We start from the raw sequence: 72,089 nt of genomic DNA, 5'->3' as shown, positions 1-72,089 counted from the left end.
TGAACAAAGCATGTCCGAAGGTTCCCTACCCTCTGCCTCGCATCGATCAAATCGTGGATTCCACTGCTGGGTGCGAAACCCTGTCTTTCCTCGATGCCTACTCAGGGTATCACCAAATCAGGATGAAGGAGTCTGACCGGCTCGCGACTTCTTTCATCACACCCTTCGACATGTACTGCTATGTCACCATGTCGTTCGGCTTGAGGAACGCGGGTGCGACATACCAGCGGTGCATGAACCATGTGTTCGGCCAACACATTGGTCGGACGATCAAGGCCTACGTCGATGACATCGTAGTCAAGACAAGGAAAGCCTCCGACCTCCTTTCCGACCTTGAAGTGACATTCCGATGTCTCAAGGCGAAAGGCGTCAAGCTCAATCCCGAAAAGTGTGTCTTCGAGGTGCCCCGAGGCATGCTCTTGGGGTTTATCGTCTCCGAGCGAGGCATCGAAGCCAACCCAGAGAAGATCGCAGCCATCACCAGCATGGGGCCCATCAAGGACTTGAAAGCCGTATAGAGGGTCATGGGATGTCTTGCGGCTCTGAGCCGCTTCATCTCACGCCTCGGCGAAAGAGGCATGCCTCTGTACCGCCTCTTAAGGAAAGCCGAGTGCTTCACTTGGACCCCTGAGGCCGAGGGAGCCCTCGGGAACCTGAAGGCGCTCCTCACGAAGGCGCCTATCTTGGTGCCCCCGGCTGCCGGAGAAGCCCTCTTGGTCTATGTCGCCGCGACCACTCAGGTGGTTAGCGCCGCGATTGTGGTCGAGAGGCAAGAAGAGGGGCATGCATTGCACGTTCAGAGGCCAGTCTACTTCGTCAGCGAGGTACTGTCCGAAACCAAGATCCGCTACCCACAAGTTCAGAAGCTGTTGTATGCGGTGATCCTGACACGGCGGAAGTTGCGACACTACTTCGAGTCTCATCCGGTAACTGTGGTGTCATCCTTCCCCCTGGGGGAGATCATCCAGTGCCGGGAGGCCTCGGGTAGGATTGCAAAGTGGGCAGTGGAAATCATGGGTGAGACAATCTCGTTCGCCCCTCGGAAGGCCATCAAGTCCCAGGTCTTGGCGGACTTCGTAGTTGAGTGGGTCGACACCCAGCTCCCAACAGCTCCGATCCAGCTGGAGCTCTGGACCATGTTCTTCGACGGGTCGCTGATGAAGACAGGAGCCGGCGCAGGCCTACTCTTCATCTCGCCCCTCGGGAAGCACCTACGCTATGTGCTACGCCTCCATTTCCTGGCGTCCAACAATGTGGTCGAGTATGAGGCTCTGGCTAACGAGTTGCGGATCGCCATCGAGCTAGGGGTCCGACGCCTCGACGCTCGCGGTGACTCGCAGCTCGTCATCGACCAAGTTATGAAGAACTCCCACTACCGCGACCTGAAGATGGAGGCCTATTGCGATGAGGTTCGGCGCCTGGAAGACAAGTTCTACGGGCTCGAGCTCAACCACATCGCCCGGTGCTACAACGAGACTGCGGATGAGCTGGCTAAAATAGCCTCGGGGCGGACAACGGTTCCCCCGGACGTCTTCTCCCGAGACCTGCATCAACCCTCTGTCAAGATCGACGACATGCCCGAGCCCGAGGCACCCTTGGTCTAGCCCGAGGTACCCTCGGCTCAGTCTGAGGCACCCTCGGCTCGGCCCGAGGCGCCCTCGGTTCAGCCCGAGGTACCCTCGGCCCCCGAGGGCGAGACGCTGCACGTCGAGGGGAAGCAAAGCGGGGTCGCGCCTGATCAAAACTGGCAGGCCCCGTACCTGCAATATCTCCACCAAGGAGGACTACCCCTCGACCGAGCTGAAGCTCGGCGATTGGCGTGGCGCGCCAAGTCGTTCGTCTTGCTGGGAGATGGGAAGGAGATCTACCACCGCAGCCCCTCAGGCATCCTCCAGCGATGCATCTCCATCACCGAAGGTCAGGAACTCCTCCGAGAGATACACTCGGGGGCTTGCGGCCATCACACAGCACCTCGAGCCCTTTTCGGAAATGCTTTCCGACAAGGTTTCTACTGGCCGACGGCGGTGGCCAACGCCACTAGAATTGTCCGCACCTGCGAAGGGTGTCAGTTCTACGCAAGGCAGACCCACCTGCCCGCCCAGGCTCTACAGACGATACCCATCACCTGGCCTTTTGCTGTGTGGGGTCTGGACCTCGTCGGCCCCTTGCAGAAGGCACCCGGGGGCTACACACACCTGTTGGTCGCCATCGACAAATTCTCCAAGTGGATCGAGGTCCGACCCCTAAACAGCATCAGGTCCGAGCAGGCGGTGGCGTTCTTCACCAACATCATCCATCGTTTCGGGGTCCCGAACTCCATCATCACCGACAACGGCACCCAGTTCACCGGCAGAAAGTTCCTGGACTTCTGCGAGGATCACCACATCCGGGTGGACTGGGCCGCTGTGGCTCATCCCATGACGAATGGGCAAGTAGAGCATGCCAACGGCATGATTCTACAAGGACTCAAGCCTCGGATCTACAACGACCTCAACAAGTTCGGCAAGCAATGGGTGAAGGAACTCCCCTCGGTGGTCTGGAGCCTGAGGACAACACCGAGCCGAGCCACGGGCTTCACGCCGTTCTTTCTAGTCTATGGGGCCAAGGCCATCTTGCCCACAGACTTAGAATACGGTTCCCCGAGGACAAGGGCCTATGCCGACCAAAGCAACCAAACTAGTCGAGAAGACTCGCTGGACCAGCTGGAAGAGGCTCGGGACAGGGCCTTACTACACTCGGCGCGGTACCAACAGTCCCTGCGACGCTACCACGCCCGAGGGGTCCGGTCCTGAGACCTCCAGGTGGGCGACCTAGTGCTTCGGCTGCGACAAGACGCCCGAGGACGGCACAAGCTCACGTCCCCCCTAGGAGGGGCCGTTCGTCATCGCCAAAGTTCTGAAGCCCGGAACGTACAAGCTGGCCAACAGTCAAGGCGAGGTCTACAGCAACGCTTGGAACATCCAACAGCTATGTCGCTTCTACCCTTAAGATGTTTTCAAGTTGTTCAAATACCTCGCTCCTACGCAAAGTTTAGTCATCAAGGAAGGGTCAGCCTTTCCTCGGCAAAGCCCGACCCTCCCTCGGGGGCTAAAAGGGGAGAACCCCCTCTGCGTCGAAATTTTTTCCTCGAAAAAAGATCTTTTCTGCCAGAATGTCTTTCGTGCTTTTCGACTACTTCGAAAGTGGATCCTGAGAACGACGGAGTACACGTAAGCAGCCAAGGCTGACCGAGCCGAGGGACTCCTACGCCTCCGGGATACGGATACCTCACTCATCACCTTCTGCGATAAGTAACTCACGTTCGGATAAGAGATTCCGCGGACCGAACAAGTCTTCACGCTCGGAAGCTCTTCTGCCGGAGCGATTCTTTGAGCCTTCTCGACTGCGTCGGTGACAGAACCCCATGGACAGGTAAGAGTGCGCGTAAGCGGCAAGGCCGACCGAGCCGAGGGACTCCTACGCCTCCGGGATATGGATACCTCACTCATCACCTTCCGTGAGAAGCAACTCTCGCTCGCACAAACAATTCTGTTACCGACAAAAAAGTCCAGATACTCGAAATAAGAGGAAAGGAGACGCAGCCTTACAACACGGCGAGGGTGTCCTTTGGCCTCGGCGGCCGCAGAAAACACGCGCTACAAGATGATCCGATCCTGCAGGCTCGGATCTTGACGCTTGAAGGGAGCAGCAGCACCCTCGGCGTCGACAACACCTTCGGCGAGGTCCGACCTAGCCTCATACGGCGACGCAGTCCAAGGGTCTCCGCTCTGAAGGACAACGTCATCACCAAGCCCAGGCCGTCGCCGCCAGGGTCTTCTCCGAGAATCTGGCTCAGGCAGGCGGCTCGGCTGGCCACCCCGAGGCCTCGGCCAGCTGTCCCCCGAGGACATCAGCCCGACCCAAGGCCTCGGCGGGTCAATTCCGGTGTCGGTCCCACTAACGGACGACCCGGCCAGGCTCCAACCGACCAGGTCTTCTTTCCGAGCCAACTCTGCCTCTGTTCGCGCTGACACCGCTACCCCTGGCCTCGGCTCATCGAAGAGCGGCCGAGGGGTTCCTTTAACTGAGCAAGAGAAGCCTCGGGCAACAAGGCTGACCGAGCCGAGGGACTCCTACGCCTCCGGGATACGGATACCTCACTCGTCACCTTTACACGGGGCGACTCACGCTTGGTGAAGCGGTCCAGACAACCAACAGGCGAGTCTTAGTGCTCGAAAATGAGGAAAAAATACATACATGTTTAGGCCCCGACAGCCGCAATGAACAAAAAACACTGGCATTCAAAGTGCCATTACAAACGGAACTCTGGTTCCGTCCCCGCGGGTATGAACAACCTCCACACCGGGGAGCCTGTGGGGCGACGAGCACCGGGTGACCCGCCAGCGACCTCTGCAGCAGTAGCCATGGTCCCAGGACGGACGTGGCCGCCGGAAGGCTCTTGTTCGCATTCCCGCTCAAGGGACACGAACCAGCCATCAAAGCCAAAGAGCTGGCCGCTCCAAAGCGCACCGGCAGGTCCTCGCTCCCGTCCTCGCCACGAAAGCGAGGAAGAGGGCGGAATGTTGCATCCTAGCTGGGCAGCAACAGTTCGCCTTCCCCGGCATGGCTGGAGGACGTCTCCTCCGCAGAGCTGGAGGATGGTTGCCACCACCAGAAGCTGGAAGAAGAGGTGGCCAGCCGGCCTACGCGGGAGGTAGAGCCCCGGCTCACCTCGCTCTCCGCCCTAGCAAGGATGATGAACATCCTTGAGGCTGAGGGCGGGACCAAGATCACAGCCCGGATTGCCTCTCCCCATCTAGGGGCTGGAGGTCACCGTTTTGGGTGACCACCGGCAGAGGGGTGCAACCGGGCTGTATGATGAAAATCCTTGAAGCCGAACGATGGCTGAAAGGTACCAACTCCCACGGAGTTGCGTTCCTCCAATGACGAGGCGGAAAGACGGCGGGTATCCCCCATCCGGGGGCTTGGAAGGTGGAAAGACACGATGCATAAGGGAGCACGAAGACATGGTCGCCTTCCAAGGGGGTCACCCTCCTTTTAAAGGCGACTCTCCCTACTTGCGTCCCCAGCCGTCGTGGGCTGAGTCTTCTCCAACACGCTCCAAGGTCCTCCCCCACGGCGCGGGGGCTGGGTCCCACACGTCATGCAAGCCGGCTTAGAGCAGAAGAAGCCAAACCGCCGTGCGCGGTGCGTGCAACCGCCCAGCGGTTACAAGCGGCTCTCCACTTTTGCCTAGACCAGCGGGCGAAAGGGCGGGCAGCCATGCAGGCGGCATGCACCCGCGCCAAGTGGGCGCACTTCTCCGACTCCCAACACGCCCAGCATGGAGGCCTAGGCCCACGCGTCATGCAACCGGCGCGCCGAATGCTTCGTGCAAGCAACTGCACCGCCACTTGCGCCACCACCGCGCCTCCTCGACTGCGGAACCAATACCGCGACTCGAAGCGACCCAGCGCACGATCCAACAGCGCCAGCCTGGCGCGACGGTCAATGCGGCCAAAAATGGGCCGGCAGTAATGGCGGCGGCAGGCGGGCAGGAGCAGAGGTCACGCCGTCAGCCAAGCTTACGTCCCATCCCGGGGCAACGAGAGAACCCTCTCTCACGGTGTGAAGACAACGCGCCCGTGTTTCGTTCCTCGAACGGCTCGCGCACGCGCAACGGCCGCCCCGCGAACCACTCGCCCCGTCGCATTAACTCCGCGGCGGGACAGGCGGCGCCTCTGGCAGGAGAAGCGAGCGACGCTTCGCCTTCACCATAATGACCGCGTCAAAAAAGGTACGCCGCGTCGTTCGATTTCGTATCCTTTTCCTTTTTTCCTCTTTCTCTCTCTTGCAACAGGGACCGGGAAAGGGGGATACCCCGAAAAGGATCCTTCCCCGTGAAGGAACCAGGCTCCGAGCCTCCCTACTGATCAGAGGTTCGAAGGCTGGCCCCTCGGAAGGGTTCAACAGTCGCCTCAGAGCGCGTGGGCTCCACACCCACTACTGGTCAGAGGTTCGAAGGCCGGCCCCTCGGAAGGGTTCAACGGCCGCCTCAGGCAACTCGGGCTCCGCGCCCACTACTGATCAGGGGTTCGAAGGCTGGCCCCCGAAGGGTTCACAGTCGCCTCAGACACAGAGCGAGGGATGACCATGGGTACGTTCGATACATAACCAAGGCTCGGGCTATGCTCCCGAGGTACCCTAGGACATTTCCGAGACCAGCGGGAACGATCTTGTAACGGAATCCCATCAGAGGGAGGCATCGAGCCCTCGGACCCCGTCGCTAGGGGACCGGGTCCGGCAGATCACCCGCAGGTACTTTTGGGCGCGCCTCTGGGCTTCTAGCCGACCCCTAACGAATGGGCCATGGACGTCCACTCGGATTACCCGCCTGCAGCTCACCGGAGACACCATGTTCGGCGCCCATCGAGGGCAACATGGCGCTTCCCCCCCCCCCCCCCTCCTTGCGGAAAGGCGACGCAAGGGCGTATGTAAAAAAGTCGAGTCTGTCCCTGATCGCCCTCTCGCCCTGTGCAGAGGCTCGGGGGCTGCTCTCGCAAACCCGGCTCCGGCCGAACCGTTGACAGCGTCAACATACCAGCCCGAGAACTTGGGACCCAACCGTACACCCGGGCTACGGCCAGCTCGCATGAGGGAACGACCAGACCAGCCGAAGCATTACGCGAGGCATTAAGACCTCGGAGGAGTCAAACCACTCCTCCGAGGCCTCGGGGGCTACACCCGGCGGGTGCGCTCGCGCGCACCCACCGGAACAAAACGCAACCGAGAAAGGCTGGTCCCCTTGCAAAAAAGTGCGACAAAAGCCTCCAAACGAGTGCTAACACTCCCTTCGAGGCTCGGGGGCTACTGTCGGGGACCATAATTAGGGGTACCCTCAAGGCTCCTAATTCTCAGCTGGTAACCCCCATCAGCATAAAGCTGCAAAGGCCTGATGGGTGCGATTAAGTCAGGGATCGGTCCATTCGAGGGACACGATCACGCCTCACCCGAGCCTAGCCTCGGACAAGGGCAGCCAACCCCGGAGGATCTCCGCCTCGCCCGAGGCCCCCCTCCAGCGGCAAACATATTTCCGGCTCGCCCGAGGCCCTGTCTTCGTCAAGAAGCAACCCTGACCAAATCGCCGCGCCGACCGACCAAATCGCAGGAGCATTTAATGCAAAGGCAGCCTGACACCTTTATCCTGACGCGCGCCCTTCAGCTGACAGAGCCGAAGTGACCGTCGTCACTTCGCCGCTCCACTGACCGGCCTGACAGAAAGACAGCGCCGCCTGCGCCGCTCCGACTGCGGTGCCACTTGACAGAGTGAGGCTGACAGGCAGTCAGGCCCGGCCGTAGGCACCATGGGAAGCTCCGCTTCGCCCGACCCAGGGCTCGGACTCGGGCTCAGCCCCAGAAGACGACGAACTCCGCTTCGCCCGACCCAGGGCTCGGACTTGGGCTTAGCCCCAGAAGACGACGAACTCCGCTCCGCCCGACCCAGGGCTCGAACTCGGGCTAAGCCCCGGAAGACGGCGAACTCCGCTCCGCCCGACCCAGGGCTCGAACTTGGGCTCAGCCCCAGAAGACGACGAACTCCGCTTCGCGCGACCCCAGGGCTCGGACTCCGCTCTGGCCTCAGCCAACGGTCTCCGCCTCGCCCGACCCAGGGGCTCGGACTCGACCTCGGCCACGGAAGACGGACTCGACCTCGGCTTCGGAGGAGCTTCCACATTGCCCAACCTAGGGCGCAGACTAGCCACGTCAACAGGAGGCGCCATCATCACCCTACCCCAAGCTGACTCGGGCCACGGGGAACAAGACCGGCGTCCCATCTGGCTCGCTCCGCCAGATAGGAAATGATGGCGCCCCGCATACTCTATGACGACGACGGCTCTCAGCCCCCTTACGGAAGCAAGAGGACGTCAGCAAGGACTCAACAGCTCCGACAGCTGTCCCTCCGCCAGGCTCCAGCGCTCCTCCGACGGCCATGACATCACACCAGCTGGGTGCCAAAATCTCTCCGGCTGCCACAACGGCATGTACTTAGGGCGCTAGCTCTCCTCCGCTAGACACGTAGCACTCTGCTACACCCCCCATTGTACACCTGGATCCTCTCCTTACGCCTATAAAAGGAAGGACTAGGGCCCTCTTAGGGGAGGTGGGCCACGCGGGGACGAGGACGAGACAGGCGCTCGCGTGAGGCCGCTCGCTCCCTCTCCCGTGTGGACGCTTGTAACCCCCTACTGCAAGCGCACCCGACCTGGGCGCGGGACGAACACGAAGGCCGCGGGATTTCCACCTCTCTCACGCCCATCTCCGACCACCTCACTTCCCCCCTTCGCGCTCGGCCTCGCGCCGACCCATCTGGGCTGGGGCACTGTAACACCCAAAATTCTGAATTTGGGATTGATAGAAGAAATCTGAGCAAAATACCATTGATAAATAATTAAACTTTATACTTCACCCTTTTAAAAGGTAAATAATCATAATAAAATAAATAAAGAAACACTATGTAGTAATTGTGCATCATGTGAAAGTTTAACTTGTGCATAAATTTGAGATCTAGAATTTAAAACTTGGTTTGATTTGAATTGGAAATAGGAAAGAAAGAAAGAAATATTATACAAAACAAAATAAAGTTATAAATTCATCACACTTTTAGGTATGTCCAAATTTTACTATTAATCTGAAAGTGAATTTGCCACAAGTTGAACTTTAATTTGAATTGGGATTTGGGTTTTGAAAATGAGAAGGAGAGGAATGATACAAAAATATAAATAATGTCACTATACTTTTAAAATTGGTGTTTTTCATTTCACAATATGATTTGAGAATAAATTTGCACAAGGATTGATGTTAAATTCGAATTCAAATTGACTTTAGGAATAAAGGAAAGAAAGTGGGAGATAAAAAAAAAGAAAAGCCAATCTGGTCTGCTGGGCTCCTCCCCCTCAATTCGGCCCAACAGCCAGAGACTATCTGCGCGGCCCAACCAGCCGAGCTCATGCTCACCGCCTGGCGGGTCCCGCCTGACAGTCGGCCTCTGTGCCCTCCCTCTTGCTTCGCTAACCTATGGGCCCCACTGGTCGGTTTCCCCTTCTACATTCCAGCTCGCGCGCTCGCCGATCGGGTTCCGCGATTTCTGCGCCATCACGTGCGCTGCCTTGCGCCTCTCGCGGATCCAAAGCCCCGCGGACTGGGATAATCGCGCGGACTCCGCGCCCTCTCCTGCCGCTGTTGGGTGGGGCCGGGCGTCTCCTCCATCCGTCTTGCCGCGAGCTTGGAACAGAAACATGCGGCGCCCGAGTCCTCAGATTTTCCCTCACGACCGAGTTCAGCAATCCGCGCGCGAATCGCGGATTCCGTTGCGGGACCTGGGTTGCTGCTGGCCAGGGCTATTTAGCTGTAGAGCGCTAGGTTCCTTACCCACCGCTGGGAACTTCTCGTTAATGTGCATGGCGCCGCCGCGGGCCGGCCGCCACCGGCGTATCTCATCGACCGCGGGAATCGTGCTATTGCACAGCTATCTGGGCGTCGGTTAGGACCTATGGAAGCTCTGCAGTGGGTTAATCGATGGATGGCCAACTGAAACTCTATGAATTTCGCACCGGTGATTTGGGGGCGCCAGTGATCCGCAGCGCACCGTGGGCGTCGTCCTGGGAAACATCTATCAAAGGTATGATTGCCTTTGCATGTTAGCTGGGGGTTCAATTTCCTTTTGCGCTTACGACGACGAGATTTGGAGCTTCGGGGTGGGGAATTGGGGTTCGCCGATGGTTCTCGCCAGTGGGGAAATTTGGGGCGCCGCCGTGCCTCGGCTTAGAGAAGGAGACGGCCCCTGGACCGTTGGATCCTGGGTGGATGGCCGCGATTAGACCCTGCGCATACCTCTTGCCAATTCGAATCGTGACCACCGATCTGTAAATCAAGGGCTTGGGTTGGATCTGGGCGTGGGGTGTTGCGGTCCATGGATCTCGGATCCGAGGGCCTGTAATGCATACCGCTTCATAATATGGTGTGATTTAATCCAAGACGTCCCCTTTGTATCCTGCGGCCCAGAATAACCAATACCCCTTCGTCATGTTCATTTTACTAAAGAGACCCTGCGGTTTTCGGAAAATAACCCGCCGTCCTGTGCGGGTGTAGCCTGAGTCTCGGAAATCTTGCGTAGAGCCCCCTGCGCTTAGCTGTAATTGAGGCCCAGTCCAGAGAGTTATAAAATCAGGAAAATGAATTAGAAAATGAGTTTTTAATATAAAAATAATTCCTAGAATTTATATAATTCATAGAAAATGCATATGAACTCCAAATTAATCCATTCCACTTTCTAAAATTTTGTAATTTTATTCTCTACCACCTAGAACCTCTGTTTTATCATGAAAACAATTAGGAATTTAATATCTCACTTAATCCATTTTAAACACATAAAACCTTAGGAAATTCATAACTTGAATTCTATAACTCAAAAATTAATAATTCTTTTTCCTGTGATCTTATTTTAATATGTAGATTATTAATATGTATTTTGGCATACATGTTTGGTGTAATGTTAATCTTGCCTATACACTGTTTGTTTGTATTGCTACGACTAGCAGTGAGAATACGTATCACCTGAAGATCATCCTGGTACCTGGAATCTCAAGGCCCAGGCAAGTTGTGCCCTTGATCACTTCTTTTTACCTACTCATGTTCTAATTAATCATAATGATCTGCATAGGTTAATTTTGATGGGACCCAATAGGTTACCCTAGTTTGTCTATCTTTATACCTTGTTTACCACTGAACTTTCTGGGGAGTACTTGCTAGTGCTATATGTGGTTTTGGGTATGGAGATACACTATTCATGGTTACACTTTTGTTATCAGTTGTTATTTATTGTTCATGTTGAGATCATTATGTTAATTGGAACATGGAGCGACCACCCGGGAAAACAGTGCTACCACAAGGGTTTAATGGGACGCCCTTGGCTGATTAATTAGGAAAGCTAGTGGAAGACTACCTTACCCGAAAGGGGCAAGGGCAGTAGGGGAGAGGTCAGTGCGGGGAGGCCCTCGGGAGGATTTTGCTGCGATGGCGGTCCTGCAAGGGATTCCTGTACTGGATCTTCCTATAAACTGTAGCGGGTTTTCGGAAGCTAGTGGAACTTTGTAAAGGCCTCGTAGTGGATCCCTAGCCATTCACCTCGGAAGTGTCTAAGGGCCTTGCAAACCCTGGCGACATGGGATACACGACTTGTGGGTAAAGATGCGCAACCTCTGCAGAGTGTAAAACTGGTATACTAGTCGTGCTCACGGTCATGAGCAGGTCGGACCCTCACATGATTAATTTATGGAACTAAATTCAATTTGTCATATGCATTGCATTGCAGGTGGTGTTGTTACTTTTGTTCAATTACTTAATTGGGTTTGGTATTTACTTATACTTAGTAACTGCTAATAAAATTTTGACCAACCTTAAAAGCAATGCTCAGCTCTAACCATCTTCTTTGGTAAGCCTTACACTTCACGTGAGCTCCCACCTTTGGCGAGTTCATGCACATTATTCCCCACAACTTGTTGAGCGATGAACGTATGTGAGCTCACTCTTGCTGTCTCACATACACCACAGGTCAAGACCAGGTACTGCAGGATGATGCTCATGGAGGATGCTGTGATGAGTTCGTGAGAGGTCTAGGTCGTCGTCTCCCAGTCAACTTTGGGTTGCTGGACTGTTGTCTCCTTATAATGTAATTATTTATTTTGTATAGAACTCCTGTTATGTATAAAGTTGTGACATTCGATCCTGTGCCACTTTACATCATATGTTTGAGACTTGGTCCCAGCATACCTGGTGTTTATGTTAACCCCGGGTTTTGGACCCCTAAAATCCGGGTGTTACAGAAGTGGTATCAGAGGAATGTTGACTGTAGGACGAAACCTAGATAGAACTGGACAACCATTACCTACTTACCTTACTCTGATTTCTTTCTAAACTTTTCTTAATCTTTCCGCTTACTCTGATTATTCTTACCTTATCCTTCTAAAGACAAATGTGGATTTCACACTTTGAAGTCCTGTATCTAAAGTGACTTTTAGGAATAGGAGACCTAATCCTAGGAACAAAAACAAAACTATTTTTATAAGTGTCTATGTATTTGAATGTTTGTTCTTATGATATCTGTCTGATTTGGATCTTCGATTGAGTGTAATGGGTTGTGGAGTAATGTCCACAATTACATCTGCATATACATCTAGGTATAAAGGATAGCATTTGTAAGATAACTAGACAACCTAGATTATTCCCATTGGAACATATCTAGCTTAAAGAGATTTATCTTATCCTAAAAGATCTCATTCTAACCAATACATCTTATCTTAAAAGATTCTCCCTTATCTTAATAAGATCCATCTCATCTTAAAAGATACTCATCTTATCTTGAAAAGATTTTATCTCATCCTAAATAGATCTAACTGACCTCAAAAGATTCTATCTTATCTTATGGATTCATCTTGCCCTAAATAGAATATTTATCCCACTCTAGAATAACAACCGTGACCTAATTAAAATTAATGAGATTCTATCTAGTCTAATCTAGTTATACCAATCTAACCTAAAATTGGTGCCCTAGACCAACTTTACCATATACAACCACCTAACCATATGCAACTACCTTACCCATCTGATAGTTGCATAACCCCTCTGTTTTAACCTAACAAGAGATTTTTAAACATGTCGTGATAAAATACATCCTACCCAGGAAGATCTATCTAACTTTAACTAGTCTCATCTAGCCATATCCAATCTAATCTAGATCCCATCTAACCTAATATGATCTAATCTAAAGAGAGTTACTTAATGGACCAGTTAATACTTGAGAAATAGATTAGACCCTATCCACATGTTTTTTTTAACTTAGTTCACCCTACACTAAATAAAGAGTGAGAAACCAACCCAATCAATAGAGTCTTAATGGATTGCATAATCTATCAACCACCACCTGACATCAAACCAGATTTCGACCTATATCATGTAGTCCATCTTACCACATATATCTTAACCATATGTCCTTAACTCGGATGGCAACTCCAAGAAGAAAGGCCAAAGGAGACCAACCACGTCAAAGAAAGATAAGCATCAACTCAAGACTTCAAAGATCAAGTTGAATCACCAACGGAGTCAAGATCCACAATCTTGGATGGAATCTTTCCTCACCCTACCCTTTCTTAACCAAACTTCTCTATGCTTTAAAGACATCTTTTACCATACACAATAGAGTGGATATACATACCCAAGCTTTTATAACCACTATCTAAATAATATGAAACTTCTCAATTCCTAAACTAACTAAAAGTTAAAGGCTAAACTATAAATAAAGCTTTTTACATCCCTGTCCTTACAAATCTCGAGGACGAGATTATTTTTAAGGGGGGTAGGATTTGTAACACCCAAAATTCTGAATTTGGGATTGATAGAAGAAATCTGAGCAAATTACCATTGATAAATAATTAAACTTTATACTTCACCCTTTTTAAAGGTAAATAATCATAATAAAATAAATAAAGAAACACTATGTAGTAATTGTGCATCATGTGAAAGTTTAACTTGTGCATAAATTTGAGATCTAGAATTTAAAACTTGGTTTGATTTGAATTGGAAATAGGAAAGAAAGAAAGAAATATTATACAAAACAAAATAAAGTTATAAATTCATCACACTTTTAGGTATGTCCAAATTTTACTATTAATCTGAAAGTGAATTTGCCACAAGTTGAACTTTAATTTGAATTGGGATTTGGGTTTTGAAAATGAGAAGGAGAGGAATGATACAAAAATATAAATAATGTCACTATACTTTTAAAATTGGTGTTTTTCATTTCACAATATGATTTGAGAATAAATTTGCACAAGGATTGATGTTAAATTCGAATTCAAATTGACTTTAGGAATAAAGGAAAGAAAGTGGGAGATAAAAAAAAAAGAAAAGCCAATCTGGTCTGCTGGGCTCCTCCCCCTCAATTCGGCCCAACAGCCAGAGACTATCTGCGCGGCCCAACCAGCCGAGCTCATGCTCACCGCCTGGCGGGTCCCGCCTGACAGTCGGCCTCTGTGCCCTCCCTCTTGCTTCGCTTACCTATGGGCCCCACTGGTCAGTTTCCCCTTCTACATTCCAGCTCGCGCGCTCGCCGATCGGGTTCCGCGATTTCTGCGCCATCACGTGCGCTGCCTTGCACCTCTCGCGGATCCAAAGCCCCGCGGACTGGGATAATCGCGCGGACTCCGCGCCCTCTCCTGCCGCTGTTGGGTGGGGCCGGGCGTCTCCTCCATCCGTCTTGCCGCGAGCTTGGAACAGAAACATGCGGCGCCCGAGTCCTCAGATTTTCCCTCACGGCCGAGTTCAGCAATCCGCGCGCGAATCGCGGATTCCGTTGCGGGACCTGGGTTGCTGCTGGCCAGGGCTATTTAGCTGTAGAGCGCTCGGTTCCTTACCCACCGCTGGGAACTTCTCGTTAATGTGCATGGCGCCGCCGCGGGCCGGCCGCCACCGGCGTATCTCATCGACCGCGGGAATCGTGCTATTGCACAACTATCTGGGCGTCGGTTAGGACCTATGGAAGCTCTGCAGTGGGTTAATCGATGGATGGCCAACTGAAACTCTATGAATTTCGCACCGGTGATTTGGGGGCGCCAGTGATCCGCAGCGCACCGTGGGCGTCGTCCTGGGAAACATCTATCAAAGGTATGATTGCCTTTGCATGTTAGCTGGGGGTTCAATTTCCTTTTGCGCTTACGACGACGAGATTTGGAGCTTCGGGGTGGGGAATTGGGGTTCGCCGATGGTTCTCGCCGGTGGGGAAATTTGGGGCGCCGCCGTGCCTCGGCTTAGAGAAGGAGACGGCCCCTGGACCGTTGGATCCTGGGTGGATGGCCGCGATTAGACCCTGCGCATACCTCTTGCCAATTCGAATCGTGACCACCGATCTGTAAATCAAGGGCTTGGGTTGGATCTGGGCGTGGGGTGTTGCGGTCCATGGATCTCGGATCCGAGGGCCTGTAATGCATACCGCTTCATAATATGGTGTGATTTAATCCAAGACGTCCCCTTTGTATCCTGCGGCCCAGAATAACCAATACCCCTTCGTCATGTTCATTTTACTAAAGAGACCCTGCGGTTTTCGGAAAATAACCCGCCGTCCTGTGCGGGTGTAGCCTGAGTCTCGGAAATCTTGCGTAGAGCCCCCTGCGCTTAGCTGTAATTGAGGCCCAGTCCAGAGAGTTATAAAATCAGGAAAATGAATTAGAAAATGAGTTTTTAATATAAAAATAATTCCTAGAATTTATATAATTCATAGAAAATGCATATGAACTCCAAATTAATCCATTCCACTTTCTAAAATTTTGTAATTTTATTCTCTACCACCTAGAACCTCTGTTTTATCATGAAAACAATTAGGAATTTAATATCTCACTTAATCCATTTTAAACACATAAAACCTTAGGAAATTCATAACTTGAATTCTATAACTCAAAAAATAATAATTCTTTTTCCTGTGATCTTATTTTAATATGTAGATTATTAATATGTATTTTGGCATACATGTTTGGTGTAATGTTAATCTTGCCTATACACTGTTTGTTTGTATTGCTACGACTAGCAGTGAGAATACGTATCACCTGAAGATCATCCTGGTACCTGGAATCTCAAGGCCCAGGCAAGTTGTGCCCTTGATCACTTCTTTTTACCTACTCATGTTCTAATTAATCATAATGATCTGCATAGGTTAATTTTGATGGGACCCAATAGGTTACCCTAGTTTGTCTATCTTTATACCTTGTTTACCACTGAACTTTCTGGGGAGTACTTGCTAGTGCTATATGTGGTTTTGGGTATGGAGATACACTATTCATGGTTACACTTTTGTTATCAGTTGTTATTTATTGTTCATGTTGAGATCATTATGTTAATTGGAACATGGAGCGACCACCCGGGAAAACAGTGCTACCACAAGGGTTTAATGGGACGCCCTTGGCTGATTAATTAGGAAAGCTAGTGGAAGACTACCTTACCCGAAAGGGGCAAGGGCAGTAGGGGAGAGGTCAGTGCGGGGAGGCCCTCGGGAGGATTTTGCTGCGATGGCGGTCCTGCAAGGGATTCCTGTATTGGATCTTCCTATAAACTGTAGCGGGTTTTCGGAAGCTAGTGGAACTTTGTAAAGGCCTCGTAGTGGATCCCTAGCCATTCACCTCGGAAGTGTCTAAGGGCCTTGCAAACCCTGGCGACATGGGATACACGACTTGTGGGTAAAGATGCGCAACCTCTGCAGAGTGTAAAACTGGTATACTAGCCGTGCTCACGGTCATGAGCAGCTCGGACCCTCACATGATTAATTTATGGAACTAAATTCAATTTGTCATATGCATTGCATTGCAGGTGGTGTTGTTACTTTTGTTCAATTACTTAATTGGGTTTGGTATTTACTTATACTTAGTAACTGCTAATAAAATTTTGACCAACCTTAAAAGCAATGCTCAGCTCTAACCATCTTCTTTGGTAAGCCTTACACTTCACGTGAGCTCCCACCTTTGGCGAGTTCATGCACATTATTCCCCACAACTTGTTGAGCGATGAACGTATGTGAGCTCACTCTTGCTGTCTCACATACACCACAGGTCAAGACCAGGTACTGCAGGATGATGCTCATGGAGGATGCTGTGATGAGTTCGTGAGAGGTCTAGGTCATCGTCTCCCAGTCAACTTTGGGTTGCTGGACTGTTGTCTCCTTATAATGTAATTATTTATTTTGTATAGAACTCCTGTTATGTATAAAGTTGTGACATTCGATCCTGTGCCACTTTACATCATATGTTTGAGACTTGGTCCCAGCATACCTGGTGTTTATGTTAACCCCGGGTTTTGGACCCCTAAAATCCGGGTGTTACAGGCACGTGGCGACATTTCACTCGTCGGCTTAGGGACCCCCCGGTCTCGAAACGCCGACAACACCCTTCGCTCCATATGACATCGGACGGATACCTGTGACGAGGTCATCCCATCGTGCGCCCTCGTCCATCATGGAGGCCCACGTGTGATCCGGCCCATTGTAACAGGCCCTGCGTGGCCGCTGCGTGTACAGGCCTAATTTGTAAAGGGGCCTCTGTAATTACAGTCTGTAACCCCGCTTTATGGGAATATTCTGGGGATAACCTAGGTGTCTGAGGGCACATGCGTCCTTAACACAAGACGCTGAGCACTCAGATACCTATAAATACCCCCGCACAGTGCCCTTGAGAGGCTAGATTAACAGAGCTATTGCCATCTTGCGCGAGAACCCTATTTACGTCACTACACACCCCCGTTGGATCCCCTTGCGACAGAGAGCAAGTTCCAACATTTGGCGCCCACCGTTCGTGCGACGAAAAAACCACCCGCGATGGCACCCAAGAAAGTTAACTCGAAGGCTGACGAGGCTGCGAAGGCAGCACTACTGGCCGCAAAGAAAGGCAAGGCCCTCGCCCTCACCCACTCCACTCACCACGACGCTACTGAAGACGACGTTCCCCGCACCTACGAAGACGATGCTCTCTGCACCTGCGGCCCTGAAGGACAAACGCAACCCCCCCAAGGCTTCGCCCCACCGGAGGGCGCGGACCTCACCGAGGACGGCGAGGTCCTCGGCGTCTCGGCGGAAGAACAGCTACAGCTGCGCGCCCTACGCCTCAAGAACCGCAATCTCGAGAGGCAGAAAGAGATACTAGAGGCCAAGCGCCAGCGCGTGTCCGCACTAGCTAAGGTGCGGCAAATGATACGCGACGAAGAGCAGAAAGCCCAGGACCTCGAGCGGGAGATCACGCTGATGCAGCGCAAAGGCCACCTCGGCCTGCAGCACGGGCCACCCCTGCAACAGCGCGCACAACTGGAAGACCCGCGTTTCCCCAGCGTGACCACACCTTCCCGCACGCCGCGCCATTCCAAGGGGTCAACTACCTCGATGAGCGAAGTCCCTTGGCGCCACATCTGCAAGTGATGCCTTGGCCCGCCAACTTCCGGGCAGGGACCTATCCCAAGTACAACGGCAGCACTGACCCAGCACAATACATAATGAGTTACCAGCTCGCCGTTGCATCTTCCGGAGGGGACGACGCCACAATGGCCAAGTCTTTCATCATCGCCCTCGAAGGCCCAGCTCTCACCTGGTTCACCAGGTTGCCTCCGCTGTCCATTGATTCCTGGAGAAGCCTCCGGGACAAGTTCCTGCTCAACTTCCAAGGGTACCGCCCAGACACCGACGCCTTGGCCGAACTCTCGCTCTGCAAGCAGCTGGAAAAGGAGACCCTGCGGGAGTATTACCACAAATTTCTAACACTCAAGTCACAGCTGCCCTCAGTCGATGACCAGATCGCCATCCACTACGCCATCAGTGGCCTTCGCGCCGGCGTCCTCTATAGCCATTGCATCAGAGATCCGCCCAAGAACCTTCAGGAACTATATCAGTTATTTGAAAAATACGCCAAATCCGAAGAGCTCCACCAGCGCAAGGTTGAGTCTCAAAGGAAGCCCAAAGATGCTCCACAGTCCAGCCGCACGTGGACGAGGACTCCGCAGCAAGACTCCAGCCGAGACGGCTGCAATCAACAGCAAGTGCACAACATCGCCAACCAGCACCCCGCTGCTGACGCCCCTTTCCGCCAGGAATATCCCCCCAGGGCCACGGAAATGGAACTCGCGGTAGGGGTCGAGGGCGTGCGCAGCCGCCGCGCCGATTCTACTGTCTCTTCCATGGCGAAGACTGCGCCCACCAAACCAAAGACTGCCCAGAAATGAAGGCCACCAAAGACAGGATGGCACAGGCGCAGCCAGCCGACAACCCCAGAGTTGTCGCGCACACTTATCAGCAACCCCCTCCACCCTACATCCACGCCCCCGCCCCGCATCCACCGCACCATGCATACCAACACCACCAGGAAGTACAAATCGTACCTCCTCCACCGCCACCTCCACACCAGCAACATCAGAACATCCCCCACCCCCACGCCCCAAAACAAGAAGACTTCGCCGATCAGCCATATCGCGGAGTCATTCATATGATCACTGGGGGGTCCAACACCGACTTCGACACAAAGCGGCAGAAGCGGGACCACTACCGCAGCATCAATCACGTCGCCATCACCGGCCCAGTCATGCAGACAAAGTGGTCCCATGTACCGCTAACCTTCGACGCACGAGATGTCGACCTGCGCAGCACCCCCCACATCGACGCCATGGTTATCAACTGCAGCGTGGCAGGCTGGGATCTGCACAAAGTCCTAGTCGACAATGGCAGTCAAGCAGACATCATATTCCTCCATGCCTTCGACCGCATGGGCATAAGCCACAGCCTCCTCAAGCCTTCGGACAACCCATTGTATGGCTTCGGCGGCAAGGGCACTTTTCCTGTCGGCAAAATAGAGCTGCCTCTCTCCTTCGGTGTAGCACCCAATGCCCGAAGTGAGCAAGTGACCTTTGATATTGTGGATATGGTATACCCGTACAACGCCATCATGGGTCGGGGCTCCATCAACAAGTTTGAGGCAGCTATTCACGGACTGTACCTGTGCATGAAAATACCAGGTCCGTTAGGCGCCATCGCGGTCTACGGCAATCAACAGACCGCGCACAACATAGAGTGGGACTTCGTCCCCAGACAAAGAAACGTGCACTGCCTCACGGCCCAGCGCGAGGTCCCTGCGTCCGTCAGCCCAACCGACAAAGAGCACGACAAGGCACAGCTGCAGAGCAACGACGGGACCAAGACTGTCCCCCTCGACTAGGCCACGCCCAAGCAGACAGTCACTATCAGCGAAGACCTCACTTCGCATGAAGAGGAGAAACTCCTCTGCTGCCTGTCCAAGAACAAAGATGTCTTCGTCTGGTCAGCCCTCGACCTGGTCGGGGTCAGCCGATCCATAATTGAGCACAGCTTGGGAATTGACCCTTCGGTGAGACCGAAGAAGCAGCGGCTTCGCAAAATGTCCGACGAGAAGACAGAGGCCGCTAAGGCAGAGGTGCACCGCCTCCTGGAAGCCAAATTCATCGAGCCGGTGGCTTACCCCACGTGGCTCTCCAACGTTGTGATGGTGCAGAAAAAGAGCGGGAAGTGGCGAATGTGCATCGACTTCACCAGTCTCAACAAGGCCTGCCCAAAGGACAACTTCCCGTTGCCGCGGATCGACAAAATAGTCGATAGCGCGGCCGGATGCGAAGTCATGTCACTCCTCGACTGCTTCTCCGGTTACCACCAGATATACATGAAGGAGGAAGACAAAGCTAGCACCAGCTTTATAACACCCTTCGGCACATATTGCTTCATTAGAATGCCGGAGGGACTCAAGAACGCCGGGTCCACCTTCTCCAGGCTTACCAAAATAGTGCTCGAAGGGCAAGTTGGCAGAAATATATTCACATATGTGGACGACATCGTCGTCGCCAGCAAGAGCAAGGAGGACCATCTCGCCGACCTCGCCGAGACATTCGCGAACATGCGAGACGCACGACTCCGCCTAAACCCGGAAAAGTGCGTCTTCGGCGTTCGCCAAGGCAAAATATTGGGCTACCTGGTATCACACCGCGGCATCGAGGCCAACCCAACCAAGATTCAGGCCATCGTAAACATGACGCCTCCGCAGTCCGCCAGAGACGTCCAGCGCCTGACGGGCAGATTGGCCGCCCTCAACAGATTCATCTCCAGGTCCGCTGAGCGAAGTCTTCCTTTCCTCAAAACTCTCCGTGGCGCAAAAGACTTCGCTTGGGGACCAGAGCAGGCAGCGGCCTTCGCCTCTTTAAAATAGTACCTGTCGGAGTTGGCAGTCCTTACAAGCCCCGACTCTTCGCTACCCCTGTTGCTCTATGTTGCGGCTTCGCCGCATGCGGTCAGCGCGGCACTAGTGCAGGAGCAGACAGTTGAGGGCGTGATCAGGCAGTGCCCATTTTATTACGTCTCCGAAGTGCTGACACCATCCAAATGTAACATGACAGAACTAGAGAAGATTGCCTATGCAGTTGTTATGTCTTCGCGCAAATTGCGCCATTACTTTGAAGCATTCAAGGTCCGAGTCACCTCAGACAGGGGACTCGACGAATTGTTCAGAAACCCGGAAGCATCGGTGAGGATTGCCAAGTGGGCGGCCGAACTCTCTGGCTACCACATCAATTTCAAGCCCAGGATAGCCATCAAGTCACAAGTCCTGGCAGACTTCGTCGTCGACTGGACTGGGCCAATTACACAGCCGGACCCGTCCACAGAGAAGGTTTGGACGATCCACTGCGACGGCGCATGGTGCCATGCGGGGGCAGGCGCCGCTGCAGTCATCACCTCACCAGCCGGGGTCAAGCACAGATATGCAGCGCGCCTCAGCTTCGCTCTGGAATCTGACAGATGCACAAATAACATAGCAGAATACGAAACAGTCATCCTCGGCCTCCGCAAGCTGAGGGCCCTTGGGATCACTACCTGCATCATCAGAACAGACTCCAAGGTAGTTGCCGGCCAAGTCGAGAAAGACTACGCAGCAAAGGACCCCGCACTTATGCAATACCTCGCGGCCATCCGAAGTCTCAAGAGACAATTCAAGGGATTCACCCTGCAGCATGTGGACCGGGCCAAGAATGAAGAGGCCGACGCACTGGCCAAGGTGGCTGCCAGAGGCGAGTCTCTGCCCTCCGACGTGTTCTACCATGTCATCGGCACGCTAGCCGTCCGGAGCCCCGAAGGGCTCCAAATAACCAATGACACCGAGGGCCACCGCATAGTCAACCTTATCATGACCGAAGACTGGCGAGCACCAATAACTCTGTTCCTACAGGGGTACTATCACCCAACCGACATCAACGAGGCCAAGCGCCTCAAACATCGAAGTCAGGACTTCGCACTGATTGAGGGCCAACTCTACAAGAAGGGGGTCAGTCAGCCAATGCTTAAATGCGTCACCGAAACTGAGGGTGTCCAGATCCTACGCGAAGTCCACAGTGGTACCTGCGGCTCTCACGCAGGACCAAGGGCCCTAGCTACTAAGGTGATCCGCCAAGGTTTCTACTGGCCCGCAATGATCTGCGCCGCAAATCAGGTCACAAGGGCCTGCGAAGCCTGCCAGAAGTTTTCTCCTCGATCAGGCAGCCCCTCACAGTTTACAAAGCTGATCGCCCACACATGGCCTCTCCAGCGCTGGGGCCTGGACATCGTCGGGCCCCTGCCCACGGCTCAGGGGAACCTTAAGTTCGCCTTCGTCGCTGTCGAATACTTCACCAAATGGATCGAGGCAAGGGCTGTTTCCACAATAACATCAAAGACTGCCCAAAAATTCTTTTGGCAAAACATTGTTTGTCGCTTCGGAGTACCGTCCGAGCTAACAGTTGACAACGACAAGCAGTTTGACAGCCAAGACTTCAAGGATTTTTGCTTCTCCATTGGCACCAAGCTTGCCTTCGCCTCAGTCTATCACCCGCAGTCCAACGGAGTTGTGGAACGCGCCAATGGAAAAATCTTCACAGCTGTCAAAAAGATGCTCCTCGACGAAAAAAGGGCAGGTGGGCCGATTTTGTTACCCGAGGCGGTCTGGGCGCTAAATACGACAGAGTGCAGGGCGACCGGGTTCACTCCTTTCCACCTTCTATATGGATCGGAGGCCATGAACCCACAAGAAATAAAACATGGGTCCCCGCGAACAGTTCCGTCAGCAGTCCCCGACGTGGACGAGCCCACTTCGAAGGATCTCATCGATGGAGACAGAGTCTTCGCCTTACAGGCTCTAAATAAATACCAAGCCCAGACAAAAGCATGGCGCGACCACGCAGTCATCCCGAGGGAATTCAGCAAAGGGGACCTCGTACTCGTCCGAACAGCTCGGACAGAGTCCAAGGGCAAGCTGGAGCCCAAGTGGGAGGGCCCCTTCATTGTCAAGACGAAAGCTTCCCCCAGCGCTTATAGGCTCGCAACGCCAAACGATGAAGACCTAGAGCACTCCTGGAACATCGACAATCTCTGCAAATTTTTTGTTTGACTCATCAGGACCGATTCGCCCTTGTAATTCGCAAAAACAATTTTATTCTGGCCCGCACTCTTTTCCTCCCGGGGGGTGAGGTTTTTAACGAGGCGGAGCCATGTAATATACAAGTGAAAAATCCCCCGCAAAAACATGCGTCGAAAAAAGACCGCGATGACGGTCTTCGACATTCGACCAACACAAAGTCACCGCGAGGCTCAGCGCTAGCCACCCTCGCGTGCGACAACTCCGCGCAGAAGTCGCCTAAGGGTGCAGCCAGACTAGCACAACAAGTGCAAAAAATCGAAGTCTACCGCGAAGACTATCCGTGCAGAAGTCGCCTAAGGGTGCAGCCGGACTAGCACAACAAGTGCGAAAAATCGAAGTCTACCGCGAAGACTATCCGTGCAGAAGTCGCCTAAGGGTGCAGCCGGACTAGCACAACAAGTGCGAAAAATCGAAGTCTACCGCGAAGACTATCCGTGCAGAAGTCGCCTAAGGGTGCAGCCGGACTAGCACAACAAGTGCGAAACATCAAAGTCTACCGCGAAGACTACCCGTGCAGAAGTCGCCTAAGGGTGCAGCCGGACTAGCACAACAAGTGCGAAAAATCGAAGTCTACCGCGCAGACTATCTGTGCCGAAGTTGCCCGAAGGCACAGCCGGACGAAGCGTAACAAAAGCGAAAACGACCACACCAAACTGTACGCGCAAAGACCGACTACATGCGCACCAGTCCAGCATAACAATTACACCAGACCAAGTACGTAACGCCTTCGCGGGCATAGCCGAATGTGCGAGGGCACACAACTTCATCATACAAGCCATTACACATGTACAAGCGAGGGCATCACACTCTACATCAGCTCAACCTTCGGAATAATTCCCATCTCCCTATAGTTAAATAACATTATCCTAAGCTCCTCACCCGCAAAAAGACTTCGCAATTCCCCCTCACCTGTACTCACGGCGGCCGACAAGGACAACAGTTCCTGCCGGCCAGCCCTACTCACACGAAGTCGACCGCCCTCCGCCCCACTCACTCTACGCTTCGCAACCGCCCTTCGCCTCCTACGCCCAGTACTAGGACCAGGCACATCTTCTGCATCCGCAGCGTGCGGTGAAGCCTCCGCCGCTGCCACATCCAAGGCCGCGAAGTAGTCCAAGTCCTCATCCGACGACTCCTCAGTCCACTCAACCGAGCTCCCAGAGTCACCAAAATCAGAAAACTTAGATGCAGACCCATCCGATTTATTACCATCATCCACGGTCGAAGCCGCCAAAAAATTAGTAGTGGCGGTTGCGTGCGCAGGCCCAAAATCTTGAACCTGCGCAGCAACCAAGATTCAGCAACATATCCAAAATTCCCTAACTACCCACACCCACTACGCCACCTGCGAAGACCCAGCCGTCGCGGGAGCCTCCGCTGTCGCCTCCGCCGCCACCGTCACAGGATCCTCAGCCCTCGGCGCAGCAGTTGGCGGCGGGCCTCCGCCGGCCGTAGCGGCTGCCGGGGCATTAGGAGCGCCTTCGGCGGTCTCCGGGGGCAGGCCTCCGCCGACCGCAGCGGCTGCGGGGGCATCAGGGGCGCCTTCGGCGGTTTCCGGGGGCGGCTCCAGGGCGGCCTCGGACACAGCCGCCGCCGGGTTCGACTCCGGGTCAGGCAGCGCGCTGTTCAAAGCACCGAAGTCATCCACCCTCTCACCACGCGCCGCCTGAGACATAGCACACAAATTCAGCAAACCCATACATAGCCCACATCCAACAAACACCAAACAAAAGCCAAGCATTACCTGACCCCTCGCCGTCTCGGCCCGCTCCCTGACCACCTCTCGACCGTGGGGGCCCCACATCCGGTCGTAGAGGGCTCCGGTGGATTCCTTCACTATAGGGTCCTCAACCTTGTAGATATCCCGCTCGAAATCCTCATTAGCTTGGTCGAAGACCTCATAGTGTCGGCACCCTTCGCGAGAGAGCGCGTTCATCGCCCCCTCGCAGGTGACCAGGGAGGCATAAGACATGAACCCCTCCACGATGGTGGGGAGCGCCTGCAACTCCTCCTGCACCCACTCCAGGCAGCGAAGTCCGGGCTCTCGGGCCGGCACTTCGAAGTCAGCGGTCCGCGCGCCCAGCTCATGGTACGAATCCATAAGCTGTTTGTGTGTCCGCTCAGCCTCCGTGCGTGTCGTGGCCTCGGCCCTCTCCACACGGCTCTGCAGGGCGCTGAGCCGCTATTCCAACTGCTCAGCGCGCTCCCTGGCAAGGCTGCCCTCCACCCGCGCCAAATTGGCCTCCGCCTGCGCAGCCTGCGCCTTGGCGAGGGCCTCATTGGCCTCCCTCCTCTCCTTCGCCAGTTGGCGCCGGAGGTTAGTTTTCTCCCCCTCCAGTGCGACCACCTTGTCCGCCAGCTTGCGGCACTTACTGTCGGAGGCCGACTTTTCCTGGACGGCTTCAGCATGTTGCGTCCGAAGTCTTTCGACCTCGGCAGACACAACTGCCGTGAGGGCCCCCGACGCCGCGCGGTCTGCGAAGTCAGCCGCCTGCAAAACACACGTAAGACCACAGCCCCAACGAAGCAAAAAAAACCAAAGTCTAGCTCAACGTACCTGACTTAGCGCCTCCTTCATCTCCTTTAGCCGGCGGGACACAACACCCGCCTCGTCCCTCACAGCAGTGAGTGTCGGCATCTCGCCGCCAGCACTAAGGGCACCGCCCTTCGCCTTTGGCACTATGGCAGCCGCCGTGGTCGCCGCGGCAGGCGGAACAACGACAAGTTGGCCTTCGTCCGACCCTGCAACGTATCAACAAATCACAAAAAAAAGAAAGGAAATAAAATCGAGCCAACGGCTTACCAACAAGATATTCGTCCACGCTAATGTCGGTGGCGAAGTCGGTGACGCGCTTGCCCGGAGGCGGCAACTCTCGGGCCGCCTTCGCGGCCTCCGGCACCCTGCTGGACGCCGGTGCAGCCTTCGCAGACTTGGAACCACCGGCGGCGGCCGCAGCCTCCGACGCCTTGCCGGATGCAGGGACGCCCGACTTCGCCGCCAGCGGTGGCTTGCCTCCGCCGGGGGCAGCAGCCTTCGCAGCCCTCCGCTGCCTCTTCGGCCTGGCTTCATGAAGCCTGACGACCGCCTGGCGCTTCTGTGCAGCTCCCTGGCGATCCTTGTCCATCACTGCCGACACAACAGCAGCAATATTCCGCCCGTAAGGAAACACTTTCCATTCACGAACCATGCGAGATGTAAAAAAGTCTTCGCCGGCCGCGCGGGGGATAGGAACATTCTTAGGCCACCAACCCCCGGTAACCCTCAGCATCCGCGCCGAAGACTCCCGGAGCTCGGGCGAAGACATCCTTCCCCTGGGGCCGCGCATGTCCTCATCAATTCTCTAGCAAAACCATCGGAAACCCCAAGTCCTCCCATAGCAGTACCTAGTTTCCTCTTCTTAGAGGACGGGGCGGCCGCCGGCGCGGGGTCGTCTCCAGACTCTACCACCGGCTTCTTCCCGCGACGATCCACATCGTCTTGGCCGGGATAACCGCCATATGGCAGACGATTCAACTCAAAAACCCTGTTCAAACGGTCATTCGACCCGCGAATATCCCAGCTACGCTGGCCCTCTGTCCTCGGCACGTACCGACCAACGATCCGCACCGCCCCATTCTCCGCCTCACGCACAAAGGCGGCTGGATCGCGGCTATGCAGATCAAGTGCGAAGGCAGGACTTCGCACCAGCTTCTCACCACAGGAAGGCATCTGGCGAGGGCACACTTCGCCCAACGCCCAGCCATGCGCCAAAGGCCATACCCCGTACGCCACAAATTCCTCAACCAAATCACGCCCGCTGCTCAGGCCGGCGGCGCACCGAAGGGCCCCTTCGTCCGCATCATCCTCCGCCACTTCAAAAGGCGGGTATGCTGAGTAAAGATGCGAGCACATCTCGGACACGGGGAGCCCCGGATGGTCTTCGACTGAACCCTCCGCGACGTAAAACCAAAACTCTTGCCAATTTCCCCACTTGTTGTGGGCGCAAGGAACCAACTCAACTACCTCCATCGTGGTCTTACCGGTCTTCGGCGTAAATGTACAGGACCCAAACTGGGCAACTTCATCTCCAATCATCCTCTTCTGCCAGTGCAGGCAATAGTACTTCGCGAAGACTTCGACTGATGGCTGTCCGCCGTACGAAGTCGTCGCCCAGACATACTTCGATAGAGCCACCATGGCATTCGGAGTCAACTGATGGATCTGAACATTAAATCTGCGCAGGACTTCTCCAACAAATCGGTGCGCAGGCAGGCGGAGACCAGCGGCGAAGAACACCTCGAACACAACCAACTCGCCCTCCGGCTCGGAGACTTCCTCCGTCCCCGGGACACGAGCGACTCCGCCGCCAAAGTAACCCAGCCGCTGCGTATCTTGCACGCGGACCGACGACATCCGCGACACACCAAAATCCACCGTATCGCTGGCGCGCAACTCCTCCGCCGCCACAGTACTCAGCGTTTCCTCAGATGACGCGTCGGCCGGCGGCGTAGTGGCAGCAGAAGAAGAAGAGGTCGGCATCGCTACGTACCGTCGGCGGCGGCGGGCGGTTTGCTTCACTCGAGCCAGATCTCCGGCGAACAAGAGCAAGGAGGGCAGACAAGCAGCAAGACGGTGGAAAAGGCGGCTAGGGTTTTCACGGAGCGTGGAAGGATAAAGTTCAAAACGCGCCGCCCACCGCCCCCTTTTATACACAAGGCGCGACGCTTCGGGAAACCCGCAGTCCAACAGTACGGTGTCAATCAACGGTCATGTCAAAAACCCCCGCGGAACCACTTCGAGCGAGGGCAGCGTCTCCACCATCTAGCGACGTCTTCGGCACCAGATGACTTAGTCGAACTGGTCCCTCGGAGGGCAAATGTTGGGGCGAAGGCGAAGACGCCACCCTTCGCTCGAGGCCTTCGCCGCGGTCGTTGGTCCAACGGAGACAAGACAACGGGCAAGGACACCCTTCGCTCCATACGACATCGGACGAAGACCTGTGACGAGGTCATCCCACCGTGCGGCCTCGTCCAGCATGGAGGCCCACGTGTGATCCGGCCCATTGTAACAGGCCTTGCGTGGCCGCTGCGTGTTACGAGCCTAATTTGTAAAGGCGCCTCTGTAATTACAGTCTGTAACCCCGCTTTATGGGAATATTTTGGGGATAACCTAGATGTCTGAGGGCATATGCGTCCTTAACACAAGACGCTAGGCACTCAGATACCTATAAATACCCCCGCACAGTGCCCTTGAGAGGCTAGATTAACAGAGCTATTGCCATCTTGCGCGAGAACCCTGTTTACGTCACTACACACCCCCGTTGGACCCCCTTGCGGCAGAGAGCAAGTTCCAACACACCCTGGTCTGGTGCACCGGACTGTCCTGTGCACCAGGACCGTACAATTCCAAACTCTTGAGCTTCGGGTTTCTCAGACGCCGCTCTGCTATAATTCACCGGACTGTCCGATGTGCCACCGGACTTTCCGGTGTGCCAGCGGAGCAACGACTCTTCGGCGCAACGGTCGACTGCATAGTGCCCCTGACACGCTATAGTTCGTGGCAGAAGTCAGAGCAGAGGTCAGAGGCGCACCGAACAGTGAACAATGCATGTCCGGTGCGGCACCGGACTGTCCGGTGCGGCACCGGACTGTCCGGTGCCACCAGAAGTCAGTGCTCTAACAGTCGAAACCGTCAGAACCCTAACAGTTGGGTGACGTGGCTGGCGCACCGGACTGTCCGGTGCGCCCATCGACAGCAGCCACCCCCAACTGTTGAATTGGTGGTTGAGGGCTATAAATACCCCCAACCACCCCCACTCCAACAATCCAAGCATTCACAACACCTCATTCAATACAAGAGCAAAGTGCAACACTCCAAGACACAAATCAAAGCCGCCGATCCAATCAAAGTCCCTAATTCAATTCTAAGTGCTTTAGGACCTGTGAGAGGATCGTTCTCGTGTTTCTTTGTTGCTCTAGTTGCGTGGTTGGCTTTTTTTTCTCTCATTCTTATTCTCAAAGCCTTGTAAGCAAAGCAAGAGATACCAATCGTGTGGTGGTCCTTGCGGGGTCTAAGTGACCCGAGAAATCAAGGAAGAAAGCTCACTAGGTCTAAGTGACCATTTGAGAGAGGGAAAGAGTTGAAAGAGGCCCGGTCTTTGTGACCACCTCAACGGGGACTAGGTTCTTTGGAACCGAACCTCGGTAAAACAAATCACCGTGTCATCTGCTTTATTTTCTTGGTTAATTTGTTTTTCCTCTCTCCCGGACTTGATATTTGTTCTAACGCTAATCCCGGCTTATAGTGTGTTTAAAGTTGTAAATTTCAGTTTCCGTCTATTTACCCCCTCTCTAGACGACTTTCAGTCCTCTTATGCATCTCAGTCTCAAATAGAGATGTCAATGGAGAATTCTCCAGCGGGGATTAACTCCCCAGACCCGTACCCATGAACGTAGACCCGCCCCCATCCCCGAACCCGAACCCGACCACGGGTACGAAAATCCTCCCATACCCATCCCCGACCGGGTACTAAATACCCATGAGTATCTATACCCGACCCGATTATTCAAAAATTCAGAAGTTTAGGTTTTTTTTACTTTGTTGGTTGTTGGCTCGGTGGCTTGGTGCTTCTTTTCCACAGGCCCATACGACCATACTTGGTCGGTAGCCCACCAGGCGTCCAGGCCACAAGTAACTGCTCACTGGATTGCTGGATGGTGGACTAAAAATCCTAGATGCTAGATTGTTCCGGTTCTAGGTATTTTTCCCCATGGGTAATCGGGTTTGGGTTTAGCCCTCCCAAACCCGAACCCGCCATACCCGATGGATAAGGAATTTATTCCAAATCTATACCCACGGAGATTTGTTTTAACCCATACCCTAACCCTAATAGAGGAATTCCCCACGGGTAATCGGGTTTCGGGGCCCATTGACATCTCTAGTCTCAAACACTAACTGATCCACATGTGGATGCTTGATCTTAGTTAGCCAGTTTGGACCTATGTCTATATAGGCTTATGTGACTGTAACTCTGTTAAAATTGTGAACAATATTTGTGATCTATGTATAAGAACACTAAATAAGCTAGGTTGTACTTTTTTTTTCTATCTAGAGTTTTCTTATAAGAGTGATTTTTTTAACTTAGATAGATTTTTAACGAGATATCCATTGAACTAAATAGCTTATTATTAGTTTTTTTTCAATGTTTCAACTAGTTCTGGTGAATGTCTGTGTATTGATTGTGGTGTACGGCACGGTCTATGCCGAGAACAAACCATTTGGCCTTTTATATCCTGAGTCCGACCGACCCCTCGTTTCCCAATCTCACTCTTCCTCCCTCCTGCCTGAAAAAATCAGATCCCGCGCTTCGCAGCGGAGTGCGTGCCAATCCAGCTTCCATCTCCCGCCTCCCCCACGCCCCCGGCCCCCCATCATGGCGTCCTCGTCGCCTCAACTCAAGGAACCGTCGTCCGCGGTGAAGCGGGCGTCGACGGGCCCGACGGCGCTGCCCGAGCGCAACAAGAGGAAGACGTCGCCCTCGCTCCCCGAGGCCTCGGGTGCCACACAGCAGCCGGCCAAGCGGAAGCCGCCGTTGTTCCAGCGCGCGTGGTCCCCCGGCGACGAGGTCCGGATCCTGGAGGCCCTCGCCACGTACCGCCGTGAACATGGCGGCCGCCTGCCAACGCCGGTTGAGCTATTCGGCGCGCTCGATGGCAGCCTCGAGAAGGAAGGCGTCGGAGCAAAGGAGCTCGCCATCAAGCAGCGCAGCCTCAAGCGCCGCTACGACCGGGACGTTATGAAGAATGCTCCGCCCGCCGATAAACACGAACGCCGCCTCTACCTCCTCTCCAAGCACGTATGGGGACGCGTTCCGCCAACCAGACCACCGGTTGCCAAGGTCCGAAGTGCTACTCAAGCGAAGTGCGCCGGCGCCCAAGCAAGCAACGCCGCTGCCCAAGCCCAAGCGAAGAGCGCCGACCGCCAGTCCGGCAAGGAGGCGCTGAAGCCCAAGGCCAAGACTTTGGATGAGATGCGCGAGCTGTATCCTTACCTGGTTGATGAGGCCACGATCCTTGTCGAACCGGCGGTGCTGGAGAGAGTGCTCCTCAACATTGAAGACATCGACGCCCAGGTGTTGGACAAGAAGATCAGGAAGGCGAGGAAGCAGCTCGCCGGTGCCATCACGGAATCGGTGAATTTAACCACATTGTCCTCAATTAATTAATTATTAAAACTTAGTCACGTTACGCAAAGATAGATTTCTGGTCTTTGTTTAATGATGATTGTGCTTAGAAAATAGTGAAAGCTTTTCTCGGTTCCCAGGTGGGGTACGGGAATGGATAAAATTTAGCTGATTAAGTTGTCTCAAGGTACTGACTAGACCTGCAACATATTTCAATAGTCCCAAATTTCTGTTCTATAGCACTGGAAGGGTACAGCTGAGCAAAAAACACAACTAAGGGTATAGGTGAGCACACCACCTATACCCTCAGCTTGCCGTTGCAAAATAAAATGCACAATAAAAGTTCCCACTGAAGGAAAGAAACTAAAAGGAGAGTGCACATGAGTTATTTATAAACCAAAAATTATTCTTTGATAGGCACTAAGTATCTCTGTCACCCCTCATGAGACAATAAATACACCCAAATTTCCTTGAAAACACTTAATGATTGTGCTTATAAAAATATAAGCTTTTCTCGGTTCCCAGGAGGGCTATGGGAATGGCTAAAATTTACCTGATTAGGTTGTCTCAAGGTATTGACTAGATCCGCAACATATGTTCCACTAGTACCAAATTACTGTGAAATAAAAACGTGGTAGCTAATTCAGCCCGTTGTTCCAGAATACAGAATTAGAGTTTCCACTGTGGGAAAGAGACTAAAAGGAGAGTGCACATGGGTCATTTATAAACTAACTAATGATATTTGTTGTTTGGAAGGCACTAATTATCTCTGCCACCTCCACAAGATGATAAATACATGAAAATTTCCTTGAATGCAAATTGTATCTTTTTTCCCTGTATGCTAGCTGTTTTCATGTGCTATGATATCAGAATTTTGTATGCTGGTACATGTTTCTTTACATTTGTGTGATGCTTGTTCATGCCTCAAACTCAAAATATTGTCTTAGGGGTACATGCACGATGTGCCAAGTTCTAAGTGTTGGTGCTAATGCACTTTTTACTACCATTAGTGAAGGCTGTATCAATGGCAGGAGGTGCTTGGTCATATGCATGTCATTCACAAGCTCTGCGGTGTTTTCCCAAAGTGCAATTCCGCTTGTGGCAAGATAACAGTTGTATGACACATGAAAAATGTTTGTACAAGAATGGTTTCGGAATATACTGAAACAGGAATCACTGCTTAAAGTTTCCTTGGGTAGTGTTTTTGCGCCAATAGTATTTTTTTACTTATATTGTATAAATTTACCACTCATGTATTATTCTTCTACGAGCAGGATAAAATATGAAACACTAACTTCTCAGGATATGTTTGTTTTTGTCCCAAATGGTTTTGAAATAATCAGACTACTGTATGCATGTCAGTGCCAGGATTTGATATGCTCGTTAACCAATTGCATCCTATGGATATGAAATAATAAAATCACTAACTCCTTATAACTAAATACTGTTTATTATATTTATTGAGTTTATTACATGCTTTGTTTGATTAATTGATTTACAGTAAGCAACACACATTGTAAACTATTAGTCTTCCATAATCTTGTTCGATTATCAGTCTTTTTAAGCTAATGAATGTACCTTGATGCCAATGTAGGCAAGGATTAACAACATGGAAATGCCTACAATATTTCTGTTTACATCCAGCAAGCTTCAACCAGAAAAGTTAAGAGTGGAAAATGACAATAATCTTTTGGTTGATCATTTGGAGAAAATGGATGATGTGGATATTTGTGCTAAACAACGATTGGCAAGAGTGGAACATGAAGTAATGGAGTTGAGACAGACTGTAATAGCTTACCAGGCTCAGGCAAAGGTAGAAAGTATACCACGCAATAATATTTCATCAGTAAAGGTTATACTTCTGTTTGCTTATCTGTGATCATCTCTAATGTATATGCAAATTTTTGTTACTTCTGTCCGCTTTTGTCTATAGGGTATAATATGTGAATCAGCCAAGAGTGGTCTTCAATCAATTGTAGCTGAAAATCAGACTCCAGCCAATGTAACTGTCGTACCCCTTTTTTGTTTTTTAGGGCTTGGCTTCACATCATATTTTATTTTTCATATCAAGTTTCTGTTATTGCAGGTACTACAAAAGAAGACAGAAGTACCAAATGGCTTGATCCATAAAAAGAATGCGGCGGTTACATCAAAATATTATTGTGCCGTTCCCCACAATGTTCCTCCCAATAAGCCGGTATTCTTTCTTATCTTACATTTCCATGTTGACATCTAGGGAAAGTCATCAATTTGGTGAGAAGTAAAGAAGTCTTTGGTTTTAACACTAACCCTTAATAATTCCAAGTCTAAACTCAATGTTATAATATGACTCGGGGACATCCGTCTTTGTTTTGTAAAAGATACTTTTTTTTTAAAATTAAATCTTTTAGGAGTGCAATACAAAAAATTATAGGTTATATCCTCAACATCTCCATTTTTTTTTGCAAAGGCATAGCCATTTTGGCGCTGAAGACCAAAGCAACAATTACTTTTTTACCAAAGTAATTGTTCCCACTAGGTAAATTCTCCGCCTTTAGTAGTGGAATTTGTCATCTCTTGATCAATGTGTAACAGAAAATGCAAGGGGTGATGTTGCCACCATTTAAGGTGTTTCCTGGTATGCCTAGGAAGATTGACAAAAGTCCAACTCCAAGCAAAGCGGTCAGCATCCTCTTTTTTTGTTATATTATTTCTTTTTCGCATATCTAAATTTACTAAACTTACATAATTCATGGTTTACTTTTGTATAGAAGGAAATGAACATTATGGTGTTTTACACAATTTTACACATGTTACTGTGTACTTGTAACTTAGTAGTAGTTGAAAATGTTAAAGATATGTATATGCGTACTTGTAACTTAGTAGTAGTTGAAAATGTTAAAGATATGTATATGCATACATATCTTTACACTCACCTTACTTGTACACCAAGCCATATGACCTTGTTCGCCAAGCCATACAACCTATATAATGAATGGTCACCTCCCACAATGGGTGTGTGGTGTAGTCGGTGGCAAGGAGCATGATGCTAGAGACCTTGTATTCATTGACAAGGCAAAACTGCTTGAGCGTGAGTATGTTGCGTGTCATGGCAAAGTTAGGCAGCATCGTGTAGTTGGTGATGATGTAAGCAGCGTTGGAGAAGTGAGGGTTGAGGATTTGAAGATTGCACCACTTCGGGCGGGTGTCCTAGATCCATAGCCTCTGCTCGGTCTAGTACCCTTGTTCCTCGTGCCCCTGATGGCAAGCCAAAGGGCAACGATGATCAATGCTGGAACAAAGGAAGGGCAAATGTGAATTTTGATTTCCTAGCTCCCCTTACCTTTTGGTTCTAGTGGTATTTCTAGCCTATCGGTCCTACTCCACCTTTATGTTTGCCCTTAGATGTTGAGTGTGGTGAATCTCTAATTGGGAGTGAAATAATCCCTTATGAGCCAACCCTTTGTGTAGAGTGATTTCAATCCCTGGATTGAAACTGCCAAACATTAACTCTAATTTGGAGTTAAAGAATCCCTTATGAGCCAACACTCTGTGTAGAGTAATTTCAACCCTAGATCGAACCTGCCAAACGTTACTCTACTCCCTCTTTTTATAAAGGAAGTGAGGAGAGATATTACGTCAATTAAACCATGGGTCCCTCCAACTAATACCCAACTACCCTGATATTATCCTGGTTGTGAAGTCATAAACAGAGCCATGCCTTTGGTAGTGGCATGGTGTCAGAGATGTTCTTTTGTTACTGCCATGCTCATCGTAACGGCACGTGTTTTATATTGCCTCCATGGATGCTGGTGTCTGTGCCATTGGGTATGACATAGTTGGTAGCCGGTGTAGCCTTTTATACTTGATAATACTTCATGGTATACTGACATACGCACGTGTGACTACAACGTTGATGCACATATTGAATAGTGATCTTGAGTACATTGCTGCCTAAGTCGTGGCGATAATGCACCTATCGAACTGTAATGCCGTACATTACACATTAAATGTGTTGTATGGGAGACTTAATTGATATGTCAGTGCTAAGGACCTGTGAACATGCCCTAGGCATAGTGTCCCTACTTTGGGGTCGTAATGTCGTCGGTGGGACCAGACTCATCCTTCCATCTTATGGACATGATTACCCTTAGTCGTAGTTAGTCCCTTGTTCTTACGGAAGGCTTCGAGCCCCGATGGGTTCGGGGCTCGATCGTTTATATTACGTGAAGCCAAATACCTAGTTTCCTAGGGGCTAGTAGAGGGCCTGCGTGACTAATTATTGTTGAGTGCCTTGAGGGACAATGGTCTCGACACCAAACTCCATGAGAACCCCGAGGCACGAACGACCCTGAGGACTTGGATTATGGGCGCCCTAGGGTACGAGGCCCCCTAGAAACTTAGAGGGTGTTTGGTTTGAAGAATCACTCCATCCAAAATGAGATGGTACATCATGGGTCCATTCCTAAAATTTGATGGGACGACCTCATTCCTCATATTAGTACTAACTAACTATGAGAAATGCTGTGGTGATGGATCAACTCATTCCATTTTACAAACCAAACAAAAAAGTGAGAAGTGAGAAGATGATGGACTAGCTCATTCCTCAAACCAAATACCCTATTAGATTATTATTCGATGACACCCAAAGGCACTGGGCCTTGGGCTTTATTCCAGTCTTGTGGACTGGCACCGTAAGCGTAGGAGCGACTTGGACCTTGGAGTGCGCTGGGGCTGGGAGAGCCCTGATCCTCCAGTGGTCCTTAGCAGGACTTGTGGCGTAGATGTCATTCCTTCGGAGTGGCCCGACATCAAGTTGCTCAAAGGGTCAAGCCCCTACCCTGGCCTAGGATGGCGGAGATCCCAGGGCAGTGATCATTGTCCTAATAGTTGAGTCCCTATCACACCCTGATTTAAGGGGTAAACCCGGGTGCATCTCATATGTACGCCAAAGAAGAACAACACATATAATGACCAAGTGTATAGAGATAAATGTCACAATCATTATTACATAGCGGAAGAGTCTTACAATAAATGATAACAATAAAGCGAACTAATAATTATTCCTTGGCGACATTAAGCTGACTGGAAGACGCCACCTAGACAAGCTCGTACTCCTCGTAGTAGACCTCCTCCTGTGCTACTTGTTCTTCTCCTGTGGGGGATTTATATATCGCAAGGGTGAGCTCATAAAAGATCATAGCTCAACAACTTGTGGAGAATAATGTGCATGAACTCACAAAGGTGGGAGCTCATGTGAAGTGTAAGGCTGATCAACATATAATGGTTAAAGCTGAGCATTGCTTTTAATAAGTTGGTCAAATTTTATTAGCAATTACTAAGTATAAGTAAATACCAACCCAAATAATGAGAGATCACAATTAATAAGTAAACCACAATGCGATGCAAATAATCAATTAAATTTAATTCCATAAGTTACTCATGTGAGGGTCCGAGCCGCTCATGACCGTGAGCATGACTGATATACCAGTTTTACAATCTGCAGATGTGCGCATCTTTACCCGCAAGTCATGTTACACATCTGCCACGTGGTTGTACGGGCCCCATACACCTCTACCAAGGAAGCGAGACAGTGTAACACTACGAGGCCTTTACAAAGTTCCACTAGCTTTAGAAAACCCGCTACAGTTTCTAGGAAGCGCAATATAGGAATCCCCCGTCTGAAAAGCTATCGCAGCAAAATCAACCCGAGAACCTCCCTATACCAACAACTCACCTACTGACCTTGCCCCTTTCGAGTAAGTTAGTCCTCCACTAGCTTTCCTAATTAGTCAGCCAAGGGCGTCCCATACCACCCTTGTGGTAGCACTATTTTCCCAGGTGTTATGTTTCAATTAACATAGTGATCTTGTCATGAACAGTAAATAACTCATTTATAATAAAAGCATGATCATGAATAATGTGTATCTTAACACCCTAAACCATATAAAGCAATAGCAATTACTACCCAAAAATTTAGTGGTAAACAAGGTATAAAGATAGTCAAACTGGGGTGACCTATTGGGTCCCATCAAATCAACCTATGCAGATCATAATGATTATCTGGAAAATTATTGGGTAAATAAAAGTGATCAAGGGCACAACTTGCCTTCAACGAGCTCCTGCTCAGTATTTTTCCACCTGCTGAGCACCTGGGTTCTCAGTTGCTTGCCCGTCTACTCGCAACAATACAAACAAACATGGTACATGAGAAATTAACATCACACCAAACATGAGAACATACTGCATAATAACATTTTACGCATCGTAATGAGACCGTAGGCTCAAGAATCACTAAATTCGGAGTTACGGTTAAAGAGTTATGATTTTCCGAAGTTTTAAGTGTTTGGTATAGAATAAACTAAATGAATAATTTTAATCTATGTTTCATGTTAAAACAAAGTTACCAGGTGATAAACAATATTAATACGAAATTAATACAACTGGAATGGATTAAAAATGAGTTAAAATGAAATAATTATGAATTGAACAAGGTTCTAGAATTATTCCTATACTATAAATCATTTTCTATACTATTTTATTCAATTTATCTGTTCTCTGGATCGCATGCACTATTACCAGGAAGTTCCGGGTTCAATTCGAAAATCTTAGGACCTAGGATAAAGTATTTCCTAACTGATGTGGACGGCAGATCGATTTCTGAAAACTTTAAGGGCATCATTGTAAAACCGCTCGACCGAAGGGGTATGGAAAGATTCCGGCCGCCCGATCATAGGCGCGTGGTTCAGATTAGATCGCGATCCCCCCGAACTGGTGTGCGAGGATGACCGTAGGATCGAGGATCTACGGTTTAGTTTTAATTATGATTAGATCGCATCGGTCCGTCCGCTCGCGGATCCACGATCACCATTCCGCAACGCGAAGCGGTATCCCACTTCTAGTCCTATTCGGTCAGTCGTCATCCAACGCATGACAGGCCATCTGCCTCTAACGCCGATCAGCAGCGGTGGCGCCGCGGCTTCCCCCACGGTGGCGCCATGCCCTGACCTCGTGTTACAACCACTCTACCACCGGCGGTCAATCCACAGAAGCCGCCCCTTCGTCACGAGCATGGAAGAAGACTGCGTCGTGTGAACGTCTGACTGGCAGGCCCGAAGTGGAAGTGACCTGTGCATGTCTGTCGCGTGGGGCTGCGTCCCCGTGGTGTGTGCCTCTAGTTGTCTGTAATAAGTAGTGAACTCTGCCTTGGACGAGGTATGAAAAATCTGAAGAATAGAAAACTCTGAAGAGAGCTCCCTGTTCTCTCCTATCTCTGTCTCCTACCTCCATATCCCATACTCTAACAAATTGGTATCAAATTCCTCCGTTCCTCGGCCGTCGCGTCCATGGCGTCTCCTGTCGACGCGCAGCTCATGCAGGCGCTGGAACAACAGACCCGCGCCATTCTCGCTGAGCTCGACAAACGGTTCACGGCGATCGACTCCAAGTGGGAACTCCACGTCGGCGCACTGGAGTCCCAGGCGGCGGACTTCGCTCGCCACTCCGACGAGTTTGCTTCCGCCATCCGCGCGGACGTCGAAGCTCACCTTTCGGCGGCCGATGCGGATCTCACCGATCGGGTCCGCTACTGGGAGGCCACTACCGGAGCGCGCGTCACCTCCCTCGAGTCCGCCCTGCACGGGTTCGAGGCTTGGCGCCCCTGGATGGAATCCTCAGTCGAAGCCCTCCAAACCACCATGGATTCAGTTCGCGCCGAGCTGTCCAAAGTGGAGATCCGGTGGTCACAGGGGGCGCGCGTCGAGGGCTTCTCCAAGACCGGCATCCTCGGCGTGCGCGGATCGGCGCCGGTGGGCTCCTCTGCCACCGTCGAACATGCTAACGACTCACGTTTTGGGCCCCGCTTCGTTTCTTCTCACCGGGAATGTGGATTTGGGCCCCATGTGGCCGATCTCCACTACCCGTTCAAGGGTATGTGGTCACCTCACGCCCCTGCTTCGTTTGAGTTTCCAGTTCATCATGATCTTAATTCTGGAGAGCTAGATCGTCGGGGGGAACTGAGTAGAGGATTGGGTGGTCTTCCTAAAATCAATTTCCCTGTGTTCGATGGCAGTAATCCCAAACTGTGGCAAAAACAGTGCGAAAATTATTTTGACATGTACGGTACCGAGGAGATCGTTTGGATTAAAGCCGCAACTATGCATTTCCATGGCGTAGCTGCGCGCTAGCTCCAATCCATCGAACCTCGCCTGCCCTCGCTCTCCTGGCGACAGTTTTGTCAGTTCGTCCATGACCGATTTGGTCCTCAACAACATGAGCTAGTTATCCAAAAATTATTCCACATCAAACAGACCTCCACTGTCCAGGATTACATTGATCGCTTTTGCGAGTTAGTGGATTTGCTTGTCACCTATGAACACACAACAGACCCATTGTATTACACTATGAGATTTATTGATGGCTTGCGTGCTGATATCAAGTCTGTCATTCTTGTACAACGTCCTGGCGACCTCGATACTGCCTGCTCTTTGGCCTTGTTGCAGGAAGCTGTGGAGCCTTCTCGTCGGCCGGAGTTGGTTCGGGGTGAACATTCTTCGTTTTCTCGGCCGCTGCTGAGTGCCGCTCCCACGTCGTCCTACCGTGGGGAGCAGCCTCGTGGCGGCGGGGGCGATTATACCAAGACCATCACGACGGGGCCTACAACTGTTGATTCTAAGGTGGCCTCTCTTTTTGCGTACCGGCGTGCTAAGGGTCTCTGTCAATACTACGCAGAGAAATGGAAAAAGGGTCATAAATGTGCAGATACAGTGCAGTTGCATGCTGTCCAAGAGTTGTGGGAGATGCTGTCCACTGATCAGCCAGAATCTGAAGGCGAGTTTGAGGATTCTGCTGAACAATTTCTGATCTTACTGTCTACAGAAGCTGCCTCGGTCAATCGCCCATCTAAATCATTCAGACTTCGGGGTGTCATGCAAGGGGTTGACATGCTCATGTTGATCGACTCCGGTAGTACTCATAGCTTCCTGAATTCTGCCCATACTCATAAGTTGGCTGGCATCACTTCTATGGATACACCTTTGTCTGTCCGAGTAGCAAATGGTACTGTGTTGCAGTGTTCTGTGGAACTTCCTCAGGCTTCTTGGTCAGTGCAGGATCTCAATTTCTGTACCACATTCAAGGTGCTCCCTCTACCCTTCTATGATGCAATATTGGGTATGGATTGGCTGGAACAGTTGAGCCCCATGACAGTGGACTGGAAACAAATGGTTGACTATCCCATATGCAGGCAGCACAATAGTTTTACAGGGTTGTAATCCTCTGGTGCCGGTCGGTACAGTGTTGGAAATTCACCATTTGCCTACTGTTTCGACCACTCCTGCTCAGCTGTATTCGGTCGATGACCTACAATTACCAGACTCGGTGATGCGTCTGCTTCGCAGCTTTCAAGATGTGTTCCAGCCACCGTCGGCCCTGCCCCCGACTCGCTCATGTGATCATGCTATCCCATTAATTGAAGGAGCTCGACCAGTTAACATCAGACCCTATCGGTTTTCACCAGCAATGAAAGACGAAATTGAATCTCAGGTGGCTGAAATGTTGCAGAGTGGGTTGATTCAGCACAGTGACAGAGCATTCTCCTCCCCAGTGTTGCTGGTCAAAAAGAAGGACAATTCCTGGCGTTTCTGCGTGGATTACAGACACTTAAACGCCCTTACAGTTAAATCCAAGTACCCTGTACCCATCATTGATGAGCTACTTGATGAGCTGTTTGGTGCCTCCTAGTTCTCCATATTAGATCTCAGAGCGGGATTCCACCAGATTTTACTCAAGGTAGGAGAGTTACACAAGACTGCTTTCCAAACACACACGGGCCACTATGAGTTCCGGGTTATGGCATTTGGTCTCACCGGGGCACCGGGAACATTTCAGAAGGCTATGAACCACACTCTAACACCTCTTCTTCGTAAGTGTGCTCTTGTCTTCTTCGATGACATTCTAGTGTACAGTGCATCTCTGGATGATCATACCCGTCATCTGAAGCTTGTCCTCGAATTATTGGCTCGGGATCAGTGGAAGGTCAAGCTATCTAAGTGCTCTTTTGCAAAACAGCAAGTGTCTTATCTCAGCCATGTTATTGACACACAAGGTGTCTCCACCGATCCAGTGAAGATCCAAGCTATTGCTGAGTGGCCAACGCCGAGTGGTTTTCGAGATTTACGCAGCTTTTTGGGGCTCGCTGGGTACTACTGGAAATTTATCAGAAAATTTGGGGTCATTTGTCAATCGCTTACAACATTACTCAAGAAAGGCAGCCTATTTATTTGGACCAGTGACCATGATATTGCTTTCAACACATTGAAAAAGGCCCTAGTATCTGCTCCTGTCCTCGCATTACCAGATTTCAACAACACTTTTCTAGTCGAAACTGACGCCAGTGCACTAGGAGTTGGTGCAGTTCTTATGCAGAAAGGTCACCCCCTCGCATTTCTTAGCAAAGCACTTGGTCCCAAGTCGAGAGGGCTATCAACTTATTAGAAAGAGTACTTAGCTGTGATCCTAGCTGTCCAGCAATGGCGGCCATATCTCCAACACCATGAGTTTGTCATCCTTACATATCACAAAAGTTTAACCCAACTCAACGAGCAGCGCCTCCATATACCTTGGCAACATAAAGTTTTCACCAAGTTACTTGGTCTGCAATACAAAGTTCAATACCGTCCTGGTTCTGAGAATCGTGTTGCCGATGCCTTGTCTCGTTGTGTGCCTGCTGACATGCATTATCCATGGTGGTACCTTAATGGTTATTGGACGTTCAGGCAAGCTATGATCACGACGCCGAGGCTCAGTCTCTCCTGTCCAAACTAGCGGTTGACCCTGCTGCTGTCCCAAACTTCACTCTGAAGGCTGGTCTGCTCCGGTATAAGGGTCGGGTCGTATATGGCTTGGGGAGGATGAACCATTGCAGCGCAAAATTGTATCAGCCCTACATTGCTCGGCGATTGGTGGTCATTCCGGCGTCCCAGCTACATACAGCCGTGTCAAGAGTCTCTTTTCATGGACACGGATGAAGCAATATGTGAAGACATTCGTGCAGCAATGCCAAGTGTGTTTACAGGCAAAGCCGGACCGGTCAGCCTACCCAGGCAAAGTACAGCCACTTGAAGTTCCGCTTTCGGCCTGACACACGGTGTCCTTGGATTTTGTCGAAGGCCTTCCTCGTTCGGGCACCGCGGATTGCATTTTAGTGGTGGTTGATAAATTCACTAAGTATGCTCATTTCATCCCATTGCCTCACCCTTATACCGCACTGACCGTGGCTCAACTTTTTATCTCTCAAGTCTATCGCCTGCATGGCTTTCCAGTGGCTGTGATTTCTGACCGGGACCCTGTTTTCACCAGTCAGTTTTGGCAGCACTTTTTCAAGTTAGCGGGTGCCGAGTTGCGCATGAGTTCCTCCTACCACCCCCAATCCGATGGTCAGACGGAGCGAGTTAATCAATGCCTCGAAACATTCCTCCGCTGTTTTGTTAATGCATGCCCAAAGAAGTGGTCCTTTTGGCTTCCAACGGCATAATTCTGGTATAACACCAGTTTCCATTCAGCTTTGGGGTGTTCTCCCTTCGAAGCTCTCTACGGTCGTAAGCCCCGTTCCCTGGGAATTTCTGTTGATGACATTGTTCCTACTTCATTATCAGATTGGCTCCAAGAGCGATCTCACATGCAGGACCTCATCCGTCAACACTTGGTTCGCTCGCAGCAACAGATGAAGCGTCAGGCTGATAAAAACAGATCTCAGCGTTCATTTGCTGTTGGCGATTGGGTTTATTTGAAACTTCAGCCCTATGTGCAGTCATCTGTGTTGCCGCGCGCCAACCACAAGTTAAGCTTCAAATATTTCGGGCCTTACCAGATCACTGCCACAGTCGGCGCAGTTGCATATCGCTTGGCTTTGCCTGCTGCCAGCAAGATACATCCGGTGGTGCATGTGTCCCAGCTGAAATTGGCCGCTGGCTACAAGGGCCCTGTTCCAGCCACGCTACCCACCGACTTACCAGAATTTGCTATTCCTATTCAGGTGCTTCAGACCCGAGGCGTTACCAAAGGGAGTCGCTTTGTGCAACAAGTCCTCGTGGAGTGGTCAGGCTTACCCCGTGACTTGGCTACATGGGAGGACCTTGAAGCTCTACGCCAATGCTTTCCTTTTGTTCCTGCTTGGGGTCAAGTAGGCTTAAAGGGGGAGGGAATGTTACAACCACTCTACCACCGGCGGTCAATCCACAGAAGCCGCCCCTTCGTCGCGAGCCTAGAAGAAGACTGTGTCGTGCGAACGTCCGACTGGCGGGCCCGGAGTGGAAGTGACCTGTGCGTGTCTGTCGCGTGGGGCTGCGTCCCCGTGGTGTGTGCCTCTGGCTGTCACTAATAAGTAGTGAACTCTGCCTTGGACGAGGTATGAAAAATCTGAAGAATAGAAAACTCTAAAGAGAGCTCCCTGTTCTCTCCTATCTCTGTCTCCTACCTCCATATCCCATACTCTAACACCTCGGTGAGGGCCTCTACCGGAGTCCACGGTTCGACCCCAGATACTAACTAGTACTACGCAACGAGTAGCGCGAGGAGAACGAAAAGGAAATAACCCGTCTCACCAGTATTATGACGCGAGGCGAGGAGGGATGCGGACCGCCCCCGCCGCGCGTTGGTGTGGCACACGGATGCTCGTTGGCGAGGCCCACGACAATCCCGTAGTACAGGCACGGCGAAGCAGACAGAGTGGCTAATCGGAGATCACTGGCTTAGGGACGAGTTAATCAACGCCGGGGCGGACGGAGGTCACTGGGATGGGGTGTCCCAACGTCGGCGACGCGACTCGACTGTTGTCACACCCGGTTTTGGAAGGCAAACCGAATGCGAACTATGTACGTGCCAGGATCAGAACTCACGTACACAGCGATGACATAAATGAACATCATCGCACAATGCTCGAATAATAACTTAAAAGAGTATTAACTTATTACATCACAGAGTCATAGACATCAACATAGTCATCGTCTTGACAGGTAAATCAAAGTACTAGCGAAACGTAGTAAAGAAAAGGCCTCCACAGGCAGCTGACTGGGGGTTGCCGCCAACCCACACCTAGAATTCGTCGTAGTCTTGGAACTCCTGGAAGTCTCCTTCCACGACTTCGTCTCCTCCTGAGCAGTGGTTGCAATGTGGACAACCTGGTGTTTTGTGGTAAAGCAAGGATGAGTACACATCAACGTACTCAGCAAATGTCCCGTTTGGCTGAAGTGGACTAGCTTTATGTGGGGTTAGGCTCAAGCAGTTGCTTTTAGTTGGTCAAGTATTTATCATTAGTAGAAGCCAGATTTTAGCATTAACCAACCCGTAAACCATTTCCTCCTCGAGGAACAACATCATCATAGCCGAACCAAAACCATAACATAATCCTTGTATCTCGAACCATCTGTATCTCTAATCAAAGAGGATCCCAAGGCTGCTCTTAACCGTGAGCACGGCTGATATATCAGTTTCACTACCCTCTGCAGAGGTTGCACACTTTACCCATGAGCCGTGATTCCCGTTCTGCCCGGGGAGAGCTAATCCCCATTGATCACTTCCTAGGTGGTCCGGCAGGGCATCACTACGTAGCTTTTACAAAGATTCCCTAGAGATCATAGCTGCCCGTTAGGTTTCTCCAGTTTGATAAACACAGTACCCCTCCCCGCAGGAGAGTGACTAACAAAAAGCAAAACGAAAGAACCTCGGCACTCAGCCTCGGCAGAGCAAGCACTGTGCCTGGACCCCATTGACGGCACGACGGCGAAGCAACTACACCTCTAGTTCATCTAATTAATCAGCTAAGGGCATCCCATTTCACCCTCATGGTTGCACTGTTATCCCGGGTGGTCTCTCAACGAACAGGTCCTTACGGAGAGGTACTCAGGAAACAGCCTGAGCCCCCTAGAGTGTCACAAGATCATCAACATCATCAGGATAACAGTATCATAAATAGTCACATCATGTTCATTGATTAAGTTAAGGCAATAGCAGAGTGCTAACCATAACAGCCCATAAGGTCATCAAGGATAAAGTAAAGTGTAAAGCTAGTCAATCCTTAGGTTTCAAGTAAGTAATGCGGGATAGTAAGTTATAAGTGAATAGGACATAATGGGACAGAGGACACTTGCCTTCACCAAACTGCTGATCAGGGACTCCCTCTGCAACTGCCTCGGGAAACACAGACTGCTCGTTGTCTACGTAAAGCAATCATTCACACTATGCACTTGGGAAAATAACAAACAAAAACAAAATACCAAACATATGCAGCAGAGAGAGGCCACATGTTCATAACAGAAAAGGGATAGGCACTCTGGTGTTCTTTAGGCCTGGGGTAGAGGACTATACAAAATGAGTCATTATCCACTACTCAGGTTTAAGTCAGTGGTGGGATTAAATAATTATCTGGTTTAAGTTCCTAAACTTAAGTGTTTGAGTCCATAAACTTAAGTGCTCCAACTTTTATTAAAGTCTACTTTCTTTTATTTATCTCCAATAGGGTTCCAATAACCTTAATCATATCCTAATGATTAACCATTAATTGGAACATGGAAACAGCAGGGAAACATTGCATAAACAGATAGATAATAATTTTATGAACATTTTGCAATTTGAAGCACCTAATTTGGAGTTCATATGGCAAAGTTATGAATTTTACAAGTTTAGGGGTTAAAAATATGCCCTAAGGACCTATTTTAAATTAAATAAAAGGGCTGAGGACTTAACTGCGAGAAACCAGGGACGGCGGGCGCAAAATCCAGAAAACCGGGGGGTTCTTTAAGAAAATGCGCGGGCGAAAGGGTATCGGGCGCTTACAGCCGTTAGATCTCAGATCAACGGCCAGGATTAGATTCTGCGGGGGCGCGCGGGCGCGCGACAGCCTGGGCGGCTGACAGGCGGGGCCAGCGGGCAGCGCGAGCGCGGGCGCGGCGACTGACAAGCGGGGCCAGCGGGCAGAGCGAGTGCGCGGGCGCGCCGACAGGCGGGGCCTAGTTGGCAGAGAGACGGGGCGCGGGGAAACGGCTCTGGGCCGATGGATCTTGGACGGACGGTTGAGATTGAGTTCGGGTTATTTGAATCCGTGCCGTCCGATCTAAGATAGACGGCGGGGATGGGGTGGCTGGCTCCCGTCTTCTTCGGCTAGCTGGGGCGGCGGCGCTCGCCCCCGGGGCGGAGGAGCTCGCCGGAGACGAGGGGAGCGGGGGCCCTGCGGGTTCCTGGGGCGACCTGAGTGGCCGGGGAGGTTGGGGAGGGCACGGGAAACCTATTGGTGGGGTCTGGGTCGGGGTAAGGGCACCGGAGGAGGGTGGTTCACGGTGGAATGGCTCGGCGGCGGCGCTAATCGACTCCGGCGAGAAATCAAGCGCGATAGAGTGCAAGACAAGGGCCAATAGGGGCGGGGGAGGTTCCTTACCTCAAAGCGGCCCCCGGGGACTCCTCGACGGCGACGGAGACGAGACGGTAGCCCGGGTCGACGGTGGCGGCTGCACGGCGGACGGCGGGTGAGCGCGGGCAGAGAGAAATAGGGAGGGGGAGAGGAGATTGGAGCGCGTTCCGGGTTGCGGACGCCGGGGCGGAGCTTACCGTGGCAATGGACACGGCGGAGCTCCAACGGCGACGGAGGAGCAAGCTCGGGCGGCGGCGGTTCGCGGCGATGGCGATTTGGCGTGCGCGCAGCGAGGGAGAGGGCGAGAGAGAGGGCCGGTTGGTGCGCAAATGAGGGAGGGGGAGAGGGCGAGTGAGGTTCGGGGCTCTAGTGGCCGAGGGCGGGGTTGGGGCGAGCTCCCCACGCGCGACGTGGGCGCGGAGAAGGCGGGCGCGCGCGGCTCGGCGGCGGTTACGCGAGAACGGCGAAGCTGACAGTCGGGGCCCGCGGCGCAGAGAGAGAGAAAGCGGGTGCGGGCGCGAGGAAAGCGGGGCTGACGGGCCGGGCCCACGGGCAGAGAGAGCGAGGGAGATGGCGCACGCGCGGTGAAGCGGGAGCGCCGACAGGTGGGGCCCGCTGCGCAGAGAGAGGAGGGGCGGGAGGGCGCGCGCGCGAGTTGGGCCTGATGGGCCGAAAGGCCGAGCGGGCGGGGGTAGCGGGCTACTTTTCCTTTTCTTTTTACTTTGGAATTTCCTTCCTCTTTTCTTTTTATTTTCTCCATTTGATTCAAATTCAAATGTGCCACAAATTCAAATTAGACCTTTTGAGAATTATGCACCAAACAAAAGTGAAATCCAGGGTTCAACATGATGCAACAATTCATACTCCCTTAAGGTTTAACCTATCACACTATTATTACAAATAAAAATAAGCACTTTCTCCTATAGAAATGAGAAAGAAAAGATTGGGGAAGGATGAGGAAAGAAAAGTAACACCTGAATTTGTGAATATGAACAAAGAAATTTTATACCCCCAAATTCAGGGTGTTACAACTGTAGGGAGGATTTGAGAACGGGGATGAAGCAGGGGAGGGATAGCTGCGAGGAGAGCTTTATACAGCTGGGAAGGTGTGGCCACGGCGGAACCGGCGCGATCCGTTGCCGAAACCACCGGCCGGATTTCGACCGAGCGCACAGAAGTCGTTGTGGGGAAAGGGATAGAGCTGACGTAGTGGGTCCCACCCAGCGGTGACACGGAGCCGAGACCGTGCATGGCAGCAGGATACTAGCGATGACACTAGGGCTGGACAAAATACTCGTGGCTCGATAACTCGCTCGACTCGGCTCGTTAGTAGCTCGGCTCGATTCGGCTCGTTTTAATTTTGTAGCGAGCCAAGCTAGCATTCTAGCTCGGTTCTCTAATGAGCCAGCTCGGGTTAGCTCGTGAGCTAGCTCACGAGCCAAACGAGCTAAGACACAACACAAGTTTGTCTAGTCGTTGATGTCGTCTCATCTCATAGTCTTGTTTTCTCGTAGTTATGATTTGTGATATGGACATGTGTGGATATGTCTTGTGCTTAAATATTTGCATTATTGCATGGCTACATACCTACATTGCATATTTTATATTTGATTATTGGTTATGGTTTTGTGAACTTTGTTTCTAGAAGCATATGATGTTAGTGTTGTGCAGTGAAATGTTACATGTTTGTGGAATGGATGATGAATTGCTTTATAATGATGCTTGTTGCTATCTTATTATAATAAAGGTTTATAAATCTATAAGTTAATACATATTTGGTTATTTAATTTAATATTAAAAGTTAGAAGCGCTAGGATGATGATATGATAATAATACTATAAAGGTTTTGGGTTTGTAGTGTTAAACACTTAAAATATGACTTTTCGGTTATATATATATTTATGTACATAGATCTTTGTATTTAGTTGTGTAGCTTGCGAGCCTAACGAGCTGGCTCGAGCTTCCTAACGAGCCGAGCCGAGCCAACTGTTTAGCTCGTTAGTATAACGAGCCGAGTCGAGCTGGCTCGTTACAATAACGAGCAAGGTTATTAAAACGATAAAACGTTGGAACGCTCATGAGTGAAATTTTGACTTTTAAACGTTTAAACTTTGTTTAAACGTAGTTTTAAACAACATAGGAAAAATACCAATACATCATAATTTCATACAATAATATGAAGTTAAGTACCAAAACAGAGAGGTTAGTGGTTTACCAAAACTTCACCCATGAGCTGGATTGAACCCCAAAAGTAACTAATAGTCTGGGCCCAAAAGTAGCTAATGGTCTAAAATGCATAAAACACTGTGTTTTACAGTTTAGAACGCCAAAACGCTAAAACGTGGTTTCAACCTCTAATTAGAGTTTTGACGTTTAAACGTAGTTTTAATAACACTGATAACGAGCCATAACGAGCCGAGCTGGCTCGATATCCACCCCTAATGACACCTGCCCCCCCCCCCCCCCCCCGGCTCAGCGGGTAGTGGAGCGCACGGCGTGAGCCTGATAGGTGGGCCCGACTTGTCTGTGGGACGCCTGAACGGTGCGCGCGGCGCTGGAATGGGCTCAACGCGCGCACACAGGGTCACAGGGGATGGGCCGAAATCCTACTTGACGACCCAACACATGTGATTCTTCTTTTTCTGATTTAATTTCTGGTTCATTCCCAAATCCAAGAATCAAACTAAATTCAAATTCTGGTTTTGAATTTGCCGCCAATAAAATTATAATATGAATAATACTTTCTACTGCTTGCAATAATATTATTTATTTTATATTTATTATTATTTTTCCACCTTTTTTTGTTCCTATATTTTTCTGAGCTCAAATTTGAATTCGAAGCTAAATTTGTTTTAATTATAAGTTTAAGTTTGATGCACAAACAAAGGGAGTCCAACATGATGCATAGCCTTATTCTTTTGTTTAATATGTGCTTAGTAAAGACAGGCCTTATCATAACCACATTAATCATCTTAAACCCTCATTTTATTTCCCAAGGGAGCTACTTAGTACATTGTCACCATGCACTCCTACATATACATTTTTAAGGGTTTACAGTCCAGCGGTAGCTTCCCATACCATGTCTTGTTAACATTGGGGGCATGACCATCTCCGGGCGCTGATAATGATATTTGTTTTATGCAGCATGATGATATCTAGTAGCTCCCAGCTGATGCAGTTTCCAGTTCATTTGTGTCCGTTAAATTCTGTCTAATTCATGTTTGCATTTCTGCACCTATTGAAATGCTACATACCACTAGACTGGAGCTATTGTTTTGCACTGATTGATGCACAAGATCTTTTACCTTCAAGAAGCTTTCATAGAAGTGGTTGTGCAGTAGTATTTGATACATTATTAATTGCACACTTTGCACCCATCCTTCTCTACCCCCATTTATTTTAGTTAGTTTAGTTTAGTTCTTGGATTTGTCATTGCCTAGGTGCCTCTTTGTTTGGAAGATTTCATGTTCCAAGTTCTGAGAACATAAAGCATTGTTTTGACATAAGTTGTTTGATGCAGATTTGTAAGGGGCCATATGTTGATTAGGTTATAAAGGCGACGACCAGGTTTCCTTTGTAACATAGCTCTACTATGTGTTTCATAAAAAAAAATATGTGGCAGCGAGATCGTGCTTTGTTGATTCTGCCCAGCATCGTCTACATTTCTTGCTGGGTATGTCTTGCCGCATCTCATTTTGGTCCAAGCTGCACCATGATCCAGCACAGCAGTATGTATGGCTCGAACTGTTCTGGGTCTCATAAGACTACCGCACCCTGTAAATATAGTAGTGGGTCTATATTTTGGTGAAATGTCTGCAAAAAAGGTTATCTAGATGTTGCAGATGTCCTGTCAAACTGATGACATTATTAGCAACGAGTGTCCTCTGATGCACTAGTACCACTGTAAGATTGTTGAACTCTGGTTGTAATCCTTGTTAAGCAATGAAGCTCACATCTTATATGCTGATACAATTGTGGACTAGGATTACTATATTCTGTTGTCAATCAAAACCAATACAAGCAATCTTAGGAGCAGATCTAAACTGGAATTCTCAAATAAAGGTGCCAAGAGACTCAGGTTTCCCACAAGCTTCAAGCTTGGTGCACCTCAATCGCAATGACCATATTATTTTACGGTTATATATATAACATTAGAAACAAGCTTTTACCATTTTAAATAACAATTGAACGCGTGAATCTATTTGCCACAGCTTTCCTAATCACGAGGACTATTTGAGACATTAGATATGTCATCTTATGTTTAATTGACACTTAAGGGCTTGTTCGGTTATTGATATTACATGTGTATTGGAGTGTAATGGGTGAGATTGGGGTGAATTTTGACTTATTATTGATTTAAACCGGCTCAATCCCACCCAATACATGTGGATCATCACCAAAACGAACAAGCCCTAAGGGTTTGTTCGTTTCCATGTGGATTGGGTGATATTGGGTCGGTTTAAATCCATAGCAAGTCAAAATCTGTCACACCCGGGTTTTAGGGGTCCAAACCCCGAGCGCGAACATAATCACCAGGTGTGCTGGGACCAAGTCTCACACATATGATGAATCATGGCACAGGATCGAATGTCACAACTTTACTATATAATAGGAGTTCTATACAAAATAAATAATTACATATAAGGAGACAACGGTCCAGCAACCCAAAGTTGACTGGGAGACGACGACCTAGATCTCTCACGAACTCATCGCAACATCCTCCATGCGCCTCATCCTGTGGTACCTGTTCTTGACCTGTGGGGGAGTGTGAGACAGCAAGAGTGAGCTCACATACGTTCATCGCTCAACAAGTTGTGGGGAATAATGTGAATGAACTCGCCAAAGGTGGGAGTTCATGTGAAGTATAAGGCTTACCAAAGAGGGTGGTTAGAGCTGAGCATTGCTTTTAAAGTTGGTCAAAATTTTATTAGCAATTACTAAGTATAAGTAAATACCAACCCAATTAAGTAGTAGAACAAAAGTAACAACAACATCACCTGCGATGCAATGCATATAACAAATTGAATTTAAGTTCCATAATTTAATCATCAGAGAGTCCTGAGCTGCTCATGACCATGAGCTCGGCTAGTATACCAGTTTTACACTCTGCAGAGGTGGTACCCTTTACCCACAAATCATGTTACCCGTCTGCCAAGGGATCGCGACTTCCCATACACCTCTACCGAGGAGGCGAGGCAGGGTAACACTACGAGGCCTTTACAAAGTTCCACTAGCTTCAGAAAACCCGCTACAGTTTATAGGAAGCTCCAATGCAGGAATCCCTTGCAGGACCGCCATCGCAGCAAAATCCTCCCGAGGGCCTCCCTACACTGACCACTCCCCTACTGCCCTTGCCCCTTTCGGGTAAGGTAGTCCTCCACTAGCTTTCCTAATTAATCAGCCAAGGGCGTCCATAAACCTTTGTGGTGGCACGTGTTTCTCAAGTTAAGCTCTATGTTCCAATTAACATTTAATGATCTTGTCATGAACATAAATAAAATAACAACATAATTGGAACATAGATATAATGAAATATTAACCCAAAACCATATAAAGCAGTAGCAGAACTACCCAAGTGATTCAGGGGTAAACAAGGTATTCAGGATAAACAAACTAGGGTAACCTATTGGGTCCCATCAAAATTAACCTATGCAGATCATTATGATTAATCAGAACATGAGTAGGTAAAAAGAAGTGATCAAGGGCACAACTTGCCTGAGACTTGAGATTCCAGGTACCAGGATGATCTTCAGGTGACTCGTGACCTCACGCTAGTCGTAGCAATACAAACAAACATGGTATAGGCAAAATTAACATCACACCAAACATATATGCAAAATACATATTAATAATCTACATTGAAATAAGATCACAGGAACAGAAATTATTAATTTTGGAGTTATAGATTTTAAGTTATGAATTTCTTGAGATTCTATGTGTTTTGTACAAGATTAAAGACAATATAAATTTTAATGTGACTTTCATACCAAAACAGTGGTACTATTTCATAGACAATAATATTATAGAATTATAGAAATTGGAATTAACTAATTTGGACATCATATGAATTTTCTATGAATTAAACAAGTTCTAGCATTTATTTTTACACTAAAAAGTATTTTCCTAATGAATTTATTTGATTTTCTAATTATCTGGACCGAGCGCACTATTACCAAAACGTTCAAGGGTCTTGGTGCAATAAATCCCAGACTCAGAGCCAATCCGCATGGACGACAGGTTGAATATGAAAAACAGAAGGGGTTCTTTTAGCATTTACCACGGCCGAAGGGGTACGCTAGGATCCGAGCCACAGGATTAGAAACCGAGGGCTAGGATTAGTTCAGCCACACACTGAACCAGTAGGTTTTCTGGGCCACCGGATTGAGGATCGACGGTCCAGATTTAATGACTTGAAGGGATGCGCCAGGATTTGATCTGGGCCATTAAACGCATGATCAACTGTTGAAGGCCAATACGAGCTAGATCTAATCCTAGCCAAATACCGATGATCCAACGGCCAGACCACTTTCTTCCTCCCTTGGCCGTACCCAGCGAAGGCGCAGGGGCACCGCGCCGGTGAGCACGCGCCCAACGCCCCAGAGCACGATTCCTAGTGCCGATAGGTAGTACACGTTCTACGGAGCATATTGAACTGATTACAGTGGGGCTTACTTGGATAGGGTGGCGGTAGAGATGTTGCCCACACGGCACAGCGGGTCAACGGCGGGGCACCAACTCCGTCAAGAAATCCGGGCGAGCCAAGGTAGTTTCTCCATCCGAGATGTCCACGAGCAAATCACTGGGGTTTGGCGAAGTTCTCTGCCCAAGAGCCCGAGCGATGGTACACCACGGTTCCGCCCACGGCGAGATGCACCTGGTATACCAATTGGTTGCGCCAGGGCCGGCTTATACCGAGGGCGAGGTACTGGCCACATGAGGACTGCAGCGGCAGAACGACGACATCATCTAAGTCTAGCGGCGTCGGAATCTCTCTCGAGTCCACTCCATGATGCGGTCAGTACGCAGGAGGGCATGGCTGTCTTGGTCAGACGAGAAGGTGCAAGGGGGGTTCGTTTATATAGTACGGGGAGGATTTCCGAGTGGCGGAAAACTTGGTCAAGGTTGTTACAGCAGATTTGAAGCTTGCATGCGATCTGTCGCGGGGAAGACGGCTTCTGGCACAACGACCCGAGGAGGAAGAAAGATCTGGCTTGTCCACTGGGACCCGTTCATCAGTGGTCGTGGCGCGCACGCACTGAGGAGGAACTGATGCGCCCGACCAACCGTGCCAGCGACCCAAGGTAAAAAAAAGGAAAGATTGCGGATAGTGGCTGGGCCGCGCGGAAGAGAGCTCGCGGAGATGGGCCGACCAGGTCGCATTTCGGCCCAAGCGACAACAGTTAAGTTTTTCTTTTATTTCTGTTTTCTTTTCTATTTTTATTCCCATCTTCAAAATTTAGATTTGAATATGGGTTTCAAATTCTAATCTAAATGCAACAAATAGAATAGAAACATGAAGGAAAAGTACATATTTTTTTGACTTATATATATTTATCTTAATTATTTTCTTTGTTTAGTTAAAGGTTCAAAGTATGTTATGCACCCGTATTAAATTTTGAAAGAATTATTACTCTTGAGTGTGTGTGATCAAATCCCAAGTAAGAAAAAAAAAATTAATTACCTTACTTGTTTAGGAAAAACAATGTTTTCTCTTTTACCAAGAGTCACTTTATATTGAATATATTTAAGGGCATTCTTTAAATTTCTTGCGGAGAATAACTTGTTCTACTAGATTGAAGGTATTCCTATTTCATGTTTACTCAACTTTGTAGCATTATTCCTCATAAAATACATAAAAGGAATACCCAAACTCTTAGCTCAGTTTTAGGGTTTACAAAATCCATCCCAATCCATCTCAATACACACCAATCCACATTGTTGACACCTTTTTAGGGCGCCAATCACTCAACACGAACCAGCGGCGGTGCACTCTGCACAGGGGCGGACGGTCCGCGGCTTAGCGCGAGGCTAGGGTTCTTGCCCGACGACCGGACGGTCCGCGCCCTAGGGCCGGACGGTCCGCGCGTGCACAGGGGCGACGGAAGATCGCCGGCGGCGCCTAGATCTCGCTCCCGGGAGGGACCCCGTCAGGGAGGAGAGAACCTAGGAGTTGTCTAGGCTCGGCATGCCGACCTAGACTCCTCTAATCGACGTAGAGTTGAAGAGAAGCGAAGAATTTGGGGATTGGAAGGCTAAACTAAAACTAGACTAGAACTACTCCTAGGAAACAAATGCGAAATAGAAGTGTTATTGATTCGATTGATGATTACAAATCGGCCGTATACCTCTCTATTTATAGAGGAGGGGGGCTGGACTCTTCACAAACTAATTTACGAGCTAATTTCGCGAATCTAGCTAACAACCGTAGCATAAAACTCGGAACCCTAATCTGCTCTGCGCACGCGCGGACCGTCCGGCCCACAGGCACGGACCGTCCGACCCACAGGCACGGACCGTCCGGACCACGGACCGTCTGGACCACTGACCGTCCGGCCTCAGGGACGGACCGTCCGCCGCTCATTTTGCAGCTCATCATATGCCCCCTGCCTTTTGGTGGAGCTGAGCGAACCAAAAGCAACTAACTCGATGTGATTACATCGGTTATCTTAAGCATCTTGCCACATACTAGGATGGTACTGTTTGAGAAAGCGCCCATTCAAAGCCTTGGGCAAATTCTTGCCTTGTAATGTTTGTAGTAAATAGGCGTTACGAAACATTACCTGTTTTACTCTATAAGGACCCTCCCAGCTTGGCGACCATTTCCCAAACTTTCGGTCTTTATTCCTTAAAGGCAGGATGGTCTTCCACACCAGGTCCCCTACTTGAAATGACTTTGCTTTGACCTTCTTGTTGTAGGCCCTGGCTACTATGATCTTGTCCTTTTCTATTGCTCCCAAAGCTATCACCGTATTGTCGGTCACCTCATCAATATTATCCATCATTGAATTATAATAATCCATGACAGTTAGATCATTTTGTCTGGCGAACGTGACAGCATTCAAACTTATTTCCACAGGCAACACTACTTCCTGCCCATAAACAAGCTCAAAAGGAGATACTTTAGTAGCACTATGTTTAGATATTCTGTGAGCCCATAAAGCTTATGACAAAATCTTATGCCAATGCTTAGGATTATCGGATATCTTTTTTTTACCAAGTTAATCAATGTCCTATTACTAGACTCGGTTTGTCCATTGGCCTGAGCATAATATGGAGATGAATTAAGCAACTTAATTCTATATAATTCAGCAAATTCACGTACCTCCTTTGACATAAAAGAAGTTCCTTGATCTGTAGTCAAGGTCTGGGGAATACCGAATCTATGAATAATATGCTCAGTTATGAACTCAATTACCTCCTTGTGTGTCATGTTCTTCAGAGCAACGACTTCAGTCCACTTGGTAAAATAGTTAGTGGCAACTAACATGAACTAATGCCCCTTTGATGATGAAGGATGAATTTCTCCTATAAAGTCTAATCCCCATCCTCTTAAAGGCCAAGACTTGATGATAGGATGTAATTCGGCTGCAGGGACCAACTGTAGGTCGCCGAATTTTTGACACACTTGGCATCCTTTGTAGTACTTGAAACAATCAGCTATCATGTTAGGCCAATAAAAACCAGCCCTTCGCAACAACCACTTCATCTTTGGAGCCGATTGATGGGTACCACAAATTCCTTCATGTACTTCGGCCATGGCTAATATAGCATCATCTAAGCCCAAGCACTTAAGCAGGACATCGTTGACTGTTCGGCGGTAGAGTTCATCACTCATCAAAACATACTTGAAAGCTGTACGCCGAATGTTCTTATCTGTCCTGATATTGGGATTTCGTAAATAATTAGTTATGGGCGTCCTTCAATCACTTGCATCGGCTTAATTATCAGTCGAATCAATTACGAGAACTTTTCTGGTAACCCCGGACAGTCCGGAGTCCCTACTCGGACGGTCCGCTTCCTGGGGAATTGGCCTTGCACCGGTTATCAGATTTTCAGTGTTGTGAAATCTCCCTCGCTTTATCCGATAACCTGATGCATCTTGTGCCAAATTGTTAGCTCTATGATTCTCAACTCTAGAGATATACCGAATACTGAATTCGTCAAAAGAATGAAATATGCCCCAACATTTTTCAAGGTAACTATTTAGAGTACCATCGAAACATTGATATTCTTCTAACATCTGTTGGACGACCAGCTGAGAATCACCAAATGCCTTCACATGCTTTACTCCCATATAATTTAAAAGTTCCAAGCCGAACAAAAGGGCCTCATATTCGGCTTGATTGTTAGTGCAATAAGTTTTCAATCGGCTAGAGAAGTCGAAGGAGACACCACTTGGTGAAACAAGTACTATGCCAATTCCTTGCCCTTCATTGCAAACCGATCCATCAAAATATAAAGTCCAAGGAGTAATAGTGAGGTATGACATGTCTAGTTTATGAGTATAATTAATCCGATGTTCTCTGCTACGACCTGGCCTCTCATAGACTTCAATGGTTCATAGGCCAAGTCATATTCTATGAGTGCATAAGCCCACTTACCAATTCTACCACTCATAATTGGGTTATGCAACATGTACTTGATCACATCGGCTTGACCAGAAATAGTGCAATGACTAGACAGTAAATAACATCTACACTTGGTGCATGCATAAAACAAGCATAAGCATAACTTCTCAATAAAAGTGTACCTCGTTTCAGCATCCACCAACCTCCGACTTAGATATGTCACCACATGCTCCTTTCCTTCAGTTTCTTGTGTCAGAATAGCCTCAATGACCTTATCTTCAGCTGCAATGTATAATCGGAATGGTACTCCTGCTCATGGTGCTTTTAATACGGGAGCCGAAGACAAGTATTTTTTAATGAGATCAAATGCTTCCTGCTGCTCTGCCCCCAAGCGAATTCGGCATCATTCTTAAGTCGAAGGATAGGGGTGAAGGCATCAATCTTCCCGGCTAGGTTAGAAATAAACCTTCGTAAATAATTCACCTCGCCGAGAAACTTCTGCACTTCGACCTTACAGGTCGGAGGTCCCACATTCCGAATAGACTTGATTCGGTCAGGGTCTATCTTTATACCATGTTCATGGATGACAAATCCTAAAAACTTACTAGCCGACACTCCAAAAACACATTTATGTGGGTTCATTTTCAAACCATACTGACACATCTTATCAAAGGCTTTGCGCAAATCAGCTAAATGAGAACTAAACTCAGCCGATTTTACTACAATATCATCAATGTAGACTTCCACAGTGTTTCCCAACAACTCGTGAAAGATCAAATTCATAGCCCTTTGATAAGTAGCACCGGCATTTTTTAGACCAAATGTCACGACAACCCACTCAAATAAACCAATGAAGCCTGGACATATAAAGGCCGTTTTAGACGCATCCTCTTCGGCCATGAAAATCTGATTATATCTGGCATTACCATCAAGAAAGCTAATAATCCTATTTCCTGATGCATTATTGATTAATGTGTCGGCTATGGGCATGGGATACTCATCTTTAGGAGTCGCTCTATTTAAATTGCAAAAATCAATGCATACTCTAAGCTTACCTTACTCCTTCTCCACCTGCACAATATTGGAGACCCACTCTGCGTATCTGCAAGGTCTAATAAAATTAGCTTCTAGCAGCCGGTGGATTTTGTCCTTAATTCGTGGGAGAAGATCGGGACGAAATGTTCTAGCTCTCTGCTTGAAAGGTCTAAAACCGGACTTAATGGGCAGCCGATGCTCTACGATCTCTCGGCTTAATCCCGACATCTCAGTGTAATTCCAAGCAAAGTAATCCGAATATTCCTTCAATAGACCGATCATCTCATTTCTAGGATCGGTTTCTAAGGTCTTGTTTACAAAAGTCGGCCTTGGAGTTTTACCATCTCCTATGTCGATCTCCTCCAAAGGACCGGCCGATGTAAACCCCTGCCCTAGTTTATCGAGATCTCTGAATTCCTTTTATCATGTCTCCCACAGAGGAATCAGATGATCTTTGTGTGATAGCGGACTCTCCGGTCTCTGGGGCCAGATCATCCATGATATTGTCTTTTTGCCACGGTAGATGTTCGGTCTTAAAGACCGATCTGTTTTGTGAAAGACCAGACCATCCGGCCTCGAAAAGCCGAACTGTCCGTGACCAAGGAGTCATGAATTTTGTGTGTACTCATTATTTAAACTTTATTTATGATTTAGCAGATTCTCCATCGGCTCTAGCATTACAGGAATAAAACCCTTCTTATTTATACTTATGAACTGGTAATCCAAAAAATCTACTCCTGTGAGACATGTAGCAGTCTCATAAGTCTAGAGTACAGGGGCATCAGGCACAGCGATATAGGCCGATACATCAGCATGTACTTGTTCTACATCATCACCTACCCATTGTATTAACATTTGATATAATGTAGAAGGTATACATTGGTTGGCATGAATCCAATCTCTGCCTAGGATTAGACTGTAATTTACTTCTACATCAGCAACGAAGAATGCAACAGCAAGGGTCTTAGTCCTGATGGTTAATTCAACGGGCGTGACTCCCCTGGCTTTGATCGAACTATCAATCCCAACACCACTGAGGGTCATGTTGGTCTTGACAAGTTCGTCATCCTGTTTACCTATTTTTCTGTACAATGAATAAGACATTAGATTTACAGTCGCCCGTCCATCTACTAACATTTTAGCAATCGGTATCTCATCAATATGACCGCGCACGAAGAGTGGCTTTAAATGATTTACCGATTCCTTTGGTTTAGTAAAGACGGCTTCTTTAGGACCAAAATCAAACTGGGCAACAATAGGTTCATCGTCGCCGACAATAGTACAATCGGCGGAAAATGTAATAACATTTACATCCATACCTGGGCATTCTGGAGAAGCTTTGTAGTCGACCAAGTCTTCTCCCAGTAGGCCGTCCTCCTCCATTGATGTCGGTGCGTCGTCGGAGGCGTCCTGGTGTGGTGCGGAGGGTCCGGACTCAGGGGTCGGACGGTCCGCGCCTTCTGTAGCTGGTCCATCCTTTTTAGCCAGACTGTCTGCCATACCTGCAGGGTGCTGCATAAGTGCTGTTTTATTTTCTATTTTTGTGGCCATTTGCTTTTCCTCAACGGCCTTTGGTCTCCATTTCTATTGCGGTGGCGGGTACTGTGGATGTGTGTCATTGAATATCTTTTCCGCCTCCTTTTCCTGGTTCTCTTTTGCTCTTAGGCGTTGTAATTTTCGCTTTTGGGACCGTGTCAATCCCGCTGGGCACCATCGAGGCATGGAGTATTTTGGATCGGCTGTTTTGATGGTACCCGTATCTTCTTTTTTGGTTGTGTTGGCCGATTCACCAAAAATCATCGGCCCTTCGTTATCTTCCTATATGATGACATCTGCAGTACCTATTTTGATGATATCCTTTTTTGTTGTTCTTTCGGTCGCTGCAGGTATTTGCCCCCCTGCCGGATTGGTCGGCCTTTGAGGCCGAGTACTCCGGCAATCATGTTGGGTCTTGTACTGGAGGTGCCAACCTGTTGAATACAGATATTTGGGGTACCCCCCAAGCGGGGTACTGTGGCATCCCAAATGGATATGGTGGCATGCCCCACATTTGATTTGGGACATATGGTGGAGGTAAATATGTGTATGGATATGGCATAGGTGGATAAGGGGGTGGAGGTGTCCATGTAGGTATGTTAGGTCTCAATTGGACAATATGACCTTCCATTTCTTACGATTGGTCGGGTGGTCCAATCGGTCTTACCTGACATTGCTCACGAATGGGCGAGCGAGGACGCTTTGCTGGCCGGTCACTGGGGCCGGCCTTCTTTTTCACATATTTAGACAATAATTGATCAAAAGTCGGTCCAGATTTGACCAGCTGACCAGCTGCTTTAAATGTATTTGTTTTCCACGTACCTATCTCTGGCCGTCGTGGTTTGAAGGTACGCGGTCATTGCGGGTCTTGAATATGATCGGACCGTCCGCTGGAATTCCCCGGACCGTCCAGTGTGGTCTCGGACCGTCTGCACTTGTGCGTCGGACCGTCCGAGATGCGCAGCACGGGCTCCTGCTCCTTGGTCTGCGCTTGCCCCCCAGCGCTGGAGGTCGTGATGGTCACCTTAAGAGTCTCCCCTCCATCGGGAGTCTTCTCGACCACCACTTTCCTGCAAGAAATTTTGTGATTCCCATCGGCCTCTCTTGTGTTGCCGATGCTTATCTCTTTGTCTTTGCCCTTATCGGCTGTGTTTAGCTGAACCAGGATCCTCTTGCCCACAAAATTGATCATGTTCATCATAAAGGGCTCCGTGTCCACCTGCATTTCCTGAAATTTCAATCGTCCTTTGTTAATGACCGATTGAATCTATCGACGGAATACATTACAATCATTAGTGGCATGAGAAAATGAGTTATGCCACTTGTAGTATGCACGACGTTTCAGCTCGTCGGAGGATGGAATAGTGTGATTTATTTTAATGTTGCCATTTTTGAGTAATTCATCAAATATTTTATCACATTTACCAACATTAAACGTAAATTTAACCTCCTCTTGCCGTTTCTTTTGAACCGGCTTGTCGGCGTTTCGACCCCGGGGGGTCCCTGGATCGACGAGTAAATTGTCGCCGCGTGCCCCAGCCCAGATGGGTCAGCGCGAGATGGAGCGCGAAGGGGGGAAAAGCCGGAGGGAGACAGGCGTAAAAGGGGAAACCCGCGGCCTTCGTGTTTGTCCCGCGCCCAGGTCGGGTGCGCTTGCAGTAGGGGGTTACAAGCGTCCGCGCGGGAGGGAGCGAGAGGCCTATCCGCGCACCGTCCCGTCCTTCCCCGCGCGGCCAACCCTCTGTAAGAGGGCCCTGGACCTTCCTTTTATAGGCGTAAGGAGAGGGTCCAGGTGTACAATGGGAGGTATAGCAGTGTGCTAACGTGTCTAGCAGAGAAGAGCTAGTGCCCTAAGTACATGCCGTCGTGGCAGCCGGAGAGGTTTTGGCACCCTGTTCGTGTGGTGTCGTGGCCGTCGGAGGAGCGCTCGAGCCTAGCGGAAGGACAGCTGTCGGGGCTGTCGAGTCCTTGCTGACGTCTCCTTGCTTCCGTAAGGGGGCTGAGAGCCGCCGTCGTCATGGAGCATGTGGGGCGCCATCATTACTTGTTTACCGGGGTGAGCCAGATGGGACGCCGGTCTTGTTCCCGGTAGCCTGAGTTAGCTTGGGGTAGGGTAATGATGGTGCCTCCTGTGACGTGGTCGGTCCAAGCCCTGGGTTGGGCGAGGCGGAGGCTCCTCCGAGGTCGAGGTCGAGTCTGTCTTCCGAGGCCGAGGTCGAGTCCGAGCCCCTGGGTCGGGCGAGGCAGAGACCGTCGGCTGAGGCCAGGGCTGAGTCCGAGCCCTGGGGTCGGGCGAGGCGGAGTTCGTCGTCTTCCGCGGCCGAGCCCGAGTCCGAGCCCTGGGATCGGGCGAGGCGGAGTTCGTCGTCTTTCGGCGCTGAGCACGAGTCCGAGCCATGGGGTCGGGCGTGGCGGAGTTCGTCGTCTTCCGGGTCTGAGCCCGAGTCCGAGCCCTAGGATCGGGCGAGGCGGAGTTCGTCGTCTTCTGGGGCTGAGCCCGAGTCCGAGCCCTGGGATCGGGCGAGGCGGAGTTCGTCGTCTTCCGGGGCTGAGCCCGAGTCCGAGCCCTGGGGTCGGGCGAGGCGGAGTTCGTCGTCTTCCGGGGCTGAGCCCGAGTCCGAGCCCTAGGGTCGGGCGAGGCGGAGCTTCCTATGGCACCCGAGGCCGGACTTGGCCGCTGTCAGCCTCACTCTGTCGAGTGGCACAGCAGTCGGAGCGGCGCAGGCGGCGCTGTCCTTTTGTCAGGCCGGTCAGTGGAGCGGTGAAGTGACTGCGGTCACTTCGGCTCTGTCGACTGAAGAGCGCGCGTCAGGATAAGGTGCCAGACCATCCTTGCATTAAATGCCCCTGCGATACGGTCGGTCGTCGTGGCGATTTGGCCAAGGTTGCTTCTTGGCGAAGACTGGGCCTCGGGCGAGCCGAAGGTGTGTCCATTGCTTGAGGGGGCCCTCGGGTGAGACGTAAATCCTCCGGGGTCGGCTGCCCTTGCCCGAGGCTGGGCTCGGGCGAGGCGAGATCGTGTCCCTTGAGCGGACCGAGCCTTGACTTAATCGCACCCATCAGGCCTTTGCAGCTTTGTGCTGATGGGGGTTACCAGCTGAGATTAGGAGTCTTGGGGGTACCCCTAATTAGGGTCCTCGACAGTAGCCCCCGAGCCTCGAAGGGAGTGTTAATACTCGCTTGGAGGCTTTTGTCGCACTTTTTTGCAAGGGGACCGGCCTTTCTCGGTTGCGTTTTGTTCCGGTGGGTGCACGCGAGCGCACCCGCCGGGTGTAGCCCCCGAGGCCTCGATGGAGTGGTTTGACTCCTTCGAGGTCTTAATGCGTTTCGCGATGCTTCGGCCGGTCTGGTTGTTCCCTCATGCGAGCTGGCCGTAGCCCGGGTGCACGGTCGGGTCCCAAGTTCTCGGGCTGGTATGTTGACGCTGTCAACGGTTTGGCCGGAGCCGGGTTTGTGAGAGCAGCCCCCGAGCCTCCGCACAGAGCGAGAGGACGGTCAAGGACAGACTCAACTTTTTTGCATACGCCCCTGCGTCGCCTTTCCGCAAGAAGGAGGGGGGAAAAGCGCCATGTTGCCCTTGGAGGGCGCCGAACATGGTGTCTCCAGTGAGCTGCTAACGGGTAATCCGAGTGGACGCCCGTGCCCCATTTGTTAGGGGTCGGCTAGTGGCCTGGAGGCGCGCTCCAAAAGTACCTGCGGGTGATTTGCCAGACCCGGTCCCCTTTTGACGGGGTCCGAGGGCTCGATGCCTCCCTCTGATGGGATTCCATTACAAAATCATTCCCGTCGGTCTCAGAAATGTCCTAGGGTACCTCGGGAGCGTAGCCCGAGCCTTGGTTATGTATCGAACGTACCCAGGGTCATCCCTCGCTCTGCGTCTGAGGCGGCTGTCGAACCCTTTCGAGGGCCAGCCTACGAACCCCTGATCAGTAATGGGCGCGGAGCCCGAGTGGCCTGAGGCGGCCGTTGAACCTTTCCGAGGGCCGGCCTTCGAACCTCTGACCAGTAGTGGGCGCGGAGCCCAAGCGCTCTGAGGCGGCTATTGAACACCTCCGATGGGCCAGCCTTCGAACCTCTGATTAGTAGGGGGGCTCGGGGCCCGCTTCCTTTGCGGAGAAGGATCCCTTTCGGGGTATCCCCTTTCCCGGTCCCTGTTGTAAGAGAGAGAAAGAGGAAAAGGATACGAAATCGAATGACGTGGCACACCTTTTTTGATGCGGTCATTATGGCGGAGGTGAAGCGTCGCCTGCTTCGCCTACCAAAGGCGCCGCCTATCCTGCAGCAGAGTTAATGCGACAGGATGAGTGGTTCGCGGGGCAGCCGTTGTGCGTGCGCGAGCCGTTCGAGGAACGGGACACGGGCGCGCCGTCTTCACACCGTGGGAGAGGGTTCTCTCGCTGTCCCAGGAGGGGACGTGAGCATGGCTGGCGACTTGACCGCTGCTTCCGCCCGCCTGCCACCGCCATTACTGTCGGCCCATTTTTGGCCGTATCGACCGTCACGCCTTCTCCCGCGACTGACTGACCCGTGACCGATGTGCTTGGTTGGCACTGTTGGGTCGTGCGCAGGGTTGCCTCGAGTCGCGGTACTGGTTCCACAGTCGAGGAGGCACGGTAGTGGCACGAGTGGCGGTGCAGTTTCTTGCACGTAGCAACCGGCGCACCGGTTACATGACGTGTGGGCCTGGGCCACCATGCTGGACGCGTTGAAGTCGAAAGGGTGCGCCCACTTGGTGCGGTTGCATGCCGCCTGCATGGCGGTCCGCCCTTTCACCCGCTGATCTGGGCGAAAGTGGAGGAATGCCCTTAACCGTTGGGGAGTTGCGCGCACCGCGCGCGGCGGTTTGGCTTCTTCTGCCCTGGGCCAGCTTGCATGACGCGTGGGACCCAGCCCCCGTGTCGTAGGGGGAGGACCTTGGAGCATGTTGGAGAAGACTCAGCCCGCGATGGCTGAGGACGCAAGTGGGGAGGGTTGCCTTTAAAAGGAGGGTGACCCCTTGAAAGGCAACCATGTCTTCGCGCTCCCCTTATGCATCGCGTCTTTCCACCTTCCGAGCCCCCGAATGGGGGACACTCGCAGTCCTTCCGCCTTGTCGTTGGAGGAACGCAACTTCGCGGAAGTTGGTACCTTTCAGCCATCGTTCGGCTTCAAGGATTTTCATCAGGCAGCCCGACCGCATCCCCTCGCCGGTGGTCACCCAAGACGAAGACCACCAGCTCTTGGGTGGGGAGAAGCAAGCCGGGCTGCGATCTTGGTCCCGCCCTCAGCTTCAAGGATCTTCATCATCCTTGCTGGGGCGGAGGCCGGGCTGAGCCGGAGCTCTACCTCCAACGCGGGTTCGTGGGTCACCTTCTCCCTCAGCATTCAAGGGAGAGGGCGCTCACCGGCCTAGCGGGAGGGTCGGACTTCGACAACGCGGGGCTGGTCGGCGGCGAGCGTCGTCAGCTTCAGCGCGTTGGGCTCGCTGGCTCGGCTCCCAGTGCCCCCTCCCACCACAAGAGCGGTTGTCGCGCCGCGCGCACCGGAGGACCGCCCAAGACGTCGCGCACTGCTAGGGCGGCGTTCGTGTTCTGGGGCTGTCCTGCCTTTGCTCCGGTACGGCGCCTCTGCGCGGAGGTCGGTGCTCCGCTCGTCCGGGAGGATCCGAGTGGGGATCTGCCGGTGGGCAGATGGCTTCCGTCGTCGGTGCTGAGGTGGTGGCGGCTGAAGAAGTCCTCGTCGCCGACGGGATCACCGCCACCATCCGCGCTCCGGGCCTCCGGCTCTTTGGCTTAGATAGCTTGTCCTCGCCCCTCGAGCAGAGACGTGGGCGAGGACATTGTTGCAGCGGCGTCCGCCCTGAGGCCATCGCTGCTGCAGTTCGGCCACCCGGAGCGGAGGTCATTGTCGCTGCTGCTAGAGCAGGCGGCAGTGGGTGACCTGGAGCCTTATCGCCCCGCGGGCCTTCCAATGTGCATTTGTAATGGCACCTTGAGTGCCGGTGTCTTGTTCATTGTGGCTGTCGGGGCCTGAACATGTATGTATTTTCGGCACGGAGCCGTGTTTTTCCTCATTTCGAGCACTAGGACCCGCCTGTCGGCCTAACTGAACCGCCTAACCAAGTGTGAGTTGCCTCGTGCGAAGGTGACGAGTGAGGTATCCGTATCCCGGAGGCGTAGGAGTCCTTCGGCTCGGTCGGCCTTGCCGCCCGAGGCTTCTCTTGCTTAGTTAAAGGAAACCTCGGCCGCTCTTCGATGAGCCGAAGCCGGAGGCAGCGGTGTCAGCATGGACAGAGGCAGAGTTGGCTTGAAAAGAAGACTTCGTCGGCCGGAGCCTGGCCGGGTCGTCCACTGGCGGGACCGACGCCGGAGTCGAGTTGCCGAGGCCACGAGCAGGGCTGATGTCCTCGGGGGACAGCTGGCTGAGGCTTCGGGGTGGCCGACCGAGCTGTTTGCTCGAGCCGGATTCCTAGAGAAGACCCTGGCGGCAATGGCCCAGGCATGGTGCTGGTGTCGTCCTTCGGAGTGGAGATCCTCCGGCCGCGTTGCCATCCGTGGCTAGGTCGGACTTCGCCGAAGGTGTAGTCGACGCCGAGGGTGCTGCTGCTCCCGCTCCGTCGAGGTCCGAGCCTGCAGGATCGGTTTATCTTGTAGTGTGCGTATGTTTCCTGCGGCCGCCGAGGCCCAAACATACTGTTGTCGTGTTGTAAAGCTGCGTTTCTTTTCCTCTTGTTTCGAGTATCTGGACTTATTTGTCGGTAACAGAATTGTTTGTCCGAGCGAGAGTTACTTTTCACGGAAGGTGATGAGTGAGGTATCCGTATCCCGGAGGCGTAGGAGTCCCTCGGCTCGGTCGGCCTTGCCGCTTACGTGTACTCTTACTAGTCCGTAGGATTCTGCTATCGATATAGTCGAGAAGGACCGAAAAATCGTTTCGGCAGAAGAGTTTTCGAGCGTGATGACTTGTTCGGTCCGCGGAATCACCTATCCGAGCGTGAGTTACTTATCGCAGAAGGTGATGAGTGAGGTATCCGTATCCCGGAGGCGTAGGAATCCCTCGGCTCGGTCAGCCTTGGCTGCTTACGTGTACTCCGTCGTTTTCAGGATCTCACTTTCGAAGTAGTCGAAAAGCACGAAAGACGTTCTGGTAGAAAAGATCTTTTCCGAGGAAAATTTTGACGCGGAGGGGGTTCCCCCCTTCTAGCCCCCGAGGGAGGGTCGGGCTTTGCCGAGGCAAGGCTGACCCTTCCTTGATGGTTAGACTTTGTGTGTGAATGAGGTGTACAAACGACTTGAAAGCATCTTAAGGGTAGAAGCGACGTAGCTGTCGGATGTTCCAGGCGTTGCTGTAGACCTCGCCTTGATTGTTGGCCAGCTTGTACGTCCCAGGCTTCAGAACCTTGGCGATGACGAACGGCCCTTCCCAGGGAGGCGTGAGCTTGTGTCGCCCTCGGGCGTCTTGCCGCAGCCGAAGCACCAAGTCGCCCACATGGAGGTCTCGGGACCGAACCCCTCGGGCGTGGTAGCATCGCAGGGACTGCTGATACTGCGCCGAGTGTAGTAAGGCCATGTCCCGAGCCTCTTCCAGCTGGTCCAGTGAGTCTTCTCGGTTAGCTCGATTGCTTTGGTCGTCGTAAGCCCTCGTCCTCGGGGAACCGTATTCTAAGTCTGTGGGCAAGATGGCCTCGGCCCCATAGACTAGAAAGAACAGTGTGAATCCCGTGGCTCGGCTCGGCGTTGTCCTCAGACTCCAGACCACCGAGGGGAGCTCCTTCATCCATCGCTTGCCAAACTTGTTGAGGTCGTTGTAGATCTGCGACTTGAGCCCTTGCAGAATCATGTCGTTGGCATGCTCTACTTGCCCATTCGTCATGGGGTGAGCCACGGTGGCCCAGTCCACCCGGATGTGGTGGTCCTCGCAGAAGTCCAGGAACTTCCTATCGGTGAACTGGGTGCCGTTGTCGGTGATGATGGAGTTTGGGACCCCAAAGCGATGGATGATGTTGGTGAAGAATGCCACCGCCTGTTCGGACCTGATGCTGTTTAGGGGTCGGACCTCGATCCACTTGGAGAATTTGTCGATGGCGACCAGCAGGTGCGTGTAGCCCCCGGGTGCCTTCTGCAAGGGGCCGACGAGGTCCAGCCCCCACACAGCAAACGGCCAGGTGATGGGTATCATCTGCAGGGCCTAAGTGGGCAAGTGTGTCTACCTCGCATAGAACTGACACCCTTGGCAGGTGCGGACAATTCTAGTGGCGTCGGCCATCGCGGTCGGCCAGTAGAAACCTTGTCGGAAGGCGTTTCCAACAAGGGCTCGAGGCGCTGCGTGATGACCGCAAGCCCCCGAGCGTATTTCTTGTAAGAGCTGCTGGCCTTCGGCGATGGATATGCATCGCTGGAGGATGCCCGAGGGGTTGCGGTGGTAGAGCTCCTTCCCGTCCCCCAGCAAGACGAACGACTTGGCGCGCCGCGCCAACCGTCGGGTTTCGGCTCGGTCGAGGGGTAGCTCTCCTCGGTGGAGATATTGCAGGTACGGGGTCTGCCAGTTTCGATTAGGCGTGACCCTGCTCCGCTCCTCCTCGACGCGCAGTGCCTCACCCTCGAGGCCGAGGGTGCCTCGGGCGTGTCGTTGGTCTTGACGGAGGGTTGATGCAAGTCTCGGGAGAAGACGTCCGGGGGAACCGTTGTCCGCCCCGAGGCTATCTTAGCCAACTCGTCCGCAGTCTCGTTGTATCGTCGGGCGATGTGGTTAAGCTCGAGCCTGTAGAACTTGTCCTCCAGGCGCCGAACCTCATCGCAGTAGGCTTCCATCTTCGGGTCGCGGCAGTGGGAGTTCTTCATGACTTGGTCAATGACGAGCTGCGAGTCACCGCGAGCGTCGAGGCGTCGAACCCCTAGCTTGATGGCGATGCGCAACCCATTGACCAGAGCCTCGTACTCGGCCACATTGTTGGACGGCGGGAAATGGAGGCACAACACGTAGCGTAGGTGCTTCCCGAGGGGCGAGATGAAGAGCAGGCCCACGCCTGCCCCTGTCTTCATCAGTGACCCGTCGAAAAACATGGTCCAGAGTTCTGGTTGGATCGGAGCTGTTGGGAGCTGGGTGTCGACCCATTCAGCCACAAAGTCCGCCAGGACTTGGGACTTGATGGCCTTCCGAGGGGCGAACGAGATTGTCTCGCCCATGATTTCCACTGCCCACTTTGCAATCCTACCCGAGGCTTCTCGGCACTGGATGTTCTCCCGCAGGGGAAAGGATGACACCACAGTTACTGGATGAGAGTCGAAGTTGTATCGCAACTTCCGCCGCGTCAGGATCACCGCGTACAGCAGCTTCTGAATTTGTGGGTAGCGGATCTTGGTCTCGGACAGTACTTCACTGATGAAGTAGACTGGCCTCTGGACGGGCAATGCATGCCCCTCTTCTCGTCTCTCAACCACGATCGCGGCGCTGACCACCTGAGTGGTAGCGGCGACGTAGACCAAGAGGGCTTCTCCGGCCGTGGGGGGCACCAAGATGGGCGCATTCGTGAGGAGCGCCTTTAGGTTCCCGAGGGCTTCCTCGGCCTTAGGGGTCCAAGTGAAGCACTCAGCCTTTCTTAAGAGGCGGTACAGAGGTAGGCCTCTTTCGCCGAGGCGCGAGATGAAACGGCTCCAAGCCGCAAGGCATCCCGTGACCCTCTATACGCCTTTCAAGTCCTTGATGGGCCCCATGTTGGTGATGGCCGCGATTTTCTCTGGGTTGGCCTCGATGCCCCGCTCAGAGACGATGAACCCCAAGAGCATGCCTCGGGGGACCCCGAAGACGCACTTCTCGGGATTGAGCTTTACGCCTTTCGCCTTGAGACACCGGAACGTCGTTTCAAGGTCGGAAAGGAGGTCGGAGGCTTTCCTCGTCTTGACTATGATGTCATCGACGTAGGCCTCGACCGTTCGACCAATGTGTTCGCCGAACACGTGGTTCATGCACCTTTGGTATGTCGCACCCGCATTCCTCAAACCAAACGGCATGGTAACATAGCAGTACATGCCGAAAGGTGTGATGAAAGTAGTCGCGAGCTGGTCGGAATCTTTCATCCTGATTTGGTGATACCCTGAGTAGGCATCGAGGAAAGACAGGGTTTCACACCCAGCAGTGGAATCCACGATTTGATCGATGCGAGGCAGAGGGTAGGGTACTTTTGGACATGCTTTGTTTAGACCAGTGTAGTCTACACTTATCCGCCATTTCCCTCCTTTCTTTCTCACAAGCACAGGGTTGGCAAGCCATTCAGGATGGAATACCTCTTTGATGAACCCTGCCGCCATCAGCTTGTGGATCTCCTCGCCTATGGCTCTGCGCTTTTCTTCGTCGAATCGGCGCAAAGGCTGCTTCACGGGTCGGGCTCCAGCTCGGATATCCAGCGAGTGCTCGGCGACATCCCTCGGTATGCCGGGCATGTCCGAGGGACTCCACGCGAAAACGTCGGCGTTTGCGCGGAGAAAGTCGACGAGCACTGCTTCCTATTTGGGATCGAGCTCGGAGCCGATCCGGATCTGCTTGGAGGTGTCGTTGCTGGGGTCAAGAGGGACGGACTTAACTGTCTCCGCAGGCTCGAAGTTGCCGGCATGGCGCTTCACGTCTGGCGCCTCCTTGGAGAGGCTCTCCAGGTCGGCGATGAGGGCCTCGGATTCAGCGAGGGCCTCGGCGTACTCCACACACTCCACGTCGCATTCGTACGCGTGTCGGTACGTGGGGCCGACGGTGATGACCCCGTTGGGGCCCGACATCTTGAGCTTGAGGTAGGTGTAGTTGGGGACGGCCATGAACTTGGCGTAGCATGGCCTCCCCAACACTGCGTGGTAGGTTCCTCGGAACCCGACCACCTCGAACGTGAGGGTTTCCATTCGGAAGTTGGAGGGAGTCCCGAAGCAGACGGGTAGATCGAGTTGTCCGAGGGGCTGGACGCGTTTTCCGGGGATGATCCCGTGACAAGGCGCCGCACCCGCCCGGACCGAGGACAGATCGATCCGCAGGAGCCCGAGGGTCTCGGCGTAGATGATGTTGAGGCTGCTGCCTCCGTCCATGAGGACCTTGGTGAGCCTGACGTTGCCGACGACGGGGTCGACAACGAGCGGGTACTTCCCCGGGCTTGGCACGTGGTCGGGGTGGTCGCCCTGGTCGAAGGTGATGGGCTTGTCGGACCAGTCTAGGTAGACTGGCGCCGCCACCTTTACCGAGCAGACCTCTCGACGCTCTTGCTTGCGGTGCCGAGCCGAGGCGTTCGCCACTTGCCCACCGTATATCATGAAGCAGTCGTGGACCTCGGGGAACTCTCCTGCCTTGTGATCCTCCTTCTTATCGTCGTCGCGGGCCCAGCCACCCTTCGCAGGTGGCTCGGCCTTGTGAAAGTGGCGCCGAAGCATGACGCACTCCTCAAGGGTGTGCTTGACGGGCCCCTGATTATAGGGGCACGGCTCCTTGAGCATCTTGTCGAAGAGATTGGCGCCTCTGTGAGGTCTCCGAGGTTTCTTGTACTCAGCGGCGACAAGGTCCGCGTCGGCGGCGTCGCGTTTCGCTTGCGACTTCTTCTTGCCTTTCTTCTTGGTGCCGCGCTGAGTGGACGCCTCAGGGACATCTTCCGGCTGGCGGCCCTGGGGCTGCTTGTCCTTCCGGAAGATGGCCTCAACCGCCTCCTGGCCAGAGGCGAACTTGGTGGCGATGTCCATCAGCTCGCTCGCCCTGGTGGGGGTCTTGCGACCCAGCTTGCTCACCAGGTCGCGGCAGGTGGTGCCAGCGAGGAACGCGCCGATGACATCCGAGTCGTGACGTTGGGCAGCTCGGTGCGCTGCTTCGAGAATCGCCGGATGTAGTCCCGGAGAGACTCTCCCGGCTGCTGGCGGCAGCTTCGGAGATCCTAGGAGTTCCTAGGGCGCACGTACGTGCCCTGGAAGTTGCCGACGAAGGCTTGGACCAGGTCGTCCCAGTTGGAGATCTGCCCCGGAGGCAAATGCTCCAGCCAGGCTCGAGCGGTGTCAGAGAGGAACAGGGGGAGGTTGCGGATGATGAGGTTGTCATCGTCCGTTCCCCCCAGGTGGCAGGCCAGCCGGTAGTCTGCAAGCCACAGTTTCGGCCTCGTCTCCCCCGAGTACTTTGCGATAGTAGTCGGGGTTCGGAACCGGGTCGGGAACGGCGCCCGTCGTATGGCCCGGCTGAAAGCCTGCGGATAGGGTGGTTCGGGCGAGGGACTCCGATCCTCCCCGCTGTCGTAGCATCCCCCACGCCTGGGGTGGTAGCCTCGGCGCACCTTTTCGTCGAGGTGGGCTCGACGGTTGCGGTGATGGTGCTCGTTGCCGAGGCGACCCGGGGCCGCAGGCGATGTGTTGCGCGTGCGCCCGGTGTGGACCGAGGCTTCCTGCATGAATCG

General features: G+C 51.5%; 1 protein-coding gene across 2 annotated transcripts; it reads left to right on the top strand.

Annotated features, from left to right (window-relative positions):
- Positions 1–30,324: 30,324 nt before the first annotated feature.
- Positions 30,325–50,537, top strand: LOC103629130 (uncharacterized). Of its 2 annotated transcripts, none has more exons than XM_020539754.2 (6): positions 30,325–31,192; positions 32,778–32,996; positions 33,117–33,185; positions 33,270–33,380; positions 33,758–33,844; positions 50,086–50,537. In XM_020539754.2, exons 1-6 carry the CDS (start codon positions 30,434–30,436, stop codon positions 50,110–50,112), a joined length of 1,272 nt encoding a protein of 423 aa, XP_020395343.1. In that variant the 5' UTR covers positions 30,325–30,433; the 3' UTR covers positions 50,113–50,537. The 2 variants fall into 2 exon arrangements, with proteins under 2 accessions (XP_020395343.1, XP_008648544.2); XM_008650322.4 differs by lacking the exon at positions 50,086–50,537 and adding an exon at positions 49,710–50,079.
- The last annotated feature ends 21,552 nt before the right edge of the window (positions 50,538–72,089 follow it).

The sequence above is a fragment of the Zea mays genome, chromosome 6 (genome assembly GCF_902167145.1).
Source record: "Zea mays cultivar B73 chromosome 6, Zm-B73-REFERENCE-NAM-5.0, whole genome shotgun sequence".
NCBI lineage: Eukaryota > Viridiplantae > Streptophyta > Magnoliopsida > Poales > Poaceae > Zea > Zea mays.
This window is presented reverse-complemented; position numbering and strand designations above follow the sequence as displayed.

Excerpts from the sequence above, each read along its gene's own strand:
- LOC103629130 (XM_020539754.2), top strand. The coding sequence starts at position 30,434 with ATGGCGTCCTCGTCGCCTCAACTCAAGGAACCGTCGTCCGCGGTGAAG. Across the intron at positions 31,193-32,777 it reads CCGGTGCCATCACGGAATCG|GCAAGGATTAACAACATGGA; the intron begins GTGAATTTAACC and ends ATGCCAATGTAG. Across the intron at positions 33,845-50,085 it reads GTCCAACTCCAAGCAAAGCG|ATTTGTAAGGGGCCATATGT; the intron begins GTCAGCATCCTC and ends TGTTTGATGCAG.